The sequence below is a fragment of the Durio zibethinus genome, chromosome 25 (assembly GCF_047325235.1).
Source record: "Durio zibethinus cultivar Kanyao isolate XHJ-2024 chromosome 25, ASM4732523v1, whole genome shotgun sequence".
Classification (NCBI taxonomy): Eukaryota; Viridiplantae; Streptophyta; class Magnoliopsida; order Malvales; family Malvaceae; genus Durio; species Durio zibethinus.
This window is the reverse complement of record NC_143186.1, coordinates 15,921,299-15,993,387: the sequence shown is the minus strand read 5'-3', so window position 1 is coordinate 15,993,387 and position 72,089 is coordinate 15,921,299. Positions and strand designations below refer to the sequence as shown.

The following is a 72,089-nucleotide window of genomic DNA, read 5'->3' as shown; positions in this document are numbered from 1 at the left end:
TCCCAAAACTGTTACGACAGCTTGGTGACTCCACTGGGGAATTTTGAGAGTCAGGCCAAATTTTAGTTATGCGCTATTAATAGCTGTTGGATTTAATTAGTTTTATTTGATATTTAATTTAATTCTCTTTATTTTAATTTTTCAAAATATACATACAAGTTAATAAATAAAATAAATTGCTTGTTAGCTATTACTTTATTTTGATTTTGTGTTTATGATTTATTCATGTTATTTTGATTAATACATTACTTTGCACACACTTTGCATATTTATTCGCATGCATGAGCTCTAGACCCGGGCTCTTTCCCTTTTAGGAGGAAGTGAAGTAGCTACGCTCTCGTGAGGTGATAACCTCCCCATTTGCTAATGAAACACTTTCACTCAGATTGAACCCTTTCCGTTAGTAACCTGTAATGGGTGAGGATTGGGGAACCTTACTAGTCTATACGGACAACGATGTTAGGAATAGTCTGGGAACCGTTAGACGCATAAACCTTAACCCAGCATATCGTAAGCCATATGAATCTTGCTGATCTTTTTATAGAAATAACCAAAAATGGATGATAAAAGAAAAGCATTTTCTTAAAAAAATATAAATTTTCTCTTTACATGTAGTTCATTCATTTGGTAATTGTTCAAATTTTACAATTTCATAAAATATTTTAGAATAAAGTGATTTTTTTTAAAGATTATCCAACAAGCCAAAAAACAAAAAAAAACAAAAAAAAGGGTTTTAAAAAAAATTAAAGATTTTTCTTAAATTATTTGTTTATTGGCCCAATAAAAAAAAATCAATATTCATGTCCTAGTTATTTTGTTTTTCCCTCTAAATTTTTTTTTATTTTGTTTCATCTTTTGCATTTCATACATCATAAAAAATAATACATGTATCCCATTCCATATGCATCATAAAAGGTAGTGTCAGTTTCACTAGATTGGCATAATACAAGCATTGTATTCCATGTAAAAATATAACATGCACTTGATAGGTTCATGCATTCCATACAAGTTTGCTATATTAGTCATAGGAATACATCTCATCATTCATGTAAACATGTCATTGCATTTCATGTATTTAAATTCATGAATGGTGGGGTCGTATGGAACAAACGTTGCATTTCATATCCCACTATCCCTGCAATATAATATTCCTTACATACACAGTCATGGTTGATAAAAATTTTCATTTGGGTCATTTGTACATATAAAAATTCATTGTCATAGGCATATACGCATTTCATGACATTCTTTAGCCATCATATTCATGTATTCATACTTCGTGTGTCATTGTTTTTGTGATATTCATTCAATAAGGGTATTAATCTAGAATTTTTTATCTAAGTCTTGGAATAAGTTATCTGTCTTGTTGAGAATCAGAGTCACGAAAATGAGAGATCAATTGGAAGCAAAGATTAGTGCTTTAAGGTTGAATCAAGAGGAATTATGGCTTGAGCTTCGAAAGATGAAATGACAAATGGCTCAATTGATAGAAATGATTAGAAGTGGTGGTATGGTTGAGTTAGTTGCTCCTCAAAGATCGTTGTCACTTTCGTCAAGTCAAGGTCATTGGCTTTCGTTAGTTCTAGCACTCTACCAGAACATGCTAAAGCATTGGGTGATTTGAACAATGACCCAGGTTTGGGCAAACTTAAGAGAGGAATGGGTGAACTAGCCACACAAATGACTGAGCTCAAGAGTTTGATTTCCAATAAGGAGTCACCTAGCTTCAAACAACCATCACCAAGTATCTCAAGTCCTAACCTATACCTAAATCCTCCTTATGACCATTTTCGACCTCCTTTCCAAGCACCTAGGATTAAACCCCCAATTTTCATGCAACCACCAAAAATTTCACACCTGAACCCATGTCCACCATCTCATATTTCACAATCATCTGTTCAGCATGCTATCTTGTCACTACCTTTTAAACCTGATCTTCGATCCAGAGTTTCTCAATTCACCTCGAGACTAACTATACTAGCACCTTTTCAGCAAAGCAAACCAACCATAGGACAGAAAAACTCTGGTAACACCAAAGGAAAAACCCCTATTGATCCAGTACCCATGTCTTACACAGAGTTATACTCGCTGCTCCTAGAGAACTACCTCATTGCCCCTATCCCTGCTGAACCTCGTAAACCACCTTTTCCTAAACGGTATAACCCTAATGCCCAATGTGAATACCATTTTGGTGTTGTGGGTCATTCTCTGGAAGATTGCACAACTTTGAAACATAGGGTGCAAGGATTGATGAAAGCCGGATATCTGAGTTTTAATGCCAAAATGAAGCCAGTTATTCACGAGAACCCTTCTTTGATCCATGTCAAATTGGTAGGCAGTGCTGCAAGTAACAGTAAAGTTGATCAGAATGATGAATAAAAATCTTTTTAAGCAAAGAGTTATCCTCTCTAGTAATCATAATCAACTATTTTTTAGGAAAAACAAAGGGAAGTGAGAGCATGTTTGACACTTTTTGGCCCAGTCCTAGAATGATTCATGATGTGTAAACTTGATGCTTTTGAAAATGAATGAAAACTTCTTTTAACCTAGGTTTTCTATGAATTGATGCATCTGTTTATTTTATTGGCGTGCCTAAAAGAGTGTAAGAAAGAATGATGGTTGCAAGTATGTTTTCACCAAACTTTTTAGACAGAAAGGATATATCTAGATGACCCATTTGAATATAAGATGGAATTCAAGTTTCCCCTCACCAAAGTAACAAAATTTGACTTGCATATCATGCATCATTTGCTTGAATTCATTGCTTTTCATGCCAGCTAAGGACAAGAAATGATAATTGTAAATATACTTTCGTCAAACATTCGAATCAATTTTTTTTATGTAATAGAATTCATGCCATGCATTTCTGACTTCTGGTAATTAATAAAAGGTTCAAGGATAGCTATCCTAGAAAACGAGGTCAGTTGAGTCGGCACACTTATAGCACTCGAGTCTGTATCAGAATCATGGAAAATGAAGATGCCAGTTGAATGGACAGAGTAGAAAAAGCCCAAGGAGAGATCAGTGAAATAGTTACGGGAATGCAACAAAACATTAACAGACAACTGGCAAAATTAAAACAGATGATAGTAGAATTGACAAAAGGAAAAAGAGTTATTAAGACGCACAGGTAAGGAAAGAAATAGCTGTCGAGACACCATTGTATCCATCTAGTTTCACATATGTTCAAGATCCCCATGTGTTACAAGCACCTCCAACAACTCATCAACCTTATATTGGCCATTTTGCCAAGTTACCATTGGTTCAAACAAATGTCAATCCTGGGCATACTCCTTATGACTTCACTACTGTGCCTAATGTGGATGATCATAAAGAATTGAAAAAATTAAAAAGGGTGCCAGATCCATCAAAAGATATAGTGATAAAAGATAAGTATGATCTATTGGAAGAGAGATTGAAAGCAATTGAAAGCCATGATGTCTACGAGAATGTTGGCGCCAACGAGCTTAGCCTAGTGCCTGATCTCGTTATTCCATCAAAATTCAAAGCTCTGAATTTTGAAAAGTATAACGAAACTAGATGTCCTAAAATACATTTGGTTCAATACTGTCACAAAATGGTTGGGTATGCTGGTGATGAAAAGCTACTTATTCATGTCTTTCAAGAAAGTTTGACTGAAACAGCAGCTAATTGGTATCATAGTTTAAAAAATAGTCAAATTCGTACTTGGAGAGATTTATCACGGGCATTCTTGAAGCAATACCAGTATATGTTGGAGTTGGCTCCGGACCGATTAACCCTCCAAAATATGAGAAAAAACCCTAATGAGAGCTACAAAGAATATGCTATTAGATGGAAGAATATGGCATCGTAGGTACAACCACCTTTTACCAATAGAGAGTTGAATTTTCTATTTGTAGATACCCTTCATTCTTCATATTATGATAAGTTGATCAGCAATACTTCATCAGAGTTTATGAATTTATTGTTTGCTGTGGGTAGAATTGAGGATGGGATAAGAAAGGAAAGAATTATAAATACTGGTGATGAAAAAAGAGGGGATATTTTTGGAAAACAAGCCCAAGAAATAATTGTTAAAGGGCAAAATGAGAGAAATCTCACCATGATGCAGGAAGATCCAACGGATGATTATTCACAATGGCTACCATATTGCCCCCAACCAATATTTTTGATCGATGATTTTCCTCGACCACTTCATCTGTGTGCTCAAATTCCTTCACCACGAACAGAACCAAGGATCAACTTAAGCCATTCACAGAGTCGTAAGAGAAAGAGAGCCAAAGTGTATCATTCACTTTCAATACTTTACGCTGAGCTCTTTACTTTACTGATAGAGAATCATATGATCTCTGTTGTTCCTACAAGACCCAGAAAGCCTCTGTACCTGAAGTGGTATGATCTTAATGCTAAATGTGAATTTCATGATGGAGTTAAGGGGCATTCCATAGAAGATTGTACTGCCTTCAAAGATAAAGTTCAAGCTTTGATCGACGCAGATGCTGTAAAGTTTAAAGAGTTAGTTGGTGGTTTTGGTGATTGATAGTAGTAAAGTTACAAGTTAGTGATGCTAAAGTTGAAACATCAAGAGGAAAACTTTTGTTTATGTAACTTTGAATATCACCTCAAGAGTATGATCTAGATAATAAATTCTTTTTAGTCAAGTCTTAAGTTTTGTATTGCATGAGTAAACATTGTGCATCATAGTGTTTTATTTCGTGTAAGTTTCGATATATAATTGGTTTTTCTAAAAAAAAAAAAAAGGGAAAGATGTTAGATGTGAATAAAGCCCCATGTGGTTAAGTACCAAGGCTAGAGAAATTCTCTTGAAAAAAAAAGTAAAAAAAAAGAAAAAAATGAAGTTTTGAGTCTAAGATGAATTGGCGATCACTATTAAAAATTTTTCAAATACCTAAATGCCAATTTGCTCATTCAGTTGACCCTATTTCATCAGTCATGACCCCTTGATAGCCTTAAATTTAAATTTGTGAACCTTATTTTCACCTGATATTGTTGGCAATATTCTTTTCTAAGGCAATGAACAAATGAAACAGACATTAAAAAATGTGTGGTTCCTAGAAAATCAAGTCTATATGACTTTCTTTTTTTAGAATTCAAATGCGATAATTGAATATGATAAGATTATGCTGCAGTTGCAAAATTTTCAAATCCAAAATACATTTAAGCATACTACCATTTCAGTTTTTTTTATCCCAAAATTAACCTGATCCTTTGTCTTGAGGTATATTTGTCAAAAAAAAAAAACCTCATTACCTCTAAGGCAACTTGAGTTATGATTAACCCTTTTGTTCTCTTTTTGTGGAGTAACTTAGATCATTTGATACCTTAAACATGTTTACCCCATATAATCTTTTTCTTATCCATTTCATATGACCCTTCTCTTGTAATTACTTTCATTATAGGTGGTTTGCTAAAATGGGGCATTTTTCATGAAACGTATTACTGACAAAATGAATCTAAGTGTGAGCTATGGGGGCATAAAAAAACAAAAAAACAAAAACAACAAAAAAAAAAGAAAAAAAAAGAAGAAAAAATTGGTTATGACATAATGCACTAAAAAATTTGAGCAAATCCAAAAAGGTCATAACAAAGTCAAGGTTTTGAAAAAAAATAAATAAATAAATAAATTTTTTGAGATTAAAAAGAAAAAAACCTTTTTCCAAGTTCATTTTCCTGAAGAGTAGTCTTCAATTTAAGTGTTTATGCTTGAAGTGACAAATGGCCATCTTTCATTATCTCTTCACAAAAATAAAAATTTATCTTTTGTTACCCATTTGGGCCTGATTGAATTCTTTCAAAATAAACTCTGACTAAGGATCACTTTCCATATTGGGGGCAAAAAAAAAAGGGAATGCGTTTGAAGGATAAGAATGATAATGTCTAATGGAATATCATGTGATAGGGGCACAAACCCAGTATAAAAGTTCATAAAAGTTTTGAATCCACTCAGTGAAAGGATGCAAAAAAAAAAAAAAAGAAAAGAAAGGAAGAATAAAAAAAAGGAAAAGAAATGAATTGGTAGAAAGCACAAAATAGAATATACCTTAGAGTGTATCCTTCCAGTGAAAAATGATCCTTAGTTTCAAATACCCTTAAATACTTGTTTTGGGCTTTCTTATCCTTTTCTTTGGCAACCATGAACCTTAACCTACATTACAACATTTGAAAAGTCCATATTGGATCAGGCATGAAAGCTTAAACTTGAAGAATTTCTCTTGAAAAAATAAACATGAATTTTTTGAGTTTTTTTTTTTAAAAAAATTCTTTTCCTCTTTTGGATTAGATTTGAATTCTCAAGTGCATGGTGTGTAAAAAAAAAAAGAAAGAGAAAAATAGAAATAAAAGTGGCAATAGGGTGAAAACCCTCAAAAGGGCAGTCTAGAGCCAACCCTGAAAGGTCACTCCTGATGTTAAGTATGGTGGATGCTAAACAAAAGTAAAGCCAAACCTTTTGAAAGATCTGAAATATCAAAGCCATAGAAGTCTGAGATGGGTTGATTATTCCTAAATAACCCTTTAAAATCTCAAGCCCTTATAGTTGATCTTGACATATATCAAAATGTCGCATTTGGAGACTAAGAAAATGTTGAATATATTTGATTTTCAAGGAATTCATGCTTTTAGAAAAGCTTGTGTTTCATTTGTGAGCTTGGATGCCTCTTTCACTCCCTTCAAGGATTGAAATCTTTTGAATCAACATCGCTATCTACAGAACTATTACATCCATTTGAAAAAAAAATCCTCACATTTGTCATTTTTGATAGGGATCGCCAAATTCTTAAAAAAGAAAAAAAAAAACTTTAAGCCCAATTATTTGGCCTTAAATGAAGCTTTAAGCCCAGTTTATCTGGCCATCAATGATATTTAAGCCCAGTTTATCTGGCCTCAAATGAAGATTTAAGCCCAGTTTATTTGGCCATCAATGAAGCTTTAAGCCCAGTTTATCTGGCCATCAATGAAGCTTTAAAGCCCAGCTTATCTGACCATCAATGAAGCTTTAAGCCCAGCTTATTTGGCCATTAATGAGGTTTTAAGCCCAGTTTATTTGGCCATCAATGAAGCTTTAAGCCCAGTATATTTGGCCATCAATAAAGCTTTAAGCCCAGTTTATTTGGTCATCAATGAAGCTTTAAGCCCAGTTTATCTGGTCATCAATGAAGCTTTAAGCCCAGTTTATCTGGCCATTAATAAAGTTTTAAGCCCAACTTTTTTGGCCATCAATGAGGTTTTAAACCCAGTTTATCTAGCCTCAAATGAAGATTTAAGCCTAGTTTATTTGGCCTCAAATAAAAATTTAAGCCCAGTTTAGCTGGCCTTCAATAAAATTTAAGCCAAGTTTATTTAGCCCCCAAAGAAGTTTTAGAGTTTCAAAGTTTTATCTAGAATAAAAATTCTCGATGCGTAACCTTTTGAAAGATCTTGCATTTGCATTACTTGTATCATGAGAAAGACATTTAACCTAAAAAAAAAAGAGATATTCAAATTTACATCGCTTATCTGTGCATCATGAAAGGGATATTTGCATTTGCATCACTTACATCTGTACTACAAGAAAGACATTCGCATTTGCATCACTTGCATTTGCACTTGCACAAGATATTTGCATTCGCACCATAAAAAAAAAATTTCATATTTGCACAACTATGGCATCCGCATCCTAAGAAAAGGTATTTGTAGAAGCATTTACATGAAAAGAACATTGTCATTGTCAAATATAGTTGCATCAAGCATTCGTATTCTTGCATTTGCATTGAGATTTATATTTTTATCAACATTTTCATTAGCATCATTTGATCAAGATGGACATTTGTATCATTGATTGCATTGATTAACTCTGATTGGAAAAAAAAAACATTTTCAAAATTTTTTTTTTTCAAATTTTAAAGTTTCATCGCCTCTGATTATGAGGAGCATTTAAAGATTTTGAGATTTGTAAGACCTCCGGGCATAATCTCTAAAAGCCTCTGCGCATGACTTTCAAGATTAAAAGATTTTCAAATTTTCAAATTTCATCGCTTCTAATTATGAGGAGCATTTAAAGATTTTGAGATTTGTAAGACCTCCGGGCATAATCTCTAAAAGCCTCTGCGCATGACTTTCAAGATTAAAAGATTTTCAAATTTTAAAGTTTCATTGCCTCTGATTATAAGGAGCATTCAAAGATTTTGAGATTTGTAAGACCTTCGGGCATAATCTGTAAGACCTCCGAGCATGATTCTGTAAGACCTCCGGGCATGATTTCTAAGACCTCCGAACATAAATTTGATTCGCGATGTTATCCCGATCAATGCTTTATCTTTTGACTTGCGGTGTTATCTCAGTCAATTTTGTAAGACCTCCGGACATGATTTCTAAGACCTCCGGGCAATTCTGTAAGACCTCCAGGCATGATTTTTAAAACTTTTGAGCATGATTTTTAAGACATCCTGGCATAAATTCGATTCTCGGTGTTATCCTGATCGATTCTTTATCTTTTGACTTGCGATGTTATCCCAGTCGATTCTGTAAGACCTTCGGGCATGATTCTGTAAGACCTCCGGGCATGATTTCTAAGACCTCCGGGCATAAATTCGATTCGTGGTGTTATCCCGATCGATTCTTTATTTTTCAACTTACAGTGTTATCCCAATCGATTCTGTAAGACCTTTGGACATGATTTGTAAGACCTCCAACCATAAATTCGATTCGCGATATTATCTCGATCGATTTATTATTTTTTAACTTACGGTGTCATCCTAATCGTTTTGTATTTTTTTTTTCAAAAAAAAATTCATGATCTATTTTCGGACAAAATCGTTGTCTTTATCTTTGCCCTATTCTTGATTCTCAATAATGTGCAAAGAGGGGCAGCTGTTGACATCAATTTTGTCCCCAAAAATAAAAATAATAATATTATACGAAACACAAAAAAATCAATACCAAAAAAATAATACAAAAAAATAGCAAAAAAATAAAAAAGTAATTGAGGATGGCAGTGGTGCTATCCTCGGCATCACTGCCACCAGGCCCACCACCCATCCTATACCCTGTTCATCCTACCCTACTACCAAAAAATACAGAAGAAATAAAAAGGCATGGGGCTCATGTTTACATCCCGTGATGGTGCCCCATGCCCATCCCTCCAAACACGTATGGCTGGAGCTCTATAAATAGAGCTCCTAGCGAAGCCAAAACGAACAGAGAAGAAGGAGGGGGAGATTCTGTCAAAAACAAAAAAAAAATTACAAAAAAAAAATAGAAACCATAGTCCTCGCCGAATCGACGAGGAACCCAACGCCAAAGAGGTACCTGTAACAAAAAAAGAAAGGTTATTAGTTTGAGTATTTTTTATAAAAAAAAAAAAAGAGACAAAGAACAGAAAACTTAGAACCCCGATCTACGTCGATCGGGGCCGTTTTCGACGAAGAGGAGACCAGATCTAGAAAGATTGCGTCGAAAGGAACCTCTTGGTCCCTTTTGAAGTTTTCGACCATCGGTGACGGTGACAAGGCGGCAGCCGACGCGGTGCTCCAGTGTTTGGACGGCGAGGGCGTCGGACCTCTGCCCAGAGCCCTTCTCACCTTTTTTTTTTTTCAAAAACAGAAAAATGAACTGAAACAAAAAAAAAAAAGGATTGCTTTTATAAAGAAAGCATAAAAGTAAAACGACGTCGTTTTGAGCATTGGGCCAAAACGATGCTGCTTCAAGCATTAGAGGATCCGCGCGTGGACCGAACTTGACCCGAGATCCGTGTAAACCGAACCTCCAACCCGCTTCAGCCACCCTCCAGCTGGTTCGGACGAACCGCTAGTGAATCGGTCTGAACCGTTGGATCTCCCGAACCGCCCATTGAATCGAATCGGTCAGACTGGTCCAGACTATCGTTGACCAGATCGTTGATTAGTTCGGTTCAGGTAAAAAAAATTTTTTTTTTGAAATTTCTAATTTTTTATATACATTATTATTTTTGTTATTTTAGGTATTTTTACATATTTATGCGTGATAAGTTCTTAAATTTGTTATGATAGATTTTTAATTGTTTTAATAATAATAAAATTGAAAACAAGTAATAATTAAAAATACATATTAAAAAATGCTAAAAAAAATTATTATTATTTTCCCTGCCTAGATGTTGGAGGGAATAAAAAATGTTTTTCTAAATAAATAATTCCGCCTAGATGTTGGAGAATTATTATTAATAAATTTTCATACAAAAAAATATAAGAAATTTTTAAATTAATTTTTAAAAATCATTAAAATCGAACTTGCTTCGAAAATCCACCTAGATGTTGGGGATTTTTAGAGATATTCGTATTTTCTTAAAAATGAAACCTTAAACACTAATTTTTAATTTTCAAAATCTTAGGTTTTTAAAACCCCTAAAATCCAAAACCTCATAAAATCCAAACCCCTAGAAATCTAAAATCCCTTAAATCCAAACCCCTAAAATTCGAAACCCATAAAATCCAAACCCTCAAAATCCAAAATCTTTAAAATCCAAACCCTAAAATCAAAACCCCAAACCACAAAACCTAAACCCTAAAATCTCCAAACTCTAAAATCAAAACCCTAAACCTTCCATATCCTAAAATTCAAGCCTTAAAACCCTATATACCTTAAAACCAAACCTTCAAAACCTCTACTCAAGCCCTTACTCAAAACCTCTTAAAAATCTTAAGGACACGTGTGAAAATTCCATTTGAAGCAATTTATTCCCAAATGCCACCTAGATAATGGGGTATTTAGGAAATTTTACTTCGTTAAATCTTTTCACACGATTTCTTAATTCGCCTTAATAATAAGATTAATGAATAAAAAGTATAATAATAAAATTGAGATCTTAAATATAAACAGTCGCACCTAAGCTTTGCCTAGATGTTGGAGAGTCAGGGTGATCTCATTATACTTAAGAATCCAACTCTTAAATTTCATTTCATTGTAAATGACATTTATTAGCATACATACGTTAGCATGTTATCATTGATAATTGATTGCATTATTCTCTCTTTAATATGCTGTTCGATGATAAAATATTTTATAATAAGAAAAGAATAATACTTTTTAAAAAAATTGTGATATTATAAAATAAAAATAACATTCTGAAAGAAATAATTCTTGGTACTCTGCCTAAATGTTGGAGAGTCACTAACAATTATTTTCTATAAAGATTGTTATTTCATTTTAAGAATTATTGTGTTAAATCTTAAGCGAAAAGAGTCATTTTAAATTCTGCCTAGATGTTGAAGAATTTTAAGATAATTCTTTAACTTAAAGATTTTCTCAATATTTCTAAATAAAAATTTTCAGCAAAATTTTATTTTTCCAAATGAAGGGAATTAGTGTTAAATTTCAAATTAAAACTATTTTTATCCAACATCGAAAATAGCGCATAATTAAACGGTACCAATTTATGAGCGTTGTGAGGGTGCTAATCCTTCTACACACGTAACCGACTCCTGAACCCAACTTGATTTTCGAAGACCAAAATTCATCTTTTCGATAAAATTTAAACCCGCTTTTATAGTTTTATTGAAAAGATAAACTTTTGGATGTCCAATCATACTCTAACAAAGATTGATAGTGACTCTATTTTATTTTTTTCGATTTTAAAAACTCAATTTACGTCTGGCGGTCTCAAAACCGTTACGACAATAGCAATTATAAAATTCTAGAAGAAAAAATACAAAAAAAAAAAACTATAGAGATCAAACTAAATTATAAGAATGATACATTAAAGAGTTATTTCATGAGACAAAATATTTAATTATGGGAGAATGCTAGGCACAGCCTCTCTTGCAAATGCTTTTCAACACTCTGAAATCTTATAAAGCCACATCATTTCAATTTTTGAACTTAAAACTTGTCACCGTCTCTACCGGTAATTTTTTTGTCCCCATTTCCAAGTAGTCCGTAATCTTTACTACTGACTAAAGTTTTACTTCATGAAAAGAGTGTCGTACTAATAGAGCTTTTTCTTTTTTTTTTTTAATAAAAGTGATTATTTTTTATTCGTTTTTCTTCTTACAATTTTTATTAATGACTGGAATGTACTACAAGTTAAAAAACCTCTCAATAAAAAATCAAAACAAAAACCAACAAAATAAAAATTATGGTATAACAAAAACATAAGGAAGCTTGTGAACCTTGTCCAAAAAGAAACATTATGCCCCTGTCAACAACAGAATTGCCCATGAGGCCATGACCTTGATGTAAATGACTCAATAATAAAATATTACGGACAAAAAAGTCAAACACACCAATAAAAGGAGACAAAGGTTTGAAAAGATTACAAGAATAAACTTCTCATAGGCATTTTAACATACACTTGGTAGTCCCAATCAGCCACTATCCATAAAAGTGACAACCAACACATAAAACAATCTAGATTCAAGTAAAATAACAAAATAATCAATAAAAACAAATTTTATTAGAAACCAAGAAGAATAGAAGCCATTGTAAGAGTTGGGAATTTCTCTTTCCAAACTTGGTATCCTCCTAATCTCAAAAGTCCCTTTACTAAGTCATGGGCAAACTTCATTTCGTATTCTTTTCAGTTTCAAGGTGCACATGTTTTACCTTTTTAAATTGATAAACAATAATTTTTTAATTGAAATTTTCAATAAAAATTTCATCAATTAAAGGGTGTATACAATCCACTAAAAGCCTATATAAAACATATAATTTAAAATAACAAATTAATCAGTTTTTTTCTTACGAATGAATTTAATCAAGTATTAAGAAAACGATAATGAAAAGTTAAAAATAAAAAAAAAATTGTTATTGATAAAAAAGATTCAACTTTGAATTTCTTTTCGTAGTTAGATACTTACATACTTTCACTACAAAAGGAACAACGAAAATTTCGAGAAAGTCATAATACTCAAGTAATGTTGGTTACAAATAAAAAATATGAGATGACGTGGCTTTACAAGGGCTCATGTATCCAAAAGCGATTGTTAGGAGGAATGCCGCTAACATTCCTCTTTAATTATGTTATCAATCACAAAATAATTATCCCGTAAGACATTATAAATAATAAAATTATTAACATACATATGTAGTTAATATATTAAAACAAAAATTTGAAGGATAAAAAATAAAAAAAATGTTTTAATAACTTAATTATGATTATTTTTAATGAATTTATTTATTAATATAAATTATATATAATTGTTTATACAATAACTAAATAAACAAAATTCGTATAATTATTTTATTACTATGCACACTAAGTTTTAATTTTGTTTTATTTATATTTTTATTTAATATGAAAAATTATTTTATTCATAAAAAAGTCTAATAATAAAAAAATTCATTTAAAATAAAATTTATAAAAGAAATTAATAATAATATTTTAATCAATCACTTTTAATAATTTTGAAATTAAAATTTTATTAAGTGTGTTTTAGTTAATCACTTCTAATACTTTTTTAGTCTAATTATAAAAAGTTTAATAATAAAAAAATTATTTAAATTAAACTTTATAAAAATATTTATTAAAAATATTTTATTCAGTCACTTTTAGCACTTTTAAAATTAAAATTTAAATATTTTAAATAATTTAATTTCATATAAACTCTATTTTATATTTTAATTGATTTAAATTAAACTTAAATAAATTAATAAAAGCTATATATTTAAAGATAAATTTGTTAATTTAAAAATTTAAAAAAATATTTAAATCAATCACTAATAATATTTTTGAAGTTAACAATCTTATATATACATATATATATATATATTATATTTATAATGTCTGATAAAGTCTATTAGCAAATTATCTTCGTTGGACAGCCCGAATGAATATAACTTTTCCTAAGCAAGTTGGGCTTTCCCCCGCGAAACACTACTAAGCATAGGGAAAAAGAAAACACATGGACATGATATATACACCTCTTCTACTAGGGTCGACAAATCAACCCGAAACCGTCGGATTTCGACCCGACCCGATTATTTAGGGACGGATTTTTTTTTTGAAAAAACGGGTTTCGGATCGGTTCTATTTTTTAAAATGTCGAATTTCGGTCGGGGTCGGGTTTATGTGAAACCCAACCCGACCCGAGATATTTACCAAAATACCCTTACTATATATATAAGTAATTTCTTTTAGGGTTTCTGAACTTTGTTTCTTTCGGTGAAAATCTTGTTTGTTTACTAACTGATTTGGGCGCATCCAGTTCTGGGCGTAGTCCCTTCCGACGGATCGACCTCAGGCAGGTGGGCGACTGGTTGGAACCAGATTCGGGTGCATCCAGACTGGGGGTCTTGTTGGAACCAGATTTGGACGCATCCAGTTCTGGGCGTAGTCCCTTCCGACGGATCGACCTCAGGCAGGTGGGCGACTGGTTGGAACCAAATTCGGGCGCATCCAGACTGGGCGAGTTTCGAAGAACGGGTCTTGTTGGAACCAGATTCGGGCGCATCCAGTTCTGGGCGTAGTCCCTTTCAACGGATCGACCTCAGACAAGTGGGCGACTGGGCGAGTTTCGAAGAACGGGTCTTGTTGGAACCAGATTCGGGCGCATCCAGTTCTGGGCATAGTAAGTACCCCGTCGATCAATCAACCGCAACCAGGAGAACAAGCTATGCCTCCCGCTAGGCTTGTTGTGCAGGAAGCTGCTAATTAGGGTCCACATTTTCAATGAATGCTGAAACGACTGCCCAACATTTATTTCATCGGGGTTATAGTCCATAAAGGCAGAAACTGCAAGTCTGCAACAGCTAAGCCTTCATTTGAGTAATCTCCATTAGTACCAGCAATTCTGAGGTAAGCCAAAGCCATCTCCTTTACATATCTTATTTACAAGTATCAATATTTTTTATTATGTATTTTTCTTAAATGCTTGCTAATAGCTTAGAGACAAGACAAAAGGATTAAACATACTGAGGTCTTAATGGCTTGGTTCTTGAATTGAATACTCAGAAGTGTTTCTGTTTTGAGTGGAACAATATATAGATAGCAAAATTTAAGTACCATAAGTCAACCAGCTACCAATATGAAAAGACTGGTAGTTTTTTAGAGAAATTGAGGGTTAAGTCAGATACAATATTGTTTGAGTCGATATAGAATTTCAGTTGGAAAGGAAAATATTATACTTGAGGTAGGTGAGCCAAAATGGACAATTGCCAAAGATATTCAAAGCAGAATGCGAATACTGGATTACCTGCAGATACGATGTTAGTGTTATATGGCTTACTTTGAATTTTGAAACAATCATGAAGTAAAACCAGGAACAAAATGGGTAAAATGTGAATGTAAAACGCAAAATGCAAAACCATGCTGCTATAGTTCAGGACAGATTATACACAAAATGTGTTTATTGTCTTGTTATAAAAGAACAAAATCAACAACACAAACAAGTGCAGCTACCATAGAGAAAAAAGAAAACTTGTAATTTGTTGTGAGCCTTTAGGATTTTTAACCATTTTCTTTTTAGCTTTGGCTGAATCTTTTACAGGCTTGACTTATGGTATTTACTTCTTTCTATAATATTGTTCAAATTTTCAAGTTAATCCTTGTCATTTTCTTATTACTACACTTCTAACTTGGATTGAGAAAATTCTACCTGTCAAACTCTGCTACTCACTGATCTTCTTCTTATATGTAGATTCCATGACATAAATTATAATCTCTCTCTTTCATTCTCTCTATGTGCCTAAATTTTGTTTCAAATTTTTTGAATGATGTCTTTGTGAATCTATGTCTAGACCCCAATATAATATGCTTGAATTGAATGTTACCAGTGTCATTGTTTTAGGTTTATAGTATTACTTTTGAGGCTTCTAGTTGTGACAATAGGAGAATATGTAATATTATTTTACTTGTGGTCTCAACCTAGAAAAGTCTGTATAAAATCATCATCTTCAAGTTTGTGATTAAATGCTTTTGTTGCTTGGAGTCAATGCTAGAGTAACTGGATTAAATGCTTTTGTTGCTTGGAGTCAATGCTAGAGTAACTGTTTGAATTGGATGATATGAACTATCAAAGGAAAAAATTATTACACTAGACTTTTATTGTTATTTTCTTTTTGCAAGAAAAAATGAGTAAAAATAATCATGCTCTCTAATGTATGATAGGCCTAAAATCTCCAATGGCAAGTTGGAATTCCAGTTTCGTTTTAAAGAAATTTAAGGAAACTTAAGTACAATATTAAAGTCTTGAGAAATGGATGCTGAGAAACGTGAAAAAGAATAGTTGTCCTTATGCTTTTAGTAACAGTTAATTTATTTAGTTGCTTTATTTGTTAATATAAAAAATAATAACTCTAATTTTTTTTTTTATGAATGAAGGTGAAATGTCTAATTTGGGAGTTTCCCCAACACCTCTTACTTCTACCTCACATCAGTCACCAATTCAGCAAACTCCTATTCCAACATCTGACGAAAATACAACTCCATCATTAAGTGTGACAACGAGGGTGCTAAAGTTGATAATAGTGGGTATAACTCAAGTAAGTTAAAATCAGAAGTATGGAAACATTTTAGAAAAGAGAAGATCAATAATGAATGGAAGGCAATATGCAATTATTGTAAGAAAAAACTTGGTGGTGCTTCTAAGAATGGGACAAGTCATTTGCGTGATCATTCAGAGAGGTGCAGCAAACGATTTCAAATGGATATTCGTCAACAAGTGTTGCTAGCAAATCAAAGGAAGGCAGATGGAAAAGTAACATTAAAAAACTTTTCCTTTGATCAAAATGTCACAAGAAGGGAGCTTGCCAAGATGATAATCATGCATGAATACCCCTTATCAATGGTTGATCATGTGCAATTCAGAAAGTATTCTTACAGTCTCCAACCTTTGTTTGCTATGCCTTCTCGAAATACTATAAATAGTGATATTTTAAAGATTTTCAGAGAGGAAAAGGCAAAGACAATATCTAAGTTGGAAGCTAATGAAGGGAGAATTGCTATCACAACTGATATGTGGACTGCTGATCACCAAAAAAGAGGATACATGGCTGTCACTGCTCATTACATCGATAATCAATGGAACTTACAAAAATGCATCATCAGGTATATTTTATTAAATTGTCTTATTTAGATATTGTTCATTTTTTATTAAGTAATTATTATTATTGAATTAATTATTAAATTAGTGTAAATAATTGATTGTTTAATTAGGTTTGAATATGTGCCAACTCCACATACGAAAGAGGTCATTACTTCAAGTTTGATGAAATGTTTCTTAGATTGGAATATTGATAGAAAACTTTCATCTATTACAGTGGATAATTGTAGTGTGAATAATGGTGTTATTGAGTTGTTAATTGATAGAATTGGTTGTGATGCACTTTTGCTTAGTGAGACTTTTTTTCATATGCGTTGTTGTGCACACATCTTGCATTTGATTGTGAAAGATGGATTGAGTGTGATTGGAGATGGAATTGATAGAATTTGTGATAGTGTCCTCTTTTGGAGTGCTACACCAAAGAGATGGGAAAAATTTGAAGAGGCAGCGCGTCAATTGCGCATTCCAACTTTAAAAAAGTTGTGTGTTGATGTCAAAACACGATGGAACTCTACTTACTTAATGCTTCGAACAGCTTTGTTTTATAAAGATGTCTTTCCTCGTTGTGTGCAATTACATGGTGATCCTTTGCATAAATATTTGCCAACTGAAAATGATTGGATCATTGCAACTGAGATTTGTGAGAAGTTGAAATTGTTTTATGATATCACTAAAGGTTTTTCTGGCACAAAATATGCTACTGCAAATCTTTATTTTCCTAATGTTTGCAAAATCAGATTGGCATTGAATGAATGGATTATGCATACCAATAGAATTATTTCATGTATGACTGTGAGCATGTTAGGCAAATTTGAAAAATATTGGAATAATGTGCATGGTATAATGGGTGTTGCCACAATTTTAGATCCAAGATACAAAACAGAGTTGTTGGAGTATTACTTTGAAAAGATTTATGGAGAAAATGCTGAATTTGAAATTGAAAGGATTGTACAAATATGTCGGGATTTGCTTAAGGAGTATGAGGAGAAATTAGCTTTGAAAAAGGAAGAAGGACCTTCTAGTTCAAGCTTTTCATTAGATGGTGTTGATGCTACTGAATTGGGAAATTTGGGAGACTATGATGATTTTGTTTCAAGGAAAAAAAAGAAAAAATCAAAAGTAAAATCAGAGTTAGATCGCTATTTGGATGAAAAAGTCATACCAAGAAAAGGAGATTTTGATATATTGAATTGGTGGAAACTAACTAGACCTCAATTTCCGACCTTACAACTTATTGTTAGAGATATTTATGCCATACCAATTTTCTACTGTTGCTTCAGAGTCTACTTTTAGTACCGGAGGGAGATTGGTGAGTGCGCAACGTAATAGACTTCATCCATCAACTATAGAAGCTTTAACATGTTGTCAAAATTGGTTATGGGCTGAAGAAGAAGGTACAATAATGTATATTATGCAATTTTATTTTTTATTTTAGCATATTGTTAGTTATTATATTTTGTTGTTATATATTATTTGTTAATAGTTTATTTTTTTATTTGTAGGGTCAATTTCATTAGAAGAAAAGTATTTTCACGAAGATGTTGATGAGAGTGAGATTGAGGAAAAGATAACTAGTTTGGTAAATAATATTATCTTTTTTAATTAATTCATTTTTATATTATTATTTTTAAATATATTATTTTATGAGATTTATTTATTCATCTTATTGTTTTATTTTATAGGACTAGTGTGGTTACAGGAGAATGATGATATGGAGCTTAGTGATGATGGAATGATTTATTGTGGTCTTGAAAGATTTTTATCATGTTGGATGAAAGGATGTTCAAACAATTTAGCTTTTTATTGTGGTGATTTAAGCTTTTGATGTTCATCTTGTATCATGTATTATGTTTAAATTTAGTTATTAACTTATGCTTGTTTAATATTTGAATTTTAGTTTACTAAGTTTTATATATTTCATAATCCCATCATCTATGGTAAGAATTTGTGAGTTTGAATTTACTATATTTTATGTATTTTATAATTCTATTATTTATGATGAGAATTTATGAGATTTTTACTAGATAAAAAAATAGTATGTACTAAGTTTGAATTTATGAGTGATTATGTTAAATTTGTTAATGCTTGTAATATATTTAGATTATAAGTTATTACATTTTTGGTAAATTTAAATAGGTAGTATATTGAATTCGGGTCGGGTTGGGTTAAATTTGGGTAAAAAAATATTCTAACGGGTCGGGGTCGGGTTTTTCAATAACAACCTCCGAGCGGGTATGGATCGGGTATCAGGTAAAACATTGAAGCATCAAGTCGGAGGCGAGGAAAGCAAAAAACCGCCCCGCCCCACCCCGATGCCAACTCTATCTTCTACCAAGATTCTACTGTCGGCAAGGGAATTTCCTTCTTTTTATTAGCTGGGCCTTTTCTTCAAGTATCAGGTAATTTTAATTTCCAATTCCACGTTTCTACGAATTGTGCGAAAGTTCATGCTTGTTAATGAAATATTTTTCTGCTCTGCTCTGCTATTACTTTCTCACCTTTACTTGTTGACTTGAGTCTTCACATTGATTGGGTTATTAACTTGTTTTTATATTATTAATATGCTTTAATTTTTTCGTCTCTTCATGCTCAAGATGCATGAATCTTTTGATCAAACAATTAATTATGAACTGAAAAACCCATGTAATCGAAAAACCCATGTAATCTTTTAGAATTAAATGTTTGGATGGGGAACTTAAGTCAGCAAAGTATGCAGTTTAAACTGAAGTTGCTGGAGGGTTCTACTTTGGGAATTTGTTGTTACCATCAGTTAAAAATGAAAATTGATGTGTAAATTTCAAGTTCTTTTGCAGGTATCCAGATTTCTCCTCAAGAAACCAGGCATACATCTATATCTCTATCCAAAATCAGATTCTTCATTGTCTTAGAATGGCCATATCATTAAAAAATCTCATGTATATGGAAATTTTGGTTACGAATGTTGACTGTTATAGACTTTTTTGACATTATTCGTTTTTATTATTTCTATTATTTTTTGCAGCATTGGCCTGGGGTTTATGAGCAGGACTTTTGACGAGTAGTAATAAGAAAATGAAGAATTTGTTCCCAAAAGTCACAAAATATGGAGTTAATAATCAGAAATCATACTAAATTTCTGAGCAAATGTCCAACATTTTTTTCCCCTATAACAGGCTTCTTAAAATATCTGTTAACAAATTAATCTGTTAACAAATTAAGTTCTTTTAGAGTTTATTTGTCATGACAATGCATTCTAATGCCATATTTCGGGTGTTATGGAGGGACTTTACTGAACAAGTAGGAAAAGTTTTTGAAGCTGGAAATACTATATGGGGTTTTATAGGAAACCACTGGAAATTCCCTACAGGCCTTGATCAGAATGTAAATAATCTGAAGAGCAAAAGAGAGGAACTAAATGGCCAGAAAGAAGACACAGCATCAAGAATTAAAGCCTAGCTGCATCCAAGAAAGAAAGTCAAGAAAGAAGTTAAACTGTGGTTGGAAACAGTTGAAAGGGTAAATGGTGAAGTACAGAACCTAGAATCCGAAGCACTTGGACCTAGCAGCTTTTACTCACGTGGATTCCTTTAAAACAATGTTTGTAAAAAGATAGAAGAAGTTGAAGAACTTCTTGGAAAGGGTAGATTTTCTGATGGTTTGGTTGTTGATGATCCTTTGCGGATTGGACGGCTGTTGCCGATACCAAGTTTAGTTGGTGAAACAGCAGCACTTAAAAGGAATGAAATTCTGGGATACCTGATAATAAAGAGGTTCAAAAGATTGGAATTCATGGAATGCCAGGAGTTGGGAAAGCAAGTATCGTCAAGCTTGTCAACAATGAACTCTTAAAAGATGCAAACCAGTTTAATATTGTTGTATGGATCACTGTGTCAAGGAAATGCAGTTTTATTGAACTACAGAATAAAATTGCACAGGCAATTAATGCTGTTATTTCAGAAGATGAAGATGAAACAATAAGAGCAGGGATGTTATCTGAAATATTGGCTCAAAAGGGCAGGTATGTGTTAATCTTAGATGATGTGTTGGACAATTTTTCTCTAGAGGAAGTTGGAATTCCTGAGCCTACTGCAAGTAATGGGAGTAAATTAGTTCTAACATCCCAATCATTGGATGTATGTCGACGCATGAATTGTCAAGTAATAAAAATGGAACTGCTTCCTGGAGCAGACGCGTGGACATTGTTCTTGGACAAGGTTGGTCAAAATCTAATGAATTTTACAGTTTTAGTGCCTTTTGCAAGATCCATTGCTGAGCGTTGTGCTGGTTTGCCATTGGCAATAATCACAGTTGCCAGTAGTATGAAAGGTGAATAGAGCCTTCCTATATGGAGGAATGCATTGGAAGAATTGACACCGAATGTACAGACTGTCATGGATGTGGACGTTAAAGGCATGGTATATCAGCAATTGAGATTCAGCTATGATCGTTTGAATGATCCCAAAATTCGGAATTGTTTCCTCACTACTGCATCATATCATGAATATTCAGGGATCCAGAAGGAGCAGCTGATAAGGGGCTGGATTAGAAAAGGATTAATAGATGATATGGGCAACATGCAAGCCAACATTGACAGCGGCCAGGCAATCCTAGGAAAATTTATTGACAATTGCTTGTTAGTAAATGTTGGATATGGAAGAGTCAAAATGCATGATTTTGTAAGAGATACGGCTGTACTGATCACCCAGGAGCTCTATTCATCATAACCATTATTTGAATGAGAGCCAAAAGATCAAGGAGTAGGTGCCACGGCCAGTACAGTCAAAAGTGAAGACAAATTTTGCAGCAGAAAGGGAGTGATAGTTTGCTATTTTTTCCTAACAAATTGAAATTCCCAGCTGAAGAAAATGCCTTTGTAACCACGATTGCTTTGTATGAGACACCAAATGATCCCAGTGAGGCAAATGGTGGAACAAAAACATGTCTCACTCTCTGAATTGTAACTCTATTAATCATCAGTTTTGCACAGAATTCACTGTTTTACTTCCTTCATAAAAAGCTTTTTCGTCCTGTCATTTGCATGATTTGACCTTTCTTAGAAAAGCAATTTTTTATTCCTTTTTTTTTTTGTAAAATTGAAATTGCAATTTGTATTCCTTTATTTCGAGAAAATGCATTGAATTAAATAGTTGCAGAATCAATCGAGATGGTATTCAGCTCCCATCCGATATTCAACAATTGAGTATTGTTAATTGCATTGTCGATTTTTGTGAAGAAGATGCATTTTTCTCATGGTTTATACCAGTGCTGCATGACAAATTTTCCTTCTTCAATATATTTATATAAGAAATTGTAGAAAAATAAAGAAGTTGTTCATGTTTAACTGGGTGTTGCAGAACCTCAGGGATTTGGAAGTGTTAAGTGTTGACGAATGTGAAGAAATGGAGGAAATAATAGCATCAGAATCAGAAATGCAGGAAGAAGGGACGTACCAGGAACAACATCAAATTTACTCTTCCCAAATTAAGTTATTTGAGTTGTTTTCCCTACCAAAATTGAAGAGCATTTAAAGCGCAAATGGAGTAATGGTCTGTGATTCTCTCCAAGAAATTTGGATAAGGAGTTGTAGAAAATTAAAGAGGATCCCTCTATATCATCGCCAGCTTGATGACGGTCATCGTCAGTCTCCTTCTACTCCTATCGAGAAAATCTATATAGGACCAAAGGTTTGGAGGGAGAGGGTGGAATTGGATCATCCCAATGCCAAATCTCTATTGGAGCCCTTCCTAAAGTTCTACTGATTGCCAATTAATATAATTTATTTTGACTTACTTATTGTTTTATCACTACAAATTTAAGCTTATATTATTTTTGTTGAGCTGTGCCTTCATGCAATTTTCCTCTAGTTCCTAATAATTACATTGTTTCAACACATTATATTCCCCCAAGAAAAAATCGTCAATGTTGTTTTTAACATATAAAAGTTCAAGGTAGGTCGTTCAATGGAACCTATTCTCCCCTTGAAGTCATCTGTTTCTGCGAGAGAAGCAGCAGCAGTAATGAAAGAGCTACATCCTCTACTTAAATCAAGTCAGAAGCCTTACTGCTTGAGTTCAAGCTTTCGGACAAACATAAATGAAAGAGTTGCATACTGTCTTAATCAATGAGAGGTGTTCACACACTATTGCTCTGGAAGTTTGTCCTTCAAATATTTCAGAATAGCTTTGGTTCCCCTGTCTAAAATTGGCCTCGTGATGCTGAAAAATCAAGGTAAAGAGAAAATCAGCTGAAGATTCATGAGCTAGACTCTACTCGAACAGAAACAGAAAACATGAAACCACACTAGCTCGGCAAACTGTAATGCTTCTCTGTTCAATTATTTTTAGTTTTGCTATTAACTACAGCTCAGCACTAGTAGTTTTTTCAGCATTATTTCTTTTTATTAAAAACAAAACCAAAGAGTTTATACAAAACCGCAAAAAATTAATTTAAAGAAAATAAAGTCCGGATTTTCAAAATGCCACATAACTTCTTAACGGATTTCCATCGAGTCTCAAAGCCTGGAGGCTTGGTTCAAGCAGACTCTGGAGAAAAAACCATTATCTAAGAACAGCATACTGATATATAATCTGAACGATGACCACAGTAAAGCAAAACCCACACACACCAAACAATATAAAAAAGATGGTACAGAGATTTTCTAATTCTGACCAGTTCCGGAGGAAGTGCTGAAATGTTATTGTCACACAAGTCGAGCTCAGTGAGAGATGTAAGGGTCTTAAGTCCCTGCACATGAATCACGACAAAGGATAGACTAAATGAAAGTTCATGTGTCAGAAGATAGAACAACAGAGGGACAAACATTTGATGCAGGCCAACAATCAGCATCAACAACACAAAACATGTGATATGGTACACACCTTAACATGGTTGGGTCAACCAGTATAGACACGCTGATTGATATTCATATCCAGTAACTACAAAGTGGGAAATGAGGAACATAACCCTTCTTTTTTAGCATGTGAAAGCCGTAGGTGGAAAGCTATGATTCTTTCTAGATGGGATTTATACTAACCACAGCAAACTAGGGATGAGGGGCCACCAAATAAATTTCATCACTCAATAAAACGAATTTTAGACAGATTTTCAACTTCACATAACTGTAAGAACATTCACATGTGATCAATAGAGAAAACAGGCAGTTTTAGCAGTCATATAGTAGATGTTACTGCATAAACCGTTAGTGATGTCAGTTTATGCCAAATATCAAAGTCGTGCAATAGATGCTAACTATCGTGCTGAACTTATTTGTAAGAGGAACTCATAATAAGTGGCTCAGCTTAAAAGAGAACATTCACCTCTGGGATTGATTGAAGAGAATTTTGTCCCAAGTCCAGGATTTGCTGTAGACATAAGCTCATTATCTCTGAAGGGACTTCTCGTAGCTGCATTCGTCGGTCAAGTCAACATAGAAGTAAGACAAATAGCAAATGTTCCAAAAAAAATAACAATAATAAAACACAGATCATTGTGCAGAGATTGCCAAGAAAAACAAATTAATGTGTTTGTACTTTTGCTTGTGGACATGCATCTCATTACTTTCAGAACACCGACCTCAAATAAAGCTCCTTCAAATGTGGTAAGCTGGAAAATGCCGGATTCTCTGGTAATGAAGCGGCATTCCCACTTAGATCTAGTATCAGGAGCATAGAGATTGCTTGGAATCCATCAGATGGAACCTATAATCAAGTAAATAAGAGATGGTTCAGCTCATACAGATGGAAATAGGAACATGCATGTGTTGAGATGCAGAAACAATTATTGGCATTAGTTTCATATGTCCTCGTATTACCCTGAAAGTTTTACATATAGCCAATTTAGCCTAGCAGCAAAGAATTGAAATATGCAACCTATTGCAGTAGTTTAAATGTCTTAACACATGACCAATCCCATAATAATTGATTATATCAATGTTCTTAGACAGAGATTCCGATGCCTATCAATCCAATCATCTGATGCATAAGCCACTGTAGATTGATGATCCATTATTGAAAGAACATAGCATTCAGTAACCAATTGGGCATATTTGATTTGCCGCATATCTAGGAGGCAACCATGAATTACAATATTTTATCTGTGCGCAAGCATGCATTGCTCCCTCAACAGTTAAGGATTAGAAGTCAGGTGAAAAACAATATTTGAGGGAGAAGAAAAATTTTACAAAACACTATTAATTCCATGTTCCTTCCACATGATCTTATTTATATTGTACAAGACAGAATCATCATTCAAACCTGCTTACCTGTCTTAGTGGATTATTGTCCAGCTTCAAACAAGACAGATTGGAAAGTGACTTCAAAATTGCAACCGGCCAGTTTTTAATATTGTTCCTCAATAAAATTAAAGTCTGCATATTTAAATACGAGTTACCAGAGAGTTGCAGATCATCAATTAAACCAGATAACGATTTAAGAAAGCAGGAACAATCTGCTTCCCACAGAGCCAATCTGTGGGATTGGCAGAGATTATACATAATACATCAAGGATGAACTCTAAACTTCATGCCTACAGAATCGATCTCACAAGCAAAAGTCCTTTGGGAACGTTAAGCAACAATATTAATGTCTATTATCTCAATTCACGAACATGGATGCACATATTATTTTACTTCATCGGACTCAAAGTCTATACTTATAGAAGAAATGATAACTAGAGAGCAAATACCCGAAGGGATAAACATTAGGAGAGTTCAAGTGGCAGCTCTTGGATGGAATTTCTGGAAAGGTTTACTTTATGATTTTACCTGATTCCATACTTCGGATGGGACAACACTTAAACACATGCCCTCTAGAGAAAGTTCCTGGAAGTACATGTACAAGAAATGTTAGTTGTTAAATTGGATGCGAAGAACTAATAAAATGAATTTGGATGTTGATTGTTGAAAATGACATAGACAATACATGAAACTAATAAAATTTAGTGCCAATATGAATTCGAGATAACATTAGCTATAGAATTTGGAAATCAATCTTCCATTTAGGCGGTAATTCAAATTCACAATTTCATAGGATTTAGTGCTTATATTTCTGGTAATTCAAATTCACAATTTCCTTATATTTCTGGATCCATGTGTCACATGGCCATTACCCTCTCTCCTCAAAACTGGCTTAACAGAGTATGGAGCGCCAACGTTTTTATACCCCAGTGACTCTCCTTTCATGTCCGATGTAGGATTGGAGTACCCTGCCTACTTACCGTTCGATAGCTTGGCATGACACATGCACCCAGTAATGCAAACCACGTTCCAATGAAAAGAAAATTATCAACCAACATCCTCAGACAGGAGGGTAGATGGTAGTAATTAGTTGAAACTAGCTACAAGGTTCTACATCCAGAGTAATAAGATCACAAACAAAATAGACAATTTACTCTGATCTTCTATCAGAGTCAAATGTCAAAACAAATTTTTAAGTTGATATATTAAAGGAGACATCTTTGAAGTGAGAGAAAATAGAGCTGACACAGTGACAACTTCCTCTTTGGCAGGAGTTTTAGCTTCATCTACAACAAAAGCTTCATTATTATTACTTGAAATAAGATATGGTAGGGAATCCAAAATCATGGCAATTTGAAATTTTAAACACCATCAGCAGCAAGGAGGAGGAAGTAAGAGAAATGCCAGATAAGGACTATAAACTAAAAGCGTGTTATGTTGAATGTGCATTGAAAATAAATCTACCTTCACCCTCAGAAAGTCTACTTCTAAGATATCTCAATAAAGCAGGAGTAGGTCCAGAAACCAGTGAACTGCAGGGAAAAATAATATCAGTTGATAAAGTCATGACTAACAAGAACACTGAACTTATACAACAAATAACTGCCTCAATGCTTCAGACTTTCTTAGAGTTCGCAAAAGGTTTCCACTGAGCAAAAGTTTTAGCAGAGTAGTCATCTTGCCTAGACAGATCAACAAATTAGATTGATCATGAATATCAAAGATTCAAACAAATGTACGTTGTTTTTGCCACCTGAATGTAAATGAAGGCAAGTTAAAAAAAGAAGATTTGGTCAGTGAAACTCATGATATAAAGAAGTTAAAGATCCAATTATTGCACAACCTAGAGAACAAGCTGCTGCCACTTTCAAGTAAAACTGTTGTTAACACGTTACACCATAACAAGGGTTATATGCGGTCTACCTGTTTACAAGGAATCCCCTTCATTGCTTAAACAAGCCCTGGTCTAAAAATAGAGCGGCTTGTATTTCTGTGGCCACAACAAAAAGATGAATTGTCTCTACATGTGAAAACCTACATAAGTAATTGGTAACACAATATGATTATGGCTACCACTTGATAACCTGATCACATATGTATTTTATTGTTGACAAACTATAAAATATGCATGCATCAGCAAATTTGTGACACCAAGGAATTTGGGTGTATAATATATAACATTACCCAAAACAGTACAACTTTATACATTAAATGCAATGATCACAAAGCATGTTCAAAGATGAGAAAACATGTTTATAGGGCCGTAAACAATCAACCAACATGATCTTGTTTCATGCTAAGCTTGATTAGAGCTCACCTGAGCTCATTCAACAAAGGGTGAAGTCTAGCTGAAGTCTGCCAATTTCAGGCTTTACACCTGAGCAAATCGACTTCAACCAAAGGCCTGCTCAACTAATCAGTCATCACAGCCAGCAATGCAAGCTCATAGATGGCTGTCCATACTCTAACATAGCTCGTTATATAACCAACGCAGACTCATAAATTTATACACTCCGCTTTCTAAACCATTTCTCAAGTTTAACACACGAAAACCAAAATACATAAATTTTATTAATCTTAAAAGCAATTAAAATAATCAAAAGTCGATTAAAAACAAAGAAATAGTTATATTGCGTGCAGGGGTATGGGCCATATCCGGGGACTGCTCCACATACTGCAAAAACCTCAAAACTCTCTTCCGATTCCCATCACACCTTTCAAAAACCTCCCTTTGCCTGCTCCAACTCATCCCTATATATATCCCATTCGTCGTGTATAGCTGAAACGCCGCTGAATCAACCAACGACCTGAATTTCGTCCGATAAACTCCGTGACTACCTCCGAACATATCGATGTCAACTCCAACGGCACTTAATCGTTTTTCAGACGTTAAAATCTTCCAAATTAAATGGGATGGTAAAACCTATAACCTATTCCGATCAGCCATTGGAACAAAATTGATTTTTTTTGGAATTAAGATGAAGGGAATTTAAGATTCTGATTAAAAATTCAATATCAAACAAATGGCCCCAACTAATTCAAATTTGTAAATAGAAAACTCTAATTTGATGTCAGTGGTTAATGTTCATTCTTAATTTTGAAAGTAATTGAATGCAGTCATAATTATAAACTACCTTTATTTATACTCTTGCATTACATATTAGCTAGAATGTTGTAATATTGCTTGTTCTTGGCCGGATTGGGAAGGAAAGCTGTATTTAGATATTGGTGGTTAATATAGATTCTTCGCAGTTTTAGCTGAATTTAATAAAATACTAAGACATTGTCATGGGTTTATGAAGATATGTAAATTTTAATATAATTATTTTAATGTCTAATACAGATTTTCAATCTGTTGTTGAAGTCCAAGGCTTCCCTCTCTTTCATGCTGAAATTGTTTAAAAAACTTAACTACTTCTATTTTGCTTGACGAGTGAAATTAGCTCTCGAGCACATGATATAATAAAAAAAATGTTAAACAAATAATTCACGAAAAGTTTCAGTTTTTATTTGTTTATATTTATTTATTAAATTTAATAAATAAATAAAATAATATTTTAATATTTATTGATTAAATTAATAGATTATAAATATAGTAAATTTTATTTAATATTCGATTTATGTATAGTATAAAACTATAAAAAAAATATTCAAAGAATAATTCATAAATAAATTTAATTTATTTTCATTTATTAAATTAAAATACAATTATGAACAATATTTTTAAATTCTTTAATTGAAGTGGAGAGTATAAAAATGATAAAATCATATATCATATATTATATTATATTACTACACACATAGAAACCTAATAAAATTTATTTCGTGGATACTAATATGGATAATTGTTTTTCAACATGTAAGAAAATCTCTAAATTTTTTCTTTTTTTAATGAGATGTAAAATATTTCCTAATTTTAAGATGTCTATAAAAATATATATATTTAAAAATTACTTAATTATTCAAAAATTTCAAATTAAATAGAAGATTAATTCAATTATTTTTAAGTTATTAGAATAAATCTAATTTAAATATATTATTTTAAAAAGTACATTTTCAAATAATCTAAATATATATTTTCTTCAATTTAAAATTTTCAAATATAGTGTTATATATATTTTAAAAATAAGTTTCCTAATAATATAAATAATTATATATTTGAAATGTAGTGTTTTATAAAATAGATTTTTTAATAATTTAAATTTAAATTTTAAAATTTTAAAATATAATATTTATTTTTAGAGATTTAGTAATAATCATTTATTATTTAATTATTTTAAATTTAAAAAGATTAAATATCACATACATTATAATATTATAATTTATTATTTAATGATACTTTCAATGTTAATTTTATTTTTCTATTTTTGTAACATTTATGCTCACAAATAAATAGCTTTTTAACTTGTGAGATGTACTAAAATTTTTATTATACTTTTATAACTTTATGTTATATGATATACATAATTTTTTATTATATCTTTTATAATATATGCACCCACGCGTTAAAAAATTAAAATCAATATTATTTTCTTGTTTTTGAAATTTTTATGAAAACTTTGAATATTTTTTCTCAAGAGTGTATGCATAGATCTTTATAAAAAATTTTCTGATAATTTATGGATATTAGACCGAAGGAAGAACATCAGTTTAGCACATTAATGACAGTTTTGGATTATTCTGACAATGAAGGTAAAAAATATTAATTAATTTATTTAGACATTGTTTGTTAGTTTTATTTATTTATTTAGAAAAAATTATATATACTTATTCTTATTATTGATTTTGTTACGTCTTTCTTTTATTTATTTTGTCGAGAAATTATAAATAAAGAAAAATGACTAAAATGCAATACTAATTATAACATAATTGTATTATAAAAAGGTAAAATCATGTTTATTTATTTGAAATTCATTTTTTATAATTTAATTCTTTTATAGTATTATTGATTTTTTTTAAGTGAAACATTAGTAAAAGTAAAATGTAAATTTTTTTACCTTCGAAATTGATCCTAAAATCCTATAAATGGAAATTGACATATTCTCATTGAAATATTTTTACAACAAATTTTAAAATAATTATTTAAAATTTAATACTATTACTTAAAATTTTAAATTATTTCATTTTAACTTTTTCAATAATACAATTTTGTATCAAATGTAAAATTTAAAACAAATATAAAAATTAATTTGATAAATCTTATAGACATTGAATATCAAGATATTACTACAATTTATGCAAAAAATTATATGCAAGTAAGCTATCCAATATGTTATTAAAATATTTAAAATCATTATTTTTTAAATAAATAAAATTTATCTAAAAATTATATGAACTTGCAAGTATGTAAAAATTATTGACACAATGAAATGACAGAAAAAAGCTAATTTCAAAAATGAAACTTTTAATTTTTAATTTAATATTTTATTGATGTGCTTAATAATATTATTTATATATAAATCTTTTAAATCTTTTATTTGTTTTCAATATTATTATATATTTTAAAATTTTTAATTAAAAATTTAATTTTATTATATTTTGATATCTTAATTATATTATTTTTAATATATATATATATATATTCAACATTTAAATAATTAAATAATTTTAATTTATATATTTAAAAATATATAAATAATTCGTGTCCCGGCTAGTTATTCTATGTTTCATCCGTTTACACTAATGATCAAGCGTGCGTACCTAAAAGCCTGCCCGAGGGACTTTCGAAATGGAAAGTCAGTTTCAAAACACATAATGGTTAGCATGCCAGTGCTAACAAAATGTTGGCCACAAAAATCAATGACGACTGAGAAAGGACTCTTATACTAGACTACTATTTGCTTTCATCTTGCAGTGTGGCACCCACCATGAAAGTTGCAGAAAGACCCTAACAATTGACTCATAATTTTGGTTCATTTCTCTTGTTTTTTTCTTCTTCCTAAACCCCACTCTGATCTTTTGCCTTGAGTGAATATCAATTAAGATGTACATTCTTGGCTGCATCCTCGGATGCTCCCATATCTACAAAGGCTTTTATCTATCCGACCGCGATAATGATGTATATAAACATCAAACCTTGTTGTTTGCGGCAACTCTTGGCCTTGACAGAACCGAGCATGATCGAGCCAAGCTTTAGGATCTCTTTATTGGTCCATCATCCTCTTTAGCGATGGTAGACAGCTTGGCTCGCTTGGGGTGTAATCTACGGAGTCAAGTTTTAAATTATTTGAATTTGGCTCGGTGTGTTCCTCATTTTAATTTAAGCAATTTCAACCCTAGTAATTAACCAGCAAGTACTAACAAAATGTAAAAGCCAAAAAACTCAACGACGACTAGCGAGGATGGACTCTATCACGAGACTACTATTTGCTTTAGTCATGCTCTGTGCCAACCGTCATGAAAGAGGCAGCAAGACCATAGCAATTGACTCATAATTTTTGTACATTTCTCTTTTTTTTTTTTTTTATGTATAATAATAGGTTCAAATCATGCTTCAAGAAAGCAAGTAAAACTAATTGCTTGGCTTGACAAGATTCTAAACTTTAGATTGTGTACCTACGTTTAAGATGACACTATTTGACCTACTGATTGAAATTTGTAACATGAAACCTCAAAGATGTAGGTGCAATTCAGTTTAGCACTTTTTGCATAGAAAGGAATCTGAAATAAAAAAGAAAGCTACAAATATTGAGATTAAAATTTAAATTTATTAAATATCAATTTAATAATTACATAAATTAATCAAACTATAAACTCAAGTCAAACATTCTATACTTCTCTCCAAAGGTATCCAAAATCCAAATACTACTTTCAAAAAAATCAGTATGCAATACAGAGTAGCTGACCCGCAAATGCCCGCAATTATGGCAGACAGCAAGAGAACAACTAAAAAGAAGATGGAAATTACTAAGAGATTGCACTTTGCTTTAAGTCTGCCTCGTGCCAACTGCCATGAAAGTGGCGCCAAGACCATAAAAATTGAATTGACTCATAATAATTTAGGTCATTTTGCTTGCACTTTCCTTGGCAGTTTCTTTATCTTACTTTTTTTACTATTCTTTTCACTGCTTTCGAGCATTGGATATAAACAACCAAAATTATAGTCAAATAGTTCATAAAAAGTTTAAGTTTTTATTCGTATATGTTTATTTTTTAAATTTAATAAATAATTAAAAATAGTATTTGGATATTTATAAATTAAATAAATAGATCATAAATATAATAAATTTGTTTAATATTTGATTTATAATATAGCATAGAAATATATAAAAAAATTTAACAAATGGTTCGTAAATAAATTTAATTTATTTCATATATTAAATTTAAAATTATATTATAAACAATATTTTAAAATTTTTTAATTAAAGTGACGAGCATAAATATGATAAAATCATATATTATATATAATATTATATTACAATATATAAAGAAATATGATAAGATTTGTTTGTGGACCCTCAAATAGATGATTTCTCTTTTCAATATGTAAAAAAATATCTAAATTTTTTTTATATTGAAATGTAAGATATTTTTTAATTTTAAGATGTTTATCAAAAAATATATATTTAAAAATTAAGGGGAAGACTAATTCAATTATTTTTAAATTGTCAGTAAAAGATCTATTTTAAATATATTATTTTTTAAAAAATACATTTTCAAATAATCTAAATATATATGTTCTTCGCTTTAAAATTTTCACTGGTAATTATATTACTTGTAATTTATATATATTGAATATTTAAATAATTAAATAATATTAATTTATATATTTAAATATATTTAAATAAATAAAAATAATTCGTGTCCCTGCTAGTTATTTTATATTTCATTTGTTTACACTAATTATCGAGCGTGCGTACCTAAAAGCCTGCCTGAAAGAGTTTGGAAATGGAAAAGTCAGTTTCAAAACACCTGATAGGTCGCATGCCAGTGCTAACAAAATGTTGGCCACAAAAATCAATGACGACTACGAAAGTACTCTATCACGAGACTACTATTTGCTTTAATCATCAGTGTGGTACCCACCATGAAAGTTGCAGAAAGACCCTAACGATTGACTCATAGTTTTGGTTCATTTCTCTTTTTTTTTTTCTTCTTCCTAAACCCCACTCTGATCTTTTGCCTTGAGTGAATATCAATTAAGATGTACATTCTTGGCTGTATCGTCGGATGCGCTCCCATATCTACAAAAGCATTTATCATCTGCCCCCCGATAATGATGTATATAACTCTTGGCCTTGACAGAACCAACCAAGCATGATCGAGCCAAGCTTTAGGGTCTGTTTATTGGTTTATCATCCTCTTTAGCGATGGTAGACAGCTTGGCTCGCTTGGGGTGTGTAATCTACCGAGTCAGGTTTTAAAGTATTTGAATTTGGCTCCACGTGTTCATCATTTTAATTTTAAAAATTTCAATCCTAGTAATTAACCAGCAAGTACTAACAAAATGTAAAAGCCAAAGAACTCAACGACCACTAAGAAAGATGGAGTCTATCACGAGACTACCATTTGCTTTAATCATGCTGTGTGGCACCCAGCATGGTAGGGGTAGCAAGACCATAACAATTGACTCCTACTTTTTGTACCTTTCTCTTGTTTTTTTTAATCTATAATAATAGGTTCAAATCATGCTCCACGAAAGCAAGTAGAACCAATTGCCTGGCTTGACAAGATTCTAAACTTTAGATTGTTACCGATGTTAAAGATGAAACAAACGGACCTACTGATTGAAATTTGTAACCTGAAATCTCGAAGATGTAGGTGCAATTTAGTTTAGCACTTTTTGTACACAAAGGAGGCCCTAATCTGAAATAAAAAAGAAAGCTACAAACATTGAGATTAAAATTTAAATTTATTAAATATCAATTTAATAATTACATAAACTAATCAAACTAAAAACTCATGTCAAACATTCTATACTTCTCTCCAAAGGTATCCAAATTCCAAATACTATTTTCAAAAAAATGAGTATGCAAGACAGAGTAGCTGACCCGCAAATGTCTGCAATTATGGCAGACAGCAAGAAAACAGCCATAAAGAAAAGATGGAAATTACTACGAGATTGCACTCTGCTTTAAGTCTGCCTTGTGCCAACTGCCATGACAGTGGCACCAAGACCATCAAAATTGAATTGAATCATAATAATTTAGGTCATTTTGCTTCCACTTTCTTGGCAGTTTCTTTTTCTCACTTGTTTGACCATTCTTTTCACTACTCTCTCTATTATTTCTTAGTTAATATCAATCAAGAAGACTTCCACCTGCTTTTACCATTAGCTAATTAACTATTTCTTTGCTCCTTAAATATCTGCTACCAGAGTTTCTATAGTTACCAAGGAAGTTTGCTTTTTGCTATCCGCCAGCCCTTTTTTTCTTCACTGTTTTTTCTCCCTCTTCGAGGTCTTGCAGAATTATCAGGCTACCAAATGGTTCAAATTAGCAGGTAATTTTCAATTAAGTTATTTTGAATTTCCTATGATGTTGACTTTATAATGATTGTATTTTAATTTTGTTACAAACATTGTTTAGATGATTTTGATAAAATACTAAGACATTATCATATGTTTAGACCTTATTCGATATATAAATTTTAATATAATATATTTTAATGCTTAATACAAGTTTTTAATATGCTGGCTGAAATCAAAGATTGCGTCCCTTTCCCATGCTAAAATTGTTTAAAAATGTCCTTTCATTTTTTGCCCCTATATGTATCCGAAAACTGGGTTTTTTTTTTATGTATTACTTTAATAAAAAAAAAAAAACTTGTCGTTTGTAGACGTTGCCATCCCATCAGTTTTAGTCTCCATTTGCAAGCATGATTTAAAGAGATTTTCACCGCATCCCAGAATGAGTTATATTTAAAAACAAAAAAAAGACTTTGGCTATGGAAAAGTCAGTGTGAAAACACCTAATATTTTAACATGCAAATTAACAAATTATTATGCCACAAAATTCAACGAGGACAAAGAAAGATGAAGTCTATCACGAGACTACTATTTGCTTTAATCATGCACTGTGGCACCCACCATGAAAGTGGCACCAAGACCATAAAAATTGACTCATAATTTTGGCTCATTTCTCTTGTTTTTTATGTACGATAGGATCAAATCAAGATCCAAGAAGGCAAGTAAAATAGTTGCCTGGCTTGACAAGATTCTAAAGTAATTAGAATTCTCATGCTAGCTAGTATTTCATAACGTAATTAGAATTAGACTGATGATTGAACGTGTCAAATGAACAAAACATTGCGACATTGCAATAGAGACAGCCATTGAAGCAAAACATGGTTGGATGGTTGATGGCTTGGCCCTTGTTCCTCCTAACCAGAACAATGATCATTTATTCATGGTGACAACCCGCACTAATGGCTATCTAAAATGTTAGAAATAGACAAGATTTATGTTTAAGCTTGTTGATTTATCGTTAAATTGTAGATCCATCAACTTTGTTATGTCTTGCCCATTTTCTTTTGGCTTGCGTGTTTTATGCTTCCCTCCAGAGGGCATTCAAATACTACTCTCAGAAAAATCACTATGCAATACTCGGTAGCTGACCCACAATTGCCAACAATTATGGCAGACAGCGAGGAAACAGCTAATAAGTAAAGATGGAATTTACTACGAAAGTGCACTTTGCTTTAATTCTGCCGAGTGCTACCACCACCAAAGTGGCAGCAACACCATAACTATTGATTCATAATTTATGTCATTCCGCTTGTTTTTCTTTTCAGTTCCCTTTGCACTTTCTTTCTCTTTACTTTTTTTGACTTTTCTTTTCACGACTCTCTTATTTCTTAATTAATATCAATCAAGATGGTAGCACAGACTTCCACCACCTTTTACCAGTAGCTGATTAACTATTTCTTTGCTCCATACGTATCTGATACCAGGTTTTATAGTTAGCAAGGAATTTTGCTTCTTCTTATCTGCTCTAGGCCTTCCTTTCTTCACCGTTTTTTTTTCGCTGATCGAGGTCCTGCAGAAGTGTTAGCCTGTCAAAGCAGGTAACTTTCACTTCAGTTTTTTTTTTTTTTCTGCTCATTACCAGGGAAAATTTGCTTGCATGATTCGGTTTCAAGATTATCATGACATGCCTTTTTTGCTTTTATTGAGTTTTGTTTTTCTTTTTCCACTTTCACTAAGATGTTGACTTTACAACGATTGTGTTTTAACCTTGTTAAAAACATTGTTCGGATGATTTTATGGTCTTGTTTGGAACATGAATAAATGTCAAGCAAGATGAACAATTGTGATAAAATCATTACATTTAGCTTTATATGATAGGAGTAACGGTATTGCTGAAAATCAACCAAATGTTTAAGATCTTACCAGTGGTAAGGTGGAGGCCTAGGATCGTATGATCAAGTTGTTTCGGGTTTGATTCTCAGTCATGTGAGTCTTTGGAGGTCTGATATTGACAATTTCCATTCCCCCTAATATTTGGCAATGTTTATATGGAAGTCCTGTTAATAGCTGATGGATCTCAATTTGCCATACATAAGAATAGTAAATTTTACAGTACTTGACAATCCCAGGCCTTAATTTTGTGTAATCTGCTTACTGTTTCTTATTCTTAAGAGCTGATGGTTTTGATAGAACCGCAAACGCCAACAATTATGGCAGACAGCAGGGAAACATCTAATAAAAAAAGATGGAACTTACAACGAGATTGCACTTCGCTTTAAGTCTGCATTGCAACTGCCGTGAAAATGGCACCAAGACCATAACAATTGAATTGACTCATAATAATTTAGGTCATTTTGCTTGCACTTTCCTTGGCAGTTTCTTTTTCTCACTTTTTCGACTATTCTTTTCACTACTCTCTCCATTATTTCTTAGTTAATATCAATCAAGATGACTTCCACCTGCTTTTACCACTAGCTAAGTAACTATTTCTTTGCTCCTTAAATATCTTCTACCAGGGTTCTATGGTTACCAAGTTTACTTCTTGATATCGGCCAGCCATTTTTTCCTTCACCGTTGGAGGTCTTGCAGAAGTATCAAGCTACCAAGGGGGTTCAAATTAGTGGGTAATTTTCAATTCAGTTATTTCCAATTTCCTATGATGTTGACTTTACAATGATTGTATTTTAACTTTGTTAAAAACATTGTTCAGATGATTTTATATGGTCTTGTTTGGAACATGAATATTTGGTCAAGCAAGATGATCAATTGTGATTCGACTTAGCTTTAATTATAAAAGTAGTACTGGGTATTGCTGAAAATCAACAAAAAGTTTAATTTATTGATGTTCAAAATTGATATTATTAAGTTTGTTTGTAGGTGTATTACGCTATTTTTTGAGATAAACGGAACTATTTCAAACCCTGCAAGTTATCGTGTTATCTTCCTCCTACTCCATGTTGACTCCGTCTTCTTCATCATCTTCTTCCATTTATCCATGGAAATACGACATTTTCTTGAGTTTTAGTGGTAAAGATACCCGAAAGAGCTTCACGGACCATCTATATGCTGCTTTAAAGCGGTACAAAATCAACACTTTCAGGGATGATAACAACCTTAAAAGAGGCGAGGAGATCGCACCCGAGCTCTTGAAAGCAATTGGAGAATCATGGGGTTCGATAATCGTTTTTTCGGAAGAATATGCTTCTTCAAGTTGGTGTTTAGATGAGCTTGCCGAGATTGTGAAACAGAGGAAGGAAAGGGGACATCAAGTTTTTCCAATTTTCTATGATGTTGAAGTCTCCGATTTAAGACATCAAAGAGAGAAGGTTCAAGAAGCCTTTGCCATGCATGAAGAGAGATATAAAGAGAACAAAGATAAGACGCAAAGGTGGCGAGATGCTTTATCCCAAGTGGCTAATATCAGTGGCTGGCCTTTAAAAGATCAGTAAGTTATAACTTCTTTTTTTATCTTTTGGAAGTTCAAACTCAAGACCTTCAATCCTTGACTTGACTCCAGTAATAACAGTTAATTGGTAGTAATAACTCTTTCTTTCTTTACTAAAGTTTAATTTTTTTTTTTTTTGGTAATTTATCAAATAAAAAATTTGTCAACAAATCTTTAGATTTAATAAAAATATAGATTTTAATTGATCTCTTATTTAATATCATTGTCATTTTCAGTTTCACTAAGCTATATTTTTTTTATAACTATAAATGTTTGTTTTCTTTTTTGTAGGTATGAATCGAATTTCATTGAAAATATTGTTGAAGAGATATCAGCAAAATTAGATGCCAAAAAAATTGTAAGTAATTTTACAAAGGCTATACATTTTATTATTATTGTTTTTTTTAAAGAAAAATTACTATATCTAGTTAGTATGGTTATCCGCCAATGAAGAGTGAGTTGCTAGCTAAATCTTATTATATATGACATTAGGTTGTAAATTCAATAAATTAGGATTAGATCATATTTTAAAATTATCATGTTAATTTAATAGGACCTCATTCATGTTATTAATGTGAAGTCATCCATTTTTATTATGACAAATTTTCTTAATATATTGTATTTTAATTTATTTTTGCCTAGCCAAAAAGTTTTTTTTTTTTAAATAAAATGATAGATACCAGTTTCTTACAATGAACTGTTTTTGATGGAATTTTAGTAGATAAATAAATCCAATATGTTATTATATACTAAGTATGACTTTTAAAAATCTAAAAAGAAATTAAAATTTTTAGATGTACATTTAGACGTGCACATAAGCTAATCCTAATTTTAAAGTCAAAAGTATTTTAATTTTAATATTGTTAAATATATTTTTAAAATAAAAATTTGTTATTAATAAAATAATATAACTAATCAGACAAAACCTAGGGCCTAGAAACTTAAGCCCAAGCTTGCCTTTCAGGCTTGGACAGGTAGCCCAATTATTGAACGCTTCTAATATACCTTATGTAATCTAATTATGACTATTAGACTAGCGAAAATGGCCTACCTTTTATTCTTTGTTTAATACGATTTGTATAATTACACTTCACACAGAACAGTTTTGAATTTTGGATTCATTTCTTCCCTTTAGGGGCCTTAATTTTACAGTACTTGACAATCCCAGGCCTTAATTTTGTGTAATCTGCTTACTGTTTCTTATTCTTAAGCGCTGACGGTGTTGGTGATATAAGTTAAAGAAATGGCAATTACAATGGAAAAGGTCCAAAAAAAAAATAAAATCAAGAGCTAGATTGTAACAGATTGGAAGAAGAAAGCAGTTAGAAATGTTTATACTAAAAATAATTTGATTGTCAAAATTTGGATTGTAGCAATTATATACCCACAATAATCTATAATCTCAAAGGCTTTTAAAGACACCATCTCTAGAGATGACAAAGACCAAAAAAGGAGGTGATGGGAAGGAGAGCAGGGGGAAGCTTCCTTTCCTTTACTTTTGTTCGGTCTTAGAAATAGACTTTCAGAAAATAAAGTCGACATAAACCATGAAGACCAGATGTAAACTTAGAATACAATTCGTATGAGTGAATGATTGTTGAATCTTGAAAGTAAAATTTATCATGTAATCGGAATTTTATTGCTTGATTGTTCTAAAAATGTGCATTTCATAAATATCTCTTCAACTGCAACATGTAGAAAGAACACATAGTCATCTGCTTCTATTTGAGTATGTTGTTTCTTATGTTGATCACCGAACATAAATATCTAATACTATTTCTACTAAGAAAACGACACAAGAGCTAATCTCGGTCCAATGCTAGAAAATTGCTTACATGTTTTCTAAGGGGGAAAAAATGGTTTTTTGGGCAACTTATTCTTAGTCAACTATGTGCTTCTTTTATATGATAAATCTGTTTACCTGAGTTCTTTTAGAGATGTATACACCTGAACATAGCATTCTGATGTACATATTGGGTGTTTTGTAGGTACTCGATCAGAATTTAACTATCCTGATGAGAAAATTGGAGGAACTAAATGGCCTGAAGGAGGACAATGAATCAATGAAGAGTGTACAGCTGCAACCAAGAAAGAAACTCAAGAAAGAAGTTGAGATTTGGCTTCGAAATGTTGAAAGGATTAATGGTGAAATACTGAATCTTGAAAACGAAGTTAGAGGAAGCAATATTGTCTCGCGTGGATTCCTTGTAGAAACCGTTTCAAAAAAGATACAAGAAGTTGAAGAACTTCATCAAAAAGGGAAGATCTTTGATGCTTTGGTGATTGACGAGCCTCAGTGGATTGGACAAGTTTTGTCAACAACAAAATTAATTGGTGATGTTGCAAAAGAAGTTATGAATGAAATTTGGGCATATTTGATGGATGATGGTGTTTCAAAGATTGGAGTTTGGGGAATGGGAGGTGTAGGTAAAACAACTGTCATGAAGCTCATAAACAACCAACTTTTAAAAGAGACTGAAAAATTCAACAGGGTGATATGGATCACTGTATCAAAGGAGTTGAAAATCTCTAAATTACAAGACGGCATTGCAAAAGCAATGCAAGAATCCCTTCCTGAAGTTGAAGATGAAGCAATAAGAGCAGGGGTCTTAAACGAAATGTTGTCTCAAAAAGGCAAGTATGTGTTAATCTTGGATGATCTATGGGACAAAGTTTCTCTTGAAGACGTAGGCATCCCCGAGCCTTCTAACGGGAGTAAATTGTTGGTGACATCTCGGTTGTTAGAGGTGTGCCGCTATTTGGGTTGTCAAGAAGTTAGAATGGGTATTCTTTCAAAACCAGATGCATGGAGCCTATTCTCGCAAAAAGTAGGTCAAGATGTTTTGAATGAGCCACAGCTATTGCCCATTGTGGAATCTGTAGCTGAAGAATGTGCTGGTTTGCCCTTGGCTATTGTTACAATAGCAAGCAGCATGAAGGGTGAACGGCACATTCATGAGTGGAGGAATGCACTCCATGAATTAGTTACACATGAAGAAAGTGTAAGTGGGTTGGAAGGGAAGGTGTTTCAACAGCTTCAGTTCAGCTATGATCGTTTACACAGTGAAAAATTGAAGCATTGTTTCCTCTGTTGTGCATTATATCCTGAGGATCATGAAATCTTGGCATTTGACCTAATAGATCTATGGATTGCAGAGGGGCTTGTGGAAGAAATGGATAGCAGGCAATTGGAGGTTGACAAGGGGCATGCCATATTGAATAAACTAAAAAACAGTTGCTTGATTGAAAACGGTACCAGATATCCAGATCGTTTTGTGAAAATGCATGACATTTTGAGGGATATGGCATTACGTATCACAAGTACAAGACCACGGTTCTTGGTGAGAGCTGGATTGCGGCTGAAAGAGATACCAAAGGCGCAAGAATGGAAAGAAGATTTGGAGAAGGTATCTTTGATGGTGAATTACCAATTACGAATTCCATGCCAAATTTCACCACCAAGGTGTCCAAAGCTCACAACCTTATTGTTGTCCTGTTGCGATGTAAAGAGTATTCCAGAGTGTTTCTTTGAGCAAATGCATGGACTCAAGATTCTTGATCTTTCTGGGAATCATTTTCAGAGTTTGCCAAATTCCATCTCCAATTTGGAAAATCTCACTACATTGTTGCTTGATGAGTGTCGCGATTTAGAGGAGGTGCCATCTTTTTCGGGACTTCAATCTTTAAAGAAGTTGGACCTTCGACATACAAAAATCAAGGATCTCCCTCATGGGTTCGAAAGGCTGGTAAATCTCAAATATCTTGATTTGAGTTGTACGAATATAACAGAGGTGGCCGATGGAATATTGGCAAATTTCACATCACTTCAGCACTTGGCAATAATGAATTTTAACATTGCAACTTACAGATTCAAGGGAAAAGAAGCAGTTAACAGATTCGTGAGAGGAGAGGAAATAGGTCGATTAAGGAAGTTGGAATACTTTGAAGGGGGATTTTATGACTTGAATGAGTGCAACAATTATATCAAAGCTTTGCATGCTCCAACAGAAGGGCCTCGTCAATACTGCATTTTTGCCGGTGAAGCACCAATGCTTACCCTGTGGCAAAAAGGAATTCAATTAATTAGATGTAACATCTGCAGAGACGGGATTAAGGTCCTATCTGATGTTGAGAACTTGCTAATTGGGGAATGCATTATCGATTTGTGTGAAGAAGAGGCATTTTCCTCGCGATTAATCTTACCGCCACATAATGTTTTTTCCTCTCTCTCTCAAATTCGCATACATTGTTGTCAAAATATAAAGAAGTTGTTCTCGTTCAATTGGGTCTTGCAGAACCTCCAAAATTTGAAGTACTTATGGGTTTCAGATTGCAGGGATATGGAAGAAATAATAGCACCAGAATCAGAATCGGAGGAAGAAGTAATAAGTGCCATCAATTTTACTCTTCCCAAATTAAGCTCATTGCATTTGGAGAATCTACCAGAATTGAAGAGCATTTGTAGTGCAAATGGAGTAATGGTTTGTGATTCTATTGAGGAGATTACTATAACACATTGTCCAAAATTGAAGAGGCTACCTCTTTATCTTCCCCTGCATGACGATGGCCAACCATCTCCCCCTCCTTCTCTAAGAAGTATTGAAATTGAAGAGCAGCAGTGGGAATTGCTTGAGTGGGACCAGCCAAATGCCAAGTCTCTGTTGGAGCCTTACCTTAAGTAGCGATAGTTACATGTTCGTTGAAATGTCTGACCATTACAGCGTTCACTGTAACTTTTATTTTTCTGTTGAGACAGGAGGAAATTACGCCTGACCATAATGGTAGCTTTTTTCTAACACTTTCTTTTCTTCTGTCTTCTTCATCTCTCTCCATTTTCACTTTTTAATTGTTAATATCATGCTTGGCCTTTCCAGTTTTCCTGGAGATCTTAGCACGTTAAGGATTATTTGGCGGCAGCTCACACTTTGATGTTCGGAACTCCCTTGATGCATGTTCTTTTCAAGTCTTCTGTTTCTACCCTTCTTGTTGACGTTTTAGAGGTTTCAGAGAATTTAGGTAAGCATGAACAATTTTGGCCAAACCCTTTTAATTGGTTGATCCTTGTGCTCAGGTCAAATATTAATTTTCTGCTTTTGTGTGGATCTATGACAAATTTGTTCCATAGATTTCATACAATTATTGTGTCAGGGTCCGGTTTGATATATTTTCTTGGTGTTGTTACGATTATGGGGATGGTTAACATTGGGGGTCTTCAACCTTTTGTTGATATTATGATTCCAGTTCTTAGTATGGCTAGAAATTTTCAATTTCATATGAATGATTTTGATCACAAAACTGAATTTGAATATCACCCATATTACAATTTCATGAATAGGATATTACACTGAACTTGCATAAAAATTGATTGCATTACAATCTATTTGCAGCTCTCCTCTGTCTAGATTTTTTCGCTAATTGATCTTGAAGAGCTCAAAAATTGGACTCCTTCTTTATTTGCCTTTATTGGTTGTTATCCTTCCATGAATAGAATTCTTTTCCGCGTGTTAGGATTGAATTCAGAACCATCTTTGATAAAAGAATTTTTTTCTCAAAAAATTCTTCATCAAGCTTTGTACGGAATTCCTTGTAAGGCCTTTTTTTTTTTTGTCCTATTTCATGATATGCCTTTGACTCCAGCCTTTTGGTTAGAAGCACAACGGAAGTAAGCTGTTGGATTAAATGCTGTACAAGTTTACAGTTACAGGTCCTTCATTTCATCACTTGTATATCACTCAGTCTCATTTATTTCTTACTATTTTTTCCCTTTCCTACATATTAATTTCAAGCTTTTCTGTCTGTCTTTCCCTAGAAGTGAGAGATAATTTGTCAGCAACTTAATGCTGCTAGAAAATAGAAGGAAATAGTGGCTTCTCACGTTCTCAATTGTAACCATTTGCCATTGTACACTCCCCTAAATTCCCTGTCAAGTCAGAATGGCTGATGAAGACCCTTGTGACCATTTCTTCGTTTTTTTGAAAGCAAGACCAATTTAAGCTGTAGAATAGAAGGCTTAGGCATAGTTGTAAGTCCTTTATCTTTAATCTCTCGTTGCCTAGTTTTCTTTTTCCTTTGTATTTATATTCTTATAATTGATGCCTTTTCTGGTCTTGTCTTTTCCTAGATACCATATCATTTCAACAAATTGTTCCAAATTTTAAGACCGTGGCTAAGAAGATGAAAAGGGAAATTGCTTACTCTGGGGGTGAAGGTAGAATTGTAAATTTCACTCCTTTGCAGAGCACCAGTGTTCTAAATTTTCTTAAATCATCTTCACCGTGGAATTGCCAAGGTTTCCTAGTGTAATATTTGTTGGCTCTGTACTTTTTGTCTGTCTGTTTTGTACTTTGTTTCTTGTCTGTTAATAGAAACATGTCAAGAATTTCTCTTCGTATTTAATCATTGAGAACATGGCAGATTCTGTTACCCTTAATTCTGCTGCAAAGTTAGTTGATTGTATTTCCTTTACCCAAAATTTTTGAAATACGTGTATTTAATTTCGTGTAAAGCTTATATTTCCACCAAGGAGAGCAATATTTATGTTTTCTGGTCTTGGATATCGAGATCCTGTCAAAAGGCTGGTTAGATAGCCAATGTTAGTTAAGTCAGCAAAGTATTGAGAGGAAGAACGTAGGCAGGAGGAAATAGAGATGGTGTAAGGTTCGAAATGTGTTACCTGTGGCTTGATCATACCTTTTATACCTTGTTCATGTTGACATGGCCAGTTGACTTGCTTGGTATCAACTAAGTAATGGACCGGTTATATTCAGAACGTTTAATAAAGTCAGGATTTGGACATGGCGACTGACGTACAACATATATATTTAGAACGTTTAATAAAGTCTATTAACAAATTATCTTCATTGGACAGCCTAAAGGAATATGAAACTTAATTTGGAAGTTCGAAGCTGCAGATTTGCTGGCCTTGAATACCTTATACTTTCCTTAAGCAACTTGGACTTTACCCATGAAACACTCGTAACCATAGGGAAAAAAAAACACATGGACATGATAAAGAGAACAAAAGAGAAATAACATAGTTGACCTTCGACCCTGCAAATGCCAAATTTTGTAGTATATCATAAATATCAACAAATAAAGAAGTTGGAATCCACCCCTACACCTCAATTTGCTTTAATGTTTCTTCAGAGAGTTTCCATTAAGTTGACTGGTAGCAATGAAGGTCATTTCTCTTCTTTTCATTTGAACTTTCCTCAGCACCCTCCCTCTTTCTTCTTGGTATTTCTTCCTACTTACCCATTTCTTTGCCCCATACTCTATATACCTCTTCTACCAAGGTTCTACTGTTGGCAAAGGAATTTGCTTCTTTTTATTAGCTGGGCCTTTTCTTCAATTATCAGGTAATTTTAATTTCCAATACTAAGTTTCTTTTGACTTTTATGAATTGTGCGAAAGTTCATGAAATATTTTTCTGCTCTGCCCATCTATTACTTTCTCACCTTTACTTGTTGACTTGAGTCTTGACATTGATTGTTCTTGATTGGGTTATTAACTTGTTTTTATATTATTCATATGCTTTAATTTTTTGGTCTCTTCATGCTCAAGATGCATGAATATTTTGATCAAACAATTAATTATAAAATGAAAAGCCCATGTAATCTCTTAGAATTGAATGTTTAGATGGGGAACTTAAGTCAACAAAATATGTAATACAAACGGAAGTTGCTGGAACATTATTGAAAAGGGTTCTACTTTAGGAATTTTTACTAATTTTACAGCTTTGGCTTGGGGTTTATGAGTCGGACTCTTTAACTTACATTATGAAAAATTATTTTTAACAAGTAGTAATAAAAAATGAAGAATTTGTTCCCAAAAGTCACAAAAAATGGAGTTAATAATCAGAAATCATACTAAATTTCTGAGCAAATGGCCAACTTTTTTTTGTTCCCAATAATAGGCTTCTTAAAATATATGCTTACATAATTAAGTTCGTTTAAAATTTATTTGTCATGACAAAGCATTCTAATGCCATGTATCGGGTGTTATGCAGGGACTTCACTGAACAAGTAGGAAAAATTTTTGAAGCTGCAAATACTATATGGGGCTTTATAGGAAAACACTGGAAATTCCCTACAGGCCTTGATCAGAATGTAAATAATCTGAAGAGAAAAAGAGAGCAACTAAACGGTCAAGAAGAAGACACAGCATCAAGAATTAAAGCTGAGCAGCGTCCAAGAAAGAAAGTCAAGAAAGAAGTTAAGCTGTGGTTGGAAAATGTTGAAAGGGTAAATGGTGAAATACAGAACCTAGAATCAGAAGCACTTGGACCTAGCAGCTTTTACTCACGTGGATTCCTTAAAAACAATGTTTGGAAGAAGATAGAAGAAGTTGAACAACTTCTTGGAAAGGGTAGATTTTCTGATGGTTTGGTTGTTGATGATCCTTTGCGGATGGGACAGGCGCTGCCGATATCAAGTTTAGTTGGTGAAACAGCAGCACTTAAAAGGAATGAAATTTTGGGATACCTGATGAATAATGAGGTTCAAAAGATCTGAATTTATGGAATGCCAGGAATTGGGAAAACAAGTGTCATCAAGCTTGTCAACAATGAACTCTTAAAAGATGCAAACCAGTTTAATATTGTTGTATGGATCACTGTATCAAGGAAATGTAGTGTTATTGAACTACAGAATAAGATTGCACGGGCAATTAGTGCTGTTATTTCAGAAGATGAAGATGAATCAATACGAGCAGGGATATTATCTGAAATATTTGCTCAAAAGGGCAGGTATGTGTTAATCTTAGATGATGTGTTGGACAATTTTTCTCTGGAGAAAGTTGGAATTCCTGAGCCTACTGCAAGTAATGGGAGTAAATTAGTTCTAACATCCCGATCATTGGATGTATGTCGACGCATGGATTGTCAAGTAATAAAAATGGAACCGCTTCCTGAAGCAGAAGCGTGCACATTGTTCTTGGACAAGGTTGGTCAAAATCTAATGAGTTTTACAGTTTTAGTGCCACTTGCTAGATCCATTGCTGAGCGTTGTGTTGGTTTGCCTTTGGCAATAATCACAGTTGCCAGTAGCATGAGAGGTGAATATAGCCTTCCTAGAAGGAGGAATCCATTGGAGGAATTAAAAAGGAATGTACAGACTGTCATGGATGTGGATGTTAAAGGCATGGTATATCAGCAATTAAGATTCAGCTACGATCGTTTGAATGATCCCAAAATTCAGAATTGCTTCCTCACTACTGCATCATATCATGAAGATTAAGGAATCCAGAAGAAGCAGCTGATAGGGGACTGGATTAGAAAAGGATTAACAGATATGGGCAACATGCAAGCAAACATTGACAGGGGCCAGGCAATCCTAGGAAAACTTATTGACAATTGCTTGTTAAAAAATGTTGGAAATGGAAGAGTCAAAATGCATGATCTTGTAAGAGATATGGCTGTATTGATCACCGAGGAGCTCTATTCATCATAACCATCATTTCACTGAGAACCAGAAGAACAAGGAGTAGGTGCCACGGCCAGTACAGTCAAAAGTGAAGACAAATATTGCAACAGAAAGGGAGTGATTGTTTGCTGTTTTTTCCCAACAAATTGAAACTCCCAGCTGAAGAGAATGCCTTTGTAACCACGATTGCTTCGTATGAGACACCAAATGATCCAAGTGAGGCAAATGGTGGAACAAAAACATGTCTCACTCTCTTGAATTGTAACTCTATTAATCATCAGTTTTGCACTGAATTAACTGTTACTTCTTCACAAAAAGCTTTTTCCTCCTGTCATTTGCAATTTTTTTATTCCTTTTCTTTTTGTAAAATTGAAATTGAAAATTTTTATTCCTTTCTTTCAGGACAAATGCATTGAATTAAATGGTTGCAAAATCAATCGAGACGGTGTTCAGCTCCCATCCAATATTCAGCGATTGAGTCTTGTTAACTGTATTGTCGATTTTTGTAAAGAAAATGCATTTTTCTCACGGTTTATCCCGGTGCTACTAGACAAAATTTCCTTTCTTCAATATATTTATATAAAAAATTGTAGAAAAATAAAAAAGTTGTTCATGTTTTAACTGGGTGTTGTAGAACCTCAGAGATTTGGAAGTGTTAAGTGTCGAGGAATGTGAAGAAACGGGGGAAATAATAGCATCACAATCAGAAAAGCAGGAAGAAGGAACAGGTACCAGAAAAAACATCAAATTTACTCCACCCAAATTAAGTTATTTGAGACTGTCTTCTCTAGAAGAGCATTCATAGCACAAATGGAGTAATGGTCTGTGATTCTCTCCAAGAAATTTGGTTAGGGAATTGTAGAAAATTAAAGAGGATCCCTCGATATCTCCCCCAACTTTATGATGGCCATCCTCAACCTCCTTCTTCTCCTCTTATTCACAAATTTAAGCTTAACCATTCAATCTTTTCGTCTCCTTTTTTTTTTTTTTTTTTGCTTAAGATAATTTTCATTGATGATAATTGTATATTCTATCAATTAAAAATTTATTTTTTTATTTAAAAATTTTTATTATATATAAATTTTTATTATATAAAAATATTAAAATACATAATCTAATAAAATAAAATAAAATAAAATCGTAACCGAGGTATTTATTATGTTTTATTGAAAAATTTTTGATTCTTAAAATAACAAACTTGTTACATAATATATATGTATATATAATTTATAATGATTTCATTTTCAGCATTAAAATAAAAACTTTCATGATTTGGCATAAATATATTGAAAAGATAGTTTTAATGAATTTTATCGTACTCTAAAATAATTTACCAAAAACAATTAATTTTACTTCACTTAATAATTTTTTACATGAAATAATTCATATTGGGTCATTTAACCACTTGTATGATAAAAAAAAAACAATTTAATATAATTAAAAAAGATTAAATAATCTTGAGTTATAAATTAATCATATATAAACATATTAAGATAGAATATGAAAGAAAATTAAATCAATTATTGTTTCATTCAAGGTGAACAATTCTTATGATAATTTGATAGAACCCAATCTTAAGTTACTGGCAGTTCCACCATTTCTTAGATTATCCAATTCTATAGATGAAAAGTCAAATTAAAATTTTTAATTAATCACATAGTACTAATTGTTGATAAGGGAAGCAATTGATTTGAATTCGATTTGATATTAGTTTTTGTTCATTGGAATAACAATTATAAAATTCTAAAAAAAAGATATTAATTATAAAAGTCATATTAAAGTATAAAAATGACATATTAAAAATTATTTCAAAAGACTAAAAAGATTTAATTATGTTATCAATGATTAAATTATCAACTTATAAAGCATATTGATAATGAAATCATTATCATACATACATAGTTAATATATTAAAGTAAAAAATTTAAAAAATAGAAAAAAACAAATATGCTTAAATGGCTTAATTATAATTATTTTAATAAATTTATTTATCAACATAAATTGCAAATACAATTGTTTTTGCTACAACTAAAGAAACATACTTTATATAAATTGGTTTATTCTATGCACATTAAGCTTTTATATTGTTCTATTTATATTTTCATTTAACGTGAAAAATCATTCTATTTATACAAAAAAGAAATTTAATAATTAAAATAAAATCATTTAAATTAAAATTTATAAAAAATTACTAATAGTATTTTAATAAATCACTTTTAATATTTTTGAAATTAAAATTTTATTAAGAGTTTAATCAATCACTTTTAGCACAATCTAATTATATAAAAAAAATCTAATAATAAAAAATTCATTTAAATTAAAATTTATAAAAAAATTTACTAAAAATATTTTAAACAATCACTTTTAACACTTTTAAAATTAAAATTTTAACATTTTAAATAATTTAATTTCTCATAAACTCTATTTTTAATTCTAATTTATTTAAATTAAACAAAAATAAATTAATAAAAACTATATATTTAAAGATAAATTATTAATTTAAAAATTTATAAAAATATTTATGTCAATTACTATTAATATTTTTATTAATATTTTTGGAGTTCACACGTATTATTTTGTTTGAGCTGTGCCTTCAAGCAGTTTTCCTCTATTTCCTGACAATTACATTGTTTCAATGCATTATATTTTCCCCAATAAAAAATTGTCAATGTTGCTTTTAACATATAAAAGTTCAAGTTTGGTCGTACAATGGAACCTATTCTCCACAACATTAAGGAAAAACCTCCTTGAAGTTATTTGTTTCTGCGAGAGAAGCAGAGCAGAAATGAAAGAGTTGCATCCACAACTTAAATCAGATCGTAAGCTTTACTGCTTGAGATCAAGCTTTCAGACAAACATAAATGAAAGAGTTGCATGCTGTCTTAATCAATGAGAGGTGTTCATGCACTATTGCTCTGGAAGTTTGTCCTTCAAATATTTCAGAACAGCTTTGGTTCCCCTGTCTAAAATTGGCCTCCCGATGCTGAAAATTCAAGGTAAAGAGAAAATTAGATGATGATTCATAAGCTAGACTCTGCTTGAACAGAAACAGAAAACATGAAACAACACTAAGTTCGGCAAACTTTAATGCTTCTCTGTTCAATTATTTTTAGTTTTGGTATGAACTACAGCTCGGCTGCAGCAGTTTTTTCAGCATTGTTTCTTTTTATCAATAACAAAACCAAAAGTTTATATGGTGAACCACAGAAAATTAATTTAAAGAAAATAAAGTGGGGATATTCAAAATGCCGCATGCCTTCTTAACGGATTTCCATCAAGCCTCAACCTGGAGGCTTGGTTCAAGCAGACCCTGGCCAAAAAACCATTATCTAAGAATGGCGTAACAATATATAATCTGAACAATGACCACAGCATAGGAAACCCACACACACACACCCCCCAACAGTATCAAAAAATGGTACAGAGATTTTCTAATTCTGACCAGTTCCGGAGGAAGTGCTGAAATGTTATTGTCCGACAACTCCAGCTCAGTGACAGATGCAAGGGTCTTAAGTGCCTGCACATGAATCTCGACGAAGGATAGACTAAATGACAGTTGATGTGTCAGAAGATAGAACAGGGGGAAAAATATTTGATGCAGGCCAACAATTAGCATCAACAACACAAAATGTGGTATGGTACAAATCTTAACATGCTTGGGTCAATCCAGTATAGACATGCTGACTATATTCATACTATAAAGTGGGATATGAGAAACATAAACCTTATTTTTTTAGCATGTGAAAGCCTTAGGTGGAAAGCTCTAATTCTTTCTAGATGGGATCTATACAAACCGCAGCAAACTAGGGATGAAGGGCCACTAAATGAATTTCATCACTCAATAAAATTAATTTTAGACAAATTTTCAATTTCACATAATTGTATGAACATCCACGTGTGATCAATAGAGAAAACAAGTAGTTATAGCAGTTATATAGTGGATGTTCCTACATAAACAGTTAGTGAAGTCAGTTTATGCCAAATATCAAAGTCGTGCAATAGATGCTAACTATCGTGCAAAACTTATTTGTAAGAAGAACTCATAATAAGTGGCTCAGCTTAAAAGAGAATATTCACCTCTTGGATTGATTGAAGGGAATTTTGGCCCAAGTCCAGGATTTGCAGTTGACATAAGCACATTATCTCTGATGGGACTTCTCGTAGCTGAACTTGTCTGTCATGTCAACATAGAAGTAAGACAAATAGCAAATGTTGAAAAAAAAAATAATGATAATAATAAAACACAGATCATTATGCAGAAATTTCCAAGAAAAACAAATCAATGTGTTTGTACTTTTGCATGTGGAAATGCATCTCATTACTTTCAGAACACCAACCTCAAATAAACCTCCTTCGTAAGCTGGAAAACACCGGATTCTCTGGTAATGAAGCAGCATTCCCACTTAGATCTAGTATCTGGAGCATAGAGATTGCTTGGAATCCATCGGATGGATTCTATAATCAAGTAAATAAGAGATGGTTCAGCTCACAAAGATGGAAATAGGAACATGCATGTGTTGAGATACAGAAACAATTATTGGTGGTATTAGTTTCATCTGTTCTCGCATTCCCCTGAGAGTTTTACGTATAGCCAATCTAGTCTAGCAGCATAGAATTGAAATATGCAACCTCTTGCAGTAGTTTAAATGTCTTAACACATGACCAATCGCACAATAATTGATTATTTCAATGTTCTTAGACAGAGATTCCCGTGCCTATCAATCCAATCATCTTATCTGATTCATAAGCCACTTTAGATTGATGATCCATTATTGAAAGAACATAGCGTTCAGTAACCAATTGGGCATATTTTTTTTGCCACGTATCTATGAGGGAATCGTGAATTTAGACTATTTTATCTGTGCGCAAGCATGCATTGCTGCCTCTATAGTTAAGGATTAGAAGGCAGGTGAAAATGAATATTTGAGGGAGAAGAAAAATTTTATAAAACACTTTTAATTTCATGTTTCTCCCACATGATATTCAAACCTGGCTACCTGTCTTAGTGGATTATTGTCCAGCTTCAAACAAGAAAGATTGGAAAGTGACTTCAAAATTGTAACTGGCCAGTCTTTAATATTGTTCCTCGATAAAATTAAAGTGTACATATTTAAATACGAGTTACCAGAGAGTTGCATATCATCAATTAAACCAGATAAAGATTTAAGAAAGCTGGAACAATCTGCTTCCCACCAAGCCAATCTGTCATTGGCTAAAAGTAAGGCAGAGATCATACATAATACATCAAGGATGAACTCTAAACTTCATGCCTATAGAATTGATCCCACAAGCAAAAGTTCTTTGGAAGCTTCAAGCAAGAATATTAATGTCTTTTTTCTCAATTCACAAATATGGATGCACAGATTATTTTACTTCGAATCAAAATTTATACTTATAGAAGAAATGATAACTAGAGAGCAAATACCTGAAGGGATAAACATGAGGAGAGTTCAAGTAACAGATCTTTGATGGAATTTCTGGAAAGGTTAACATTTATGATTTCACCTCATTCCCATACTTCGGATGGGACAACACTTAAACCCATGCCCTCAAGAGAGAATTCCTGAAAGTACATGTACAAGATATGTTAGTTCTTAAATTGGATGCGAAGAACATAGAGAGTGAATTTGGATGTGGATTGTTGAAAATGACAAAGACAATACATGAAACTAAAACCCTTTAGTGCTTATATGAATTTGAGATAACATTATCTATAGAATTTGAAAATCAACCTTCTATTTAAGCAGTATTTCAAATTCACAATTTCGTAGGATGCTCTATATTTTTGGATCCATGTTGAAAAGGAAGAAAATAATGAAAATTTTATTGTAATGACTTGCGTATTACAATGAGCTTAAAACTGATTTATACAGAAGTACAATGTTATGAATAAAAAAATAATCAATAAAAATAAAGACTAAATCAATTTTTATAATTAGCTAAATCCACATCTAATATTTTCTAATTAGTATCAAATTATTCTATAATATTATTGAAATATTATTATAATAATATCATCAATCTAGAATATTACCATAATATTACTAGAATATTATTGACACCCCTACAAACTCAAGATGGTAATGTAGAGGTCAACTTGAGTTTAGAAACTTGGACAAGAAATTGACCAAGTGGATGTGATTTGGTGAAGATATATGCTTTTTATCAGCATTGGTAACAGAAGCAAGTCAAAGAGTTCGAGTAAGCAGATGGTGATGAAAGCAGATGGTTATGAATGAAGTGATAGTTAAAATCAAAAGGAGCAAATGGGATAGAATCAATTTTATTAAAAGGTAAAGCACTTTGCTTTCCAAGTTGACAAGACAAATAATAAAAAATATTATGAGAAACATTACGTAAGACACCAGTGAAAGCAAGTGATTTTATTCGAGAAATATATAGATGTCTTAGCCTAGAATACCATAAATCTAAAGAAACTGAAAAGTTGGTTGTTTGAGATATAGTAGCAGTAATCAAATGTTATGGAATTTTCAAAGTTTTAAACTCAAACAATGTTCCAACCTTACGCCCTATCCCAACTTTTTGAGCTATTTGAGAATCCTGTATAATACAGCTATATAATCTCATCTATATATAAAAGTGTGAACTTTAAATGTATTAAAAATGAACGACATAAATACCCTTATAAATTTTAAAAAATAACAAATTTACGTTTAAATTTCTAGCATTTTTTATTTATTTAATAAAGCTTATTTGTCATTAAATATATAACTTTTATTAGTTAGTTATTTAAATTAAAATCTAAAAGTGTTAAAAATAAATAACATAATTACCCTTATAAATTTTAAAAAATAACAAATTTATATTTCAATTTCTAGCATTATTTATTTATTTAATAATGATTATTTATCATTAAATATATCGCTTTTTATTCATTAGTTATTAAATTTTAAATCAATTGAAAATTTATAAATAAAATTTATATCAAATTAAACTACATCAAAAATTTATTTGTGAGATACGGTGGATCTATTGTCCAAAATTAACTCAATTTTACTCTTATATTTACTTTTAGAATTCTTTTTTGTTAAATTTCATAAGTAATAATTTAATCAAATTCACATAAAACACATTTATCATCTTATGGGTTATGGCATACTATGAGTCCATGATATTGAACAAAACATAGACAAAATTTTTTCTCTGTTTTTCAATTACTAATTGTTTTAATCTAAATTATAAGATCATAATGTGTATGGCCCAAAACATTAACTTTATCTTAAGTAAAGCATATAATTTTTCATTCTCAAGATACAGTCTAATTTACTCTTTATCCTCTTTAATGGTACATATCATGAGTTCTTAAATATATTTATATTATTTATTTATTTATTTATTTTAGATTAATTAAAATTAAAATTCATACAAAATTATAAATTAAATTATCAAAAAATTATTAAAAAAAGAGTACTACACGTATTATGGTAAGTTTATATGTTTGATTTTTTTTATGATAAATATACATTTATATGGTTGATTATAATAGTTCTAATCACTCTATGCAATCATGTCTTAACATTACAATGCCTAAATGAATCTTTACTTTATGAACATAATCTCATGTACCCTTGAATTGTTACTAAACTTAGTTTTTATTTTATCTTCTATAGATTGATTCTATACTACACTCAAGTTAATTTCGGTCTATTCTTATTTTTTTATATTTAATTCCAAATATTTAGTACTTAAGATATTTTTATGAACCCAAAGACAATATTGTCAAAAAACATTAATCTTGAAGAAAAAAATTATTTAATATACTGTTAGCTAAGTTTTTTTTTTTTTATCTTCACAAGTGGGTTAAGAAATTAATGCATCACTTACTTTTTTTTCAATTAATTTTTTTTAGTATACTCTAAAGCCTAAAGAGTATATATAATGCTGCTAACTTCATTTGTGAAATTTAAAAACTATATTATCAATACATTTTATGATTACCTTCAAAAATATAAATTTATTTTTTTCAATTAAGAATACTCTAACATATTTTTGTGTTTTGATAGTAATAAATATTGATTAATTGTGCGCATTTTGTTGAATGATCAAAGCTCTGTTAGTTCTTTAACCAATTATTATATTCTTTGAAACAATAATGTTATAGTTCATTTCACTTTATTTGTTTATATATTTAGGTCATGTTTGGTATATAAAATTATGAAAGGATAGGATAAGATAATATTATGAATAGAATTAGATTAAATAATGTTATACTATTTTGTGTTTTATATATGCAATGATTATGATAGGATAATTTATTTATTTGTCAAAATTATCCTTAAAATTTATACAACTTAAATTATTGATATAATTTTTAAAGATGTAATTGGACATGTAAGTTTAATCCCATGGATTAAAAATAATCATCTCCACTTGAGGATGATTGAATAATCCTATGCCAAGAGGATATTAATTCTCCTTGTAATCCCTAACCTTTTCCTTAGATACAAGTCAAACATAATATAGGATGATTATCATCCTATCCTATTAATAATCCTATGCATCAAACATGACCTTAAAGTATATGATTATTAATTTGAATTCTTATCATGAAAGTATCTATTTAATAATTATTTGTACTTTTATGAGTGTGTTTATTATACATAAATACATATATCATCTAAGATATATACATAAAAAATGTGAACTCCAAACAATATTAAAAATGATTTTTTAATTTGATAGACTCGTATTAATAATACATTACATGCCAATCATGCATGTCTAACTAACTCTTCAATTCATAAAGAAAAGAAGACTTATAATTGAACTTATTAGTTGCATGATAAAAAAGTTGAAGTATGAGGATGCAGAATGAAATATATCTATTTATATAGTTTTACAATTAAGATAAAAAATTAACTCAATTGATAAAATTAAATTATATATATGCAAAAAAAGATAAATGAATCAATTAATATTTCACATAGATCCTAAGATTACTAAATTAGTTTTTTTACTACTCAATTGGTTAATATATTATAATATATATGTCATAACGTCTAGATCCGGAGATCTATCGCTAGACATTGACTTTAGGGAGTCGCCACCAATCTTTTTTATCTAGGTGCGATTGGCCACCCAAGGAATCTGTCCTTTTAGAAAACACCTAAGTTTAAAGGTCCCTAAAAGAATAGGTTCAAGTCTACTAACTAGAACAGAGTTCGGGAGTTCGGTTACGTGTGAGGAAGGTTATAGCACCTTCATAACGCCCATCAAAAGATGGTACCAGCTTAAATTTGTGTTATTCAAAAGTCTTAAAATTTTACCAAGTAATTAATTATTGGAAATTATTCTCAATTGACTCTAATACTTTTAGCAAAAAATTGAGAAAATTCCCTCACCTCAAGAGTATGCAAGAAAAACTATTGTTTCACTTGCAGAGGCTCCGTCGTCGGATTATTTAACATTTAAAAAATAATAAAAAAAAGAAAAAAATTATTTTTCTTGTGTAGGGAAAATTGATACTTTCAACTTTTCCCCAAAAATATTTTTTTTGAAAATTTATTTTTAAGGAAAATTGATACTTTCAACTTTTCCCCAAAAATACTTTTTTTGGAAATTTATTTTTAAGGAAAATTGATACTTTCAACTTTTCCCCAAAAATATTTTTTTTGAAACTTTTATTTTCAAGGAAAATTGATTGATACTTTCAACTTTTCCCCAAAAATACCTTTTTTTGGAAATTTATTTTTAAGGAAAATTGATACTTTCAACTTTTCCCCAAAAATATTTTTTTGAAACTTTTATTTTCAAGGAAAATTGATACTTTCAACTTTTCCTCAAAAACCTTCTTTTTTGAAATTTTATTTTTAAGGAAAATTGATACTTTCAACTTTTCCCCAAAAACATTTTTTTTGAAAATTTATTTTTAAGGAAAATTGATACTTTCAACTTTTCCCCAAAAATATTTTTTTGATTTTTATTTAAAGGAAATAGAACAAAATAAAAGTGAAAATAAATAAAGAATAAAAATAAGATAAAGATAAAAAAAATATTAAATAAATCTAATCTAATAAATAAAAATAAATAAATAGATAAATAAATGAAAAAATCAAATAAATTTTAAAAAAAATAAAAAAACAAAAAAAACCTGGAGCGGCTCGGCTCGGCTTAAGGAAGAGAAACGGCTCAGGGGGGCGGCTTGGAGCTCGGCTTGGCTCGGAGGGGGGCAGGCACGTGCGAGTCAGGGAGCGGGTCGACGCTCGGGTCGGGTCGGGTCTCGGCAAAACGTGCGGATCCTCTGGGTTACTTAAGGCCAAAACGACGTCGTTTTGAGAGGGTATAAAAGGCACTTCCCTCTGTTTTTTCGGCAGAACGCTCTCCCTTCTCTCTTTCTTCTTCCTTTTTCCTCTCCCTTCTCTCTAAAAGGCCGAAGAACTTCAGTGGAATTTTCGTCGGAATCTGGAAAATGTCACCGAAATCTAGAAAATTTCGTCGGAAGTTGGCCGGAAGATCACCGGTTTCTGGGATTCTTCGTCGAAAACTGGGCTGGTCGTCGAAAACTTCAAGTTTGGCCGAAATTTTCACCGAAAAATTCAAACTTCGCCGAAAAATTCACCAAAATCTGGAATTTTTCCAGAAATTCCCAGAAAAAAAATCGCCAAAAATCTTCAAAAAAATTTCTTCTAACTCCCAGAACACTCCTAAACTTTTTCTTAGTTTTCTATACGCCTTCTTTTCTCTCAAATCAGTAGCTTTGCTCACTGTTTTTTTGTGTGTTTGATCTGTTCCAGGAGGTCCCTTTTATAGGGATTGATCAGGAGTTTCTGATCAATCCCAATTCCTCTTTGGACGTGGATTCAGTCTTTGAATCCAATTTGGACTCTAATTGATTGAATCCCAATCCAATCTCCTGCCAGATAAATCAAAAAAAAAATTCAAACGAAAATTAATTAGATAAATCAGATAAATTAATAGATAAATTAAAATTAAATAACAGATAATTACATAAATATTAACAGAAAAAAAAGAAGAAGAAAAAAAATAATATACATATTAATAAATACATAAATCTAAGATAAAAATAATAATAATAATATATACATATATAAAATAATAAAAATAAAAATAAAAATAAAAATGTAAAATACAAAATAAAAATAAATTAAAAAAAATGAAGAGAAAAAAAATACAAACTTACCCATTTGGACCAGGCCCAATTGATCCGGGCCTGGACCAAATTGGGTGTCTACAGCTGCCTCTCTTTGCACATTTTCTGTGAAACAGAAATTGCGCAAAGACGTAGACACCCAATCAAATCTCAACTCGACCCTTTTTACTTTTTGTTTTTTTTGTTTTTGTTTTTTTGTTTTTTTTGTTTTTTTGTTTTTGTTTTTTTTTGTTTTTTTGTTTTTTTTGTTTTTTTTGTTTTTTTGTTTTTTTACCAAAGCTCCTCTAAGCAGAGGCTCAACGACTTTGAGAAAGTAAATTGCTCCTCTAAACAGAGGCACCACGACTTTGGACAGTAAATTGCTCCTCTAAATAGAGGCAACGAAACTTTGGAAAAGTAAATTGCTCCTCTAAACAGAGGCAACGAAACTTTGAAAATGTAAATTGCTCCTGTAGACAGAGGCACCACGACTTTGAGAAAGTAAATTGCTCCTCTAAACAGAGGCACCACGACTTTGAGAAAGTAAATTGCTCCTCTAAACAGAGGCAACAAAACTTTGGAAAATAAATTGCTTCTCTAAACAGAGGCACCACGACTTTGGAAATTAAAAGGCTCCTTGACAATCATGTCCAAAGGAGTTGAAAGTTGTGTTTGAAAGAATTTCAGGAGATTATGCCCAAAGGTCTTATAAATCAACCCTGACTTCAGGAGATTATGCCCAAAGGTCTTATAAATCAACCCTGATACCAAAAGACATCTTATTTCAAGGATTGGGAACTTACCTGACAAGCTTTTCTTTTTCAATTTTGCAGAATATCTTCATATCTGTCTTCTCCATGTGGGATGTTGGAACACCTCTGCTTCTTGAATTTATACACTATACTTTCCTGAAAGTAGTGTATGCTGTGCAAATGCATATGAATTTCAATGCATGCTATGCAAATGTTGGTCAATTAATTCCTGTTCAATGTATGGTACTCAAATTTCTCAAGCTCTTTTCCTTAGGCATCAAGCCCTTTGATTCTTCAAAGATTCGATTACACTGCTCTTCTGAGATTGAACCAGTGTAGCTCTCAATTGTCTTTTCCACTCACATTCTTCCTTGTTCAGTTTCTCAATACTTTGGAATAAGCTTCATCGATCGATCATCACTTGACCATCATTCAATGAATTTTTCAGCACTAACAAATTTCAAAACAAGTTTCATCCACCATCACTGGGTCATTACTCATGGGTGTATCAGCATTGACCATTCCAAAACAAACTTTATCCACTGATTGTTTTCATCATTCAATCATAACTTGCAAGTCATATTGACCAATTCATCCTTGTACCCATCACTCAGTTATACCACTTTTCAAAATTTACCCCATCATATTCTCTATTTGGTCATATCATATATCCTTTCAAATCATCTCTTTTAGGTCTCTACCATTTCTTCATTTTGTCCCCACCATCATCTTAGATTTCTTTTCAAATGAATGCAAGATTCTTTTAAACACGTATTCATTCATTCATTATCATTTCAATTCTTGACAAATACAATGCAATCAAGCATTTTTTCAATTCATTCTAGGGGTGAAACAATAAGAGAACGTAAGGTGAATTATGGTAAAGATAATCAATGAAAATCTGTTTTGGTACAAAACAAATGGGAAAGGAAATGAATTGGATACATGTCATTGGGATGGATGGTATGTCCAGATGATGAATATTCAGACAATTCTCAACATTAATCTAGGATTCTTTTTCAAAAACTCATTCCATTTACTGTTGAAGTCATCTTGAGCTTGGTAAACTCTGCCCCAGTCTTTGAAGGATCTTCAGATGTCTTTGATCTTTCATTCATGTGAGCCATTTGACCTGGATCTTTTTTTTTTACCAAAATCACCCTTTCAGGTTTTCAATTTGAATCTCTTTTTTTTCATTTTCTCATTTTTTCCTTTTTTTTTTTTTTCATCATCTTCTTTTTTTTTCTCATTTTTCATCCATTGTTGATATCTTTCATACATCCAACTTTATAGCAATGTAGCATGATTCCATTGCTTCATCATGAGTATACCTTCGCTCAACATATGATCATTCAAGTTGAGTATTCACACTTGATCCAAATGGACTTTTCAAGGTTGTAATGTAGGCTAAGGTGAAGGGTTATAAAAAAATGGATATAATAGGCTCAAAACATATATTAAAAAGGTTCAAAACCAAAGGATCATTTGATACAACTTGGCATTTTGCCCCCACATCATTTCACTATTTTTTTCCTTTCTTCACACAAAGGATTCTCATTACTTTGCCCCAAATTATGTGTGACATTTATTTTTCTTTTACTTTTCTTTCTCTTTCCATCTTTGAGACCTTTTGTGGTTTTTTTTTTTTTCAAAAATTACCCTTCAGTGTAGAGGGTGATCCTTGGTTGGGGGTTTCTCTGAAAAAAAAATCATAATAGGCTCAAAGGGGTAGCAATAAATGGTTTTTCGGATGGTAAAAGAAAGATGGCCACTTTTCATCTCAATTGTGAATACTTTTCTTGAACATCATCTACTGAACAAAGCTCATGATCCTGTATAAAAGATTGCACATCTTCAAAACATATCTATTTCACCTCTAGTAACAGCTTACTTTTTGCTCAAATCATCTCCTCATATTAATATGGATGAGTTATCAAAATTAAATCCCAGAATTATTGTTATCATTGTCTAAATATTCATCATCTGAAATTTGAGAATGGGAGTATAAAGTTATGAAAGGTAACAGAGCATGGAGTAATGGTCAAGTGAAAGAGAAAAATGTAATAAAATGCATTGACTTGCCTTTATTAAAATGATAACAAGTGAAGTCACATTGCAAAAAGAAATCTAACATTATTTGAAAAGAAATCCTAAAATGACAGAAGAAACTTTCAACCAGCCTTATCTCCATTTTTTAAAATTGTCCCCCTATGCGATCAGGTGAAGAATCTCTATTGACATCTTGCCCCTCAATTCATTGTGACTCTCCGGACCCTTTCTGTTCTTGACTTTCACTCAAAGTGCTAACATTAGATGTTGTTGCTTTTCTTTGATCAAAACTTACCATTCCATCATTGATCAACCGTTGCACCTTATACTTTAAAGTAGTGCAATTTTCAGTAGAATGGCTAGTAATTCCATAGTGGTAGTCGTAGTGGGCTGTAGGATCATACCACTTTGGATAGGGTGGTTTAAGCGGCTCCACATCGCTGGGGGCAATCAAATGGCTATTATAGAGTTCTCGATATAACTCTGTATAGGTCATAGGGATTGGATCAAATACAAGTTTTTCTCGAGTAGTTCGTTGTTCTCATGAACCACTTACTGGGTTAATAGGGCGAATTTGGGTTCTTGCAGGAGCTTGAATGTTAAGGCTGTATGTAAGATCTTGAGGGCTAACAATTGATTGGTGTGCGGATGAATAAGGTGGTTGTGGAGCTAGCTGGTATGGGTAGGATGAGGCATTATTCACAGCAGGATAGTATGGAGAGTAACCTTGGGGTGGATAGGGTTGATAACCCCTGAATTGTTGTCTATCAAAGCTCACAGCTTGAGCTTGAGCTTCTTTCTTTTCTGATGCCTTCTTGGTTTCTTTTCCTTTTAACTTGCCATTTTTTATGGCACTTTCAATAATTTCTCCAGAGATTACCATGTCAGCGAAGTTCTTTGTTGCATTTCCTATCATCTTTTCATAATAGGGAGACTTCAAAGTGCTGACAAATAACACTGTAATTTCTTTCTCAGTCAAAGGAGGTTGTACTTGAGAAGCAACATCCCTCCACCTCTGGGCATACTCTTTAAAAGACTCGTTTGCCTTTTTCTCTAGATTCTGTAAAGACAAACGATCAGGGGCCAAATCGATAATATGTCGATACTGATCGATGAAATCATGTGCCATATCGCTCCAAGAGTGAATGCGGGTTCTGTCCAGCTGAACATACCATCTGGCTGCAGAGCCAGTAAGACTGTCCTGAAAAACATGCATCAAGAGTTTTTCATCATATGCATGAGCTGCCATCTTCCTGCAATACATGGTGATGTGGGTTTTGGGGTACTTTGTACCATCATATTTTTTAAATTTTGGTACTTTGAACTTATGGGGGATAACCACATCAGGAACTAGGCAGAGACCAGCAACATCAACTGACCCATAAAAGCTAAATCCTTCCACAGCCCTTAGCCTTTGCTCTATCATGCTAATCTTGGAACTTTCCTCAGCTTTCACCCTCATCTTTTCCTTTTCTTTCTCTTTTAAATCATCTAGATCAAGAATTGGTTCTACTACCTTTTCAGTGAAGACAGGATTTATATAGCTATTATACTGCCCTAGGTTGAAAGCTGATGGCATTCCAAGATGTGTTGGATATGCGAAATGTTGTGACGGGACCTCTTGAGTAGATTGGGCTTGAGGTGGGCCAAAACCTGAAAGGTACAAAAGGTCAGCCACTTCTTGCTGGCTTGTATTTCCTTCAACTCCTTTTCCTTTATTCATGTTATTAAGAGCTTCCAAAATCTTGCTTAGCTCACTTTCAATCTTCTCCTGAGCTTTTTCTATCTTTTCAAATCTATGGGAACTTTCCTCCTCCATTTGCCTTGCTCTGGATCTTGTGTTGTATCGATGGGTAAGATTCTCGCTAAATGGAGCTATCCTGGAACCTTGAGTACCATGCTTATGATTAGAAATGTTATGCTATGCTTTATGTATGATGCTTTGATGCATGAATAAAATGTACATTTTTCTGAATGAAATCTAATATGAAATGGATGCAAATGATTGTGTTAAAACATGATCATGAAAGTAATGCAGATGCATACAATTAGACAAACAACATAGTTAGTTCCATGGATGAAATGAAAATGATGCTGATGCATAATGTTACATATGTTAATAATGCACAAAGTTAAACAATCAAAATGATTTGATAAACACCCTTTTTTGTGTCTTAATTTCAAGGTATATCTATCATTGGGTAGAAAGGGCTCTATCTTAGGGTTAGACACTTCTAAGGTTCACTATATGTGGTTCAAGATCCAAGTCTAAAGGTCTTCAAATTGTTCCCTACATCCTTGTCCATCACAGACCAGTAAGGCACCCTAATCCTCACCCATTACAGGCTACAAGCGGAAAAGGTTCAATTTGAGTGGGAGTATTTCGCTAGCCACTGCGGAGGTATTAAACCTCACGAAAGCAATAGGTACTTTACTCCCTTCTAGAGGGACAAAGCTCGGGAATAGAGCTCATGTTATGCACATGCACATGAATGACATAATTAGCAAAGTAAATAAACATGAATGAATAATAACACATATATACAACAAGGTTCAATTTTATTAGGCTTTTGGATAACATAAATTATTTGCTGACCTGACTCTCAATTCCCCAGCGGAGTTGCCAAGCTGTCATAACGTCTAGATCCAAAGATCTATCGCTAGACATTGACTTTAGGGAGTCGCCACCAATCTTTTTTATCTAGGTGCGATTGGCCACCCAAGGAATCTGTCCTTTCAGGGAACACCTAAGTTTAAGGGTCCCTAAAAGAATATGTTCAGGTCTACTAACCAGAACAGAGTTCGGGAGTTCGGTTACGTGTGAGAAAGGTTATAGCACCCTTACAACGCCCATCAAAAGATGGTACCAGCTTAAATTTGTGTTATCCAAAAGCCTTAAAATTTTACCAAGTAATTAATTATTGAAAATTATTCTCAATTGACTCTAATACTTTTAGCAGAAAATTGAGAAAATTCCCCCACCTCAAGAGTATGCAAGAAAAACTACTGTTTCACTTGCAGAGGCTCCGTCGTCGGATTATTTAACATTTAAAAAAATAATAAAAAAAGAAAAAAATGATTTTTCTTGTGCAGGGAAAATTGATGCTTTCAACTTTTCCCCAAAAATATTTTTTTTGAAACTTTTATTTTCAAGGAAAATTGATACTTTCAACTTTTCCCCAAAAATACCTTTTTTTGGAAATTTATTTTTAAGGAAAATTGATACTTTCAACTTTTCCCCAAAAATATTTTTTTGAAACTTTTATTTTCAAGGAAAATTGATACTTTCAACTTTTTCTCGAAAACCTTTTTTTTTGAAATTTTATTTTTAAGGAAAATTGATACTTTCAACTTTTCCCCAAAAATATTTTTTTGATTTTTATTTAAAGGAAATAGTACAAAATAAAAGTGAAAATAAATAAAGAATAAAAATAAGATAAAGATAAAAAAAATTAAATAAATATAATCTAATAAATAAAATAAATAAATAAATGAAAAAATCAAATAAATTTTAAAAAAAAAAAAACAAAAAAAACTTGGAGCGGCTCGGCTATCGGCTCGGCTCAAGGAAGAGAAACGGCTCAGGGGGGTGACTTGGAGCTCGGCTTGGCTCGGCTTGGCTCGGAGGGGGGCAGGCATGCGCGGGTCAGGTCGGGTCTCGGCAAAACGCGCGGATCCTCTGGGTTACTTAAGGCCAAAACGACGTCGTTTTTGAGAGGGTATAAAAAGCACTTCCCTCTGTTTTTTCGACAGAACACTCTCCCCTCTCTCTCTCTTCTTCCTTTTTTCTCTCCCTTCTCTTTAAAAGGCCAAAGAACTCCGGTGAAATTTTCGTCGGAATCTGGAAAATGTCGTCGAAATCTGGAAAATTTCGCCAGAAGTTGGCCGGAAGATCACCAGTTTCTGGGATTCTTCGCCGGAAACTGGGCTGGTCGCCGAAAACTTCAAGTTTGGCCGAAATTTTCACCGAAAAATTCAAACTTCGCCAAAAAATTCACCGGAATCTGGAATTTTTCCAGAAATTCCCAGAAAAAAAATCACCAAAAATCTTCAAAAAAATTTCTTCTAGCTCCCAGAACACTCCTAAACCTTTTCTTAGCTTCCTATACGCCTTCTTTTCTCTCAAATCAGTAGCTTTGCTCACTGTTTTTTTGTGTGTTTGATTTGTTCCAGGAGGTCCCTTTTATAGGGATTGATCAGGAGTTTCTGATCAATCCCAATTCCTCTTTGGACAGGGATTCAGTCTTTGAATCCAATTTGGACTCTAATTGATTGAATCCCAATCCAATCTCCAGCCAAATAAATCAAAAAAAAAAATTCAAACGAAAATTAATTAGATAAATCAGATAAATTAATAGATAAATTAAAATTAAATAACAGATAATTACATAAATATTAATAGAAAAAAAAGAAGAAGAAAAAAAATATACATATTAATAAATACATAAATCTAAGATAAAAAATAATAATAATAATAATATATACATATATAAAATAATAAAAATAAAAATAAAAATAAAAATGTAAAATACAAAATAAAAATAAATTAAAAAAATGAAGAGAAAAAAAAAATACAAACTTACCCATTTGGACCAAGCCCAATTGATCCGGGCCTGGACCAAATTGGGTGTCTACAATATATATAAATAATAAAAAAAGTATTAGATTATAGATGACACAGTGACCTTAATTTTTTTTAATTAATTTGTAAAAAGTGCTAATTTAGCCAACTTTACTATAAATAGTTATTTAAATTTTAGCTAAAAATTTAGAATATTAACAAACACGTTCATACTTTAGATTTTGTAGCCTACTTTGAATGGGAGATTTTATAATTAAGAAGATGTTTAATATATATCTATAATATATATATGATGTGATAATTTACTAAATTATCTCTACTTATTTTTATTTAATATTTTTTTAGCAAATTAAAATATTGTCTACTTTTTATTTATTTTCTTATTAAAATAGTTTTTCTTGGTTAAGTCATTCATGCTCCAATTAATGTAAGCAATACGGCTAGAAGATTTGAAATAATTTTTCCACATGAATAATTTAGTGTCTGTAACACATCACTCCTATTAATATGTTTTACACAATTAAATTAATTATAAAGGATTTAGTGGTTAATAAATTATAATATAGTAGTAAATGTATAATATTTCCTCTGTCTTATTTTCTTTGTTTATATTTTCTTTTTGAGATGTCCCAAAATTATGTCTTATTTTCTGTTTTAAATATCTAAAACTCTTACTTTTTATACTTTAAATTATTTTGATAATTTTTTTACTTTTTAACATTAAAAATCATAAACTTTAATTTTATAAAAAAATTTTAATTTTAATATTAAATATATTAAAGTTAAAACATTTTTCTTAGACTCTGTGAAAATCACTACAATACAAACAAATAAAAACGGAGAGAGTAATATCATAGCAAATTATTGATAATTTTGTTGTACATTAATGATAATTTAGACAAAACCAGTAATAACTATATATTAAATTAATGATAACTGTATATTAAATTATGGATAACTTAATAGTAAATTAATAATAACATAATAGTAAATAAATAATAATTTAGTAGTAAATAATTGATAAGATAATTGTATGCAATTGATAACATAATAATAAATACATAATAATATAATAGTAAATAACAAATAACTTAATATTGAATCATTTATATATAATTGTAAATACATAAAAATATAGTAGTAAAGATAATTTAATAAAAATAAGTGATAACTTAATAGTAAATCAATTATAATTTAGTAATAAATTAACAATAATTTAATAGTAAATAAGATTCAGTTTAATACTTCTTCCATCCTAGTAAAATTGTCACATTTTTATTTTCGTTGGTCAATTTTTTTTAAACTTTAATCACTTATTATTTTATATTTATTATTGCTGAAAATATGAAAAAAAAATACTTTAAAAACTTTAAATGAAGTGGCTTCTAAATACTTTTTTTATAAAACTTAATTTATTAAAATATTTAAAATAGTAGATGTCAAAATTAGAAAATTTTAACAAAAAAAGTCAACTGGGACAAATAGAAGAAATAATAATTAATTGATAAATTGAACGGTAAATCATAAACAACTTAATAATAAATTAATGATAATTTAGTAGTAAATTATAATTTATAGCATAGTAGTAATTAATAATTGAAAATTAAAAGTAAATCAATATTACTTAATAGTAATCATTGATAAATTAATAGTTAATCAGTATTAATTTAGTATAGTAAATTAGTGATAACTTAATAGTATATCAATAATAATTTAACAATAAATAATTGATAGTTTAGTAGTAAATAAAAAATAATATAATAGTAAATGCATAATAACTTAATAGTAAATCAGTTATAACATAATTATAAATGCATAATAGCATAGCAGTAAATCAATTATAACTTAATAAAAAAAATAAACGATAACTTAATAGTTAATTATTGATAATTTAGTAGTAAATTAATGAAAACTTTATAGTAAGTTATTAATAACTTAATAGTAAATCTGTTTTAGTTTAACAATAATTAAATTATAAACTTAGGAGTAAATCATAAATAACTTAGCAATAGATTAATGATAATTTAGTAGTTAATCACTAAAACTCTATTGTAATTTTTTTTAATTTTTTATCAGAATTTTTTTTTATCTTTTTTTTTGTAAGAAAAAAATTTGACGATAAATAGATTGTTCAGTTTCCCAAGTCAAGGCAAGATGTACCATATCTGATAGCCTAAGGCAGGTGGCTACAAGTCATGTATTCGAGATAATTCCAACAAGTGATTACTTGTAGGACTCGAACCCAAAAACTCTTCGTCGAGAAAAATGAACCTTAACTGATTGAACCAACCACTTATTTGACATCCTTTACGGTGATACTTAGGCCGTTTTTTATTTTATTTTTTTACTTTCAAAAAATTATCATATTTTTTATTTTGATTTCCCTTTTCCCTTTTCCCTTTGTTTGGTCTGGATTGTTTTCACTGTTTTTGTCCTGTTTTGATGCTGGATTTGAAAGAGATTTTTTTCTTTTTCCTTTACCATGAAGATAGTGGGAAGGTAGAACATGTATGGCTATATATGTCCTCGATTTGTGAATGTGATTTATCATTTGATAGTATTATTATTATTATTATTATATAACCTATTGCATTGATTTTTGCTTTTATTTTTCAAATTTGTCAATTTTATATCATTCCAAAGGTAAATAGCAATTGATTTTTAGTTGCCCTTAACTCACCAAGCTTCCCCTCATAAGACAAAACTATACTCAGACAGACAATAATATTTAGTAAATATTTTAGATATTAAATATTCCATACAACGTTCTATACAAATTTGTGTAAAAAAAACTTTACATTACTGTTTTTATCACAAAAAAAAAGCTTTACATTAAATTTTAAGACCTTCTGATTCGGACTGTGGACTTATTATAGATACAACTTTGTTGGCAAGTTGATTTATAAGAGTTTAGATGTAATTGGTCAGTTTGAGGGATGGTAAATGTATTGGTTCTAAGAATAGTCAATTAACTCAATGTGTGTTTATGTTTTTGAGCAGAGTTGATTATTGGTATCCTTTTTGTGTCTCCAAATACATTGTTAGCAAAACGTTTTTGATACTATGCCTTTGTTGGCATTCCTTTTAACCTTCATCTGTTTCATTTTGCTTGGTGAATAGGTGTATTTACACACATACTAATCAATTCCCCTTTTAAGACAACATTTTTTAAAATTTGATGCAAGTTGCCAAGTTATCACTTATCGGTCTCAATTGTGTTGGTGATGAAATTGGTACATCTTATATTTGTTACGTAAGTGATGAAACCACAATATGTTTATCTAAAGTTTCTAGCTTATATTTACCTACATTTCTTCTAAAGCTTTTTCTAAACATACATTGCTGGTTGCATTAATATTACTTAATTCTTTTATATATAGCATGCTAAAGTTTATCTATATATATATATATAATATTTGCTGGTCGTTATAGCACAATTATTCGTCGAAGCCCTTTTTTTAGGAATGAGTCAAGTCTTCATAAAAGTTTGCAACGATTGTTGTGCTTGGGTGATAAGCCTCTTAACCTTTTATTGAATATATTGATAGTATTAAACTTTCATAAATTTTTTCCATAATCCCCTACATTTGGGAACTCTAAATATACATATATAGACCATGTCTTATTGTTAGATGTAATAATTTAGATTAAGAAAAATATGCAAATAGTGTTTCTTTTCCTTATTTTCAAATCCTCAATAGTTATAAATTGACTTCAAATATTAAGTCATTTTTATTATTTGTATTCAAATAATAAGACATGATTATGCTTAGTATTTATTCTATTTCCTTATATTATTTCATTATCTCAGTTATGTAGGCATTAATTATCATACTCCATCTCCTATGGCTTACTTTTTTTTTTTTTTTCAAAATTTTCATTATATAATTGCTTCCTCGATTCAATGCATATAACTTGAAATTTCTAAAATGTTATTCTTTGCTGCATTTTTAACCTGTTTGACGTAATAATGAATGAATAGCAAGAACTGCTTAAAAGTTTCTTCCATTAATTTCAAAATACAGTTTCATTTGTACAGTATTGATCAGCTCAAAGTGGTTTCTATTTGAACCTTTGTTTGAGAACTTTGACTTTTAAGATTACATGATTCTTTGATATTGTGTCATTGTCCCAAAGAATTGATAAAATATCTTTATGAATGGTTATGATTCGTTCAATTCCAAAAATAAAGGTTTATATTTACATGATTCTTTTACTCTTGAAACATGTTGATTATTAATTTAATGATACATAATGAATAAATAAAATAAATCAATATTTTTAAAGTTTTGCATGTTGTTTATGCTTTGGGATGGTATAATTAGAAAAAACAAACTTTTAGGGACATGAGTCAATCAAAAGATTAATATATATAGAAATCACATATGTATTAATGTAGATACCGAATTTTGTCCGGGTCTTTTATATTAATATAATAATAATATATTTTAAAAATTTTAATTAAGAAAAAGGAAAAAATATAAAACAAAAAGTAGGGTGGCTAGTGTACGGCGCCGCTGCCGCCCCTTACCAGCCACCCTTTACAACTTACCCAGCCCACCTATAGCCTACCCCTATAGCCACCTTACAGCCACCACTTGTTCCCTTTTTGAAACTCTTTAAAAACCCCCCAGCTTCTTCCCCTCAAAACCTCTCTCGGACACATCTCTGGAAGCCTTCCCACCAGTCAACATGCCTAAGTCCTGTGTACTTACAACCTTCTCAAACGCCCATAAACCCCATTTGACCATTACCAAAGACCCTAGTACGTTTATATACAGCACCAAGAAAAGACCTCAGCAGGGACACAGACTTGGACCCCAAAAACACCCCACGAAACCCTTCACCAGACACCCATAACCTCACCCAATACCTATTCCTTTTCTAAGCAGACAACCCAAAAAGAAAAACCAAACAAAAATCCACAAGAAAACTAAAAAAACAGTCCTCCCGGCAGGGAGGATCCCAGCACCAAGATCCCTGCAAAAACAAAGAAAACAGATCAGTTTTAGTTCAAAATAAAAAGAAAAAAGAAAAAGAGAAGAAACCAAACTTTAAACCCCGACCTACGACAATTAGGGTTGTTTCTTGTGAAACTGACACTGGATCTGGAAAGGGGACGAAGAAAAAAAGCTTTCGGATGTTTTTGAAGGTTTTTCAACACCGGTGATCGACGACAGGCAGTGACCCACGACGGTCGGCTCGACCATCGGTGACCGACTTCTGGCAGTTGACCAGCCTTCTGTTTTTTTGGGTTTAGAGAAAAAAAGTTTTTTTTCTAAAGTAGGTGAAGAAATGAGCAAAAAAAAAAAAATCTTTTGAGCTTATATAGAAAAATCTAAAGCTAAAAACGACGTCGTTTTAAGTAAAGAGGATCCGCGCGTGGACCTGAACCTGACCCGGGATCCGCATGACCTGACCCGAAGACCATCCTTCAGCCAGCCCCCAACCGATTCAACTGAATCGCTCTTTGAACTACCCTCATTTGGTTCAATCGGACTGAACCACCAAACTGGTCAGACCGGTCCAGACCATCGTTGATCGGTCGGTTCAGATAAAAAAATATTTTTTTTTAATTTTCTATTTTTTATATATAATTATTTTTGTTATTTTGAGTATTATTTTTTATTTATGCATGATAAATTTTTAAAATTTATTAGAATAATTATTTGATTATTTTTAATAATAAAATGAAAATAAAATAGGATAATAACTAAAAAAAGTATCAAAAATGCTAAAATAATAAAAATAATAATAATAATTGAATAATATTTTTTATTTTCCCTGCCTAGATGTTGGAGGAAATAAAAAAATGATCTAAAATATAATTTTGTTTTGGTGTTGGGGAATTATATAAGAAATTTTTTTAATAATAATAATAATAATAAATTTTCATTAAAAAAAAAGAAATATATGAAAAAATTTAATTAATGTTTTAAAATTATGAAAATCGAACTTGCTCTGAAAATTTGCCTAGATGTTAGAGATTTTTAGAGATGTTCACGTTTTTTTAAACCCTAAAATTAAACCCTAAAATCGAAAACTTAAATATCTAAATCCTAAAATCAAAGCCCTAAACCCTCCAAACCTTAAAGTCAAAACTCCAACCTTTTAAACCCT

At 31.7% G+C, this 72,089-nt stretch overlaps 1 protein-coding gene and 2 pseudogenes across 13 annotated transcripts; all 3 read left to right on the top strand.

Annotated features, from left to right (window-relative positions):
- Nucleotides 1–19,638: 19,638 nt before the first annotated feature.
- Nucleotides 19,639–21,822, top strand: LOC149511684 (putative disease resistance protein At3g15700; annotated as a pseudogene).
- Nucleotides 21,823–34,307: 12,485 nt separating this feature from the next.
- Nucleotides 34,308–46,167, top strand: LOC111275814 (putative disease resistance protein At1g61300). Of its 13 annotated transcripts, XM_089754191.1 has the most exons (10): nt 34,308–34,644; nt 36,094–36,207; nt 37,126–37,233; nt 37,487–38,054; nt 38,346–38,412; nt 40,043–42,835; nt 42,929–43,070; nt 43,692–43,758; nt 43,864–44,076; nt 44,176–44,526. In XM_089754191.1, exons 4-6 carry the CDS (start codon nt 37,564–37,566, stop codon nt 42,734–42,736), a joined length of 3,252 nt encoding a protein of 1,083 aa, XP_089610317.1. In that variant the 5' UTR covers nt 34,308–34,644; nt 36,094–36,207; nt 37,126–37,233; nt 37,487–37,563; the 3' UTR covers nt 42,737–42,835; nt 42,929–43,070; nt 43,692–43,758; nt 43,864–44,076; nt 44,176–44,526. The 13 variants fall into 13 exon arrangements, with proteins under 13 accessions (XP_089610317.1, XP_089610322.1, XP_089610314.1 ...); XM_089754189.1 differs by lacking the exon at nt 34,308–34,644 and having other exon boundaries at nt 35,662–36,207; XM_089754194.1 differs by lacking the exon at nt 34,308–34,644 and having other exon boundaries at nt 35,832–36,207; nt 43,707–43,758.
- Nucleotides 46,022–47,632, top strand: LOC149511683 (putative disease resistance protein At1g15890; annotated as a pseudogene).
- The last annotated feature ends 24,457 nt before the right edge of the window (nt 47,633–72,089 follow it).

What these genes read in the sequence shown, in the direction of transcription:
- LOC111275814 (XM_089754195.1), top strand. Translation starts at nt 37,564, where the DNA reads ATGTTGACTCCGTCTTCTTCATCATCTTCTTCCATTTATCCATGGAAA. An exon ending in GGCTGGCCTTTAAAAGATCA is followed by an intron (nt 38,055 to 38,345) that starts GTAAGTTATAAC and finishes TCTTTTTTGTAG; the next exon opens with GTATGAATCGAATTTCATTG. An exon ending in AATTAGATGCCAAAAAAATT is followed by an intron (nt 38,413 to 40,042) that starts GTAAGTAATTTT and finishes GGTGTTTTGTAG; the next exon opens with GTACTCGATCAGAATTTAAC.